The following is a 72,089-nucleotide window of genomic DNA, read 5'->3' on the forward strand; positions in this document are numbered from 1 at the left end:
AATAAATATAAACTGCGTTATTTCTGTATAGCTACAGATATTTATTTATTTTTTTACATTCTTCTCGAATGGGCGAACTAAGGACCAGGTGCGAGTTTTAATTCCTTATTCGTTGTTATCTTATTTTCTTCGACTGCTCTTTCACCTGTTCACTATGTTTTTGTTCCTGTCTTTTGATCACTTGATACCAGCTTTTTTTCACTCTTCTAACTTAATCCTTCCGTATTCAATATTTTTCCTTTAAACACTTCTTCGTCAGCTTTTTATTCAGCTTTTATATTGTTTTTTATCTAAATCCTTTTTTACTTCATGAATCGAATTTGCTGTTGACTTTTTATCCCACGAGTACTTTAAGATATTTCTGGTTAATCTAATCTTGCATCCGATATAAATGTCCAAAAAATATCAACCTTCTTTTTTCATTACTGTTGATAATGTTTTGTATAGTGTGATAAATTTTATCAGCACTACGTAATTTCCAACTTTCCTTAATTTTTGCTCAGAAAGTATAGTAGAGTCATCTGCAAATGTGTGACAATTAATTCCAGTATTTTTGTATTCTCTTGACAGCCTTATTGGGGGAATCTTATATTCATTCTGTGTTTCATTCCAAATTTTTACTATTTTTTCTAGAACACAGTTGAAAAATGGTTCAAATGGCTCTGAGCACTATGGGACTTTGTGAGGTCATCAGTCCCCTAGAACTTAGAACTACTTGAACCTAACTAACCTAAGGACATCACACACATCCATGCCCGAGGCTGGATTCGAACCTGCGACCGTAGTGGTCAGGCGGTTCCAGACTGAAGCGCCTAGAACCGCTCGGCCACCCTGGCCGGCCGAACACAGTTAGTGATAGGTCATCACCTTGCCGTACGCCTGCGGTTATTTCGAATGGCTGAGATATTTCTCCGACAAATTTTACTTTAGATATTGTGTTTCTAAGTGTTCCATGGATCAGATGTCCTAATTTAGACTTTACACCAAATTATTGGATTATTTTCTTTATAGTTTGTCTGTCATAGGAATGAAAGGCAACTGACTTTATTATTTATGTTATAACTGTGAGTGTTAGACTGCATCCTAAACGTAAGACCTCTTTAAATGAAGTGTGCCATGACTGATCTGACATTAAGTGTGAAGAATACCTGATTATACGTAAGAGACGGCCTTATCACTCTTATCTTAACATAACAAATAAATCAAAAATAAAAGAAATAGTGGTATTCAAAAATTTTACACCAACCGCCCTCCCTCCTTTTCTGGACAAATCCTGGCTGCGAAATTTCCTCCGCCATCGATATTCGAGCGGCTACTGTCGTGCCGGCATCCGCCGCCGCTTCACGGATTCGCAGACAGACCGGAAGTGCGGACATCGGCTGCGTCTGCTGGGCGTGCTTCCTGCCGCTACTGACGAGTACTCACCTCACTCACCAGGGAAGTATCCCAGGTCGCGCGGCTAACACCGAACAAGCACGGCCTAAAGATATGGAGATGTGTCTCTTCCTCCACCCGTCAAGGACGTTCGTCTGTAAAATTCTGAATGTGTCTACAGTCACTGTTTGAATGACATCGAAGCTTTTCGCGGCGTCATCCTCGCATAAAATTCCGACCGCGTCAAATCGGAGTTAAGACTCTAGCTTTCGAAGGATTCGCTCCCGCTAAACGATCATCTTCTGACGAAGAAGATGCTGTTCCTCGAGATTTATCTAGAATTTGGTGCCGTCTGAACATCGCGAAGATGTCTGAATATTTTTCCAACGAGGATATTACGTTAAATATGCTGCCGTCAATGATAACCAAATAGCGTCGTAATCTGGGTGTACAGTATCAGAGACAGTACAAACTCCATGCCGGCCGTTTTGTTGATTTTGTGCGTGTGCAGGTTGACAAACAGCAGGTCAAGTTACACGATCGTTATTTTATCACCCGTCTTCACTCAGTTATCTACAACCTAGTTTCTGCACCGAGACACAGAACTATGTTAAGACAGGCGTGACAAAGATTTGGCTACGAATTGATATTTCTGTTGCATCATTTGATAATGTCGTCACTGTGGATTTTGGTACTGGACTTCTTTATTGTGGATCCACAAAAAGCATGTCCTCTAATTACTGTTGTCAAGTGCGGTGTGTTTTAATCCCCCCACTGAAACTCCATATTTAATGATGGTGATGACGAATAAGAGAAGAACCTACGACAAAACAGTAACTTTCAGTTTGAAACATATCTCTGCAAGTGATGCACCTGTTATAATGTTTCCAGGAAATGGAAGAAAAGGTTCTGTGGGACCAAACTGCTGAGGTGATCAGTCCCTACGTTTACACACTACTTAACCTAACTTAAACTAACTTACGCTAAGGAAAATACACACACCCGTGACCGAGGGAGGACTCGAACCTCCGCCGAGAGTAGCCGCGCAAACCGTGCAAGACGCCTAAGACCACGCGGATACCCCACGCGGCTCCAGCAAATGTTCAGCACGGATAAATGACCTTGACGAGAGGTAGAAGAGAAACATTTCTGTATTTTAAGATCATTTGTGGTCGATTTTAGCCATCCAAGCGTGGGCAGTTCCGTGGTCAGTCTCATAACAACGTGTTTAGGTCTGAGTAAGGCGACAGATTTTAGATGTCTTTCCAGTTGCGCATGGGTAGTTGTGAGGTTCTTTCGCACAGCGGTCTTCTACGCTTGATGTTCTTCTACGGTGTGAATGATTTCAGAACTCATTTTCCCATAGATGCTGGCTGTTGCGATTGCAACACCCGGGAGGATAGAAACAACAAAAGACTACATATGGTGTGTGTACAGAGTAGTTGGAAGAATACATAAATTTTTAGGTGAGGAGATTTACAAGGTGCGAAATTCAGCACTCAGAGCTACGACGTGTGGCAGCAGCAGCGGCTCCAGCCGGTCTGGGCACCCAGCAGAACCCGGCCCTGGTAACAGGCACGGGTACGTCATTCTGTGCTATGTCAATCGTATTGGTTGGCGGGGTGTAGCGTTCTACGCTTGGCAACCCATGTTCAAATGTTTTGAGCGGGTCATAACACTGGAACACCGTCTTTATCGAGATGGGTCAGGATAGCAAAGCTACAAGCGATCTTCATTATCTTGCTTAAAGATGGCGTTAGGGATACCTCGAAGACATGACACAGTCACCAGCCCCAACACGCCAGAAAAGTGACTCCTGCTATTAAAGTTGCCGGCAATGCGAACGAGAGGTGATCACGTTTCATCCCTCATTATACACCTTAATATCACACATGACACTTCCCCCGCATGGTAAAAATTGAAATAAAGGAAAATTAAGGTAGAACGTCCCTCTGACATCGACGTCATTAGAGACGGAGCACAAGCTCAGAATATTTCAAGGTTGGAGTAAGAAATTGGCCGTGCCTTTTCAAGGGAGCCACCCCAGCATTTGCCTCGAGTGATTTGGGGAACTAACGGAAAACTTAAACCTGCAGAGCCGGTCGCGGATCTTAGCCGTCGTTTTCGCGAATGCAGGTCCAATGTGCTAACCACTGCGCCATCTCGCTCGGTAATAACTACTGAAATATGGCAAAGCTCGTTCTCATGGAGGCCTGGAGACGAATGCGTCCGTCGTGACGCTGTTTGCAGACCTGGGACTCATCGGAAAAGACGATACGCCGCCACTCCTGTGCCCACTACCGCTCGTAGTCGTAGGGAGGCCGCAACGATGGGCCGTGTACTCACTGTCCGCGGTCATCCAGGCGCTGCCGCACTTTCGGTACTGAACTTGTCTTTTTGCGAACGAGACCACTTCTGATGGTCGACTGAACAGCATGTCTGTCCTCTCAGGCACTGTGGGCCTTTGAGTCCCTGGGTGTCGCAGAATATCGTCCTCCAGAGCCCTTAGATTTCACGGTCGATTAACAGTCGTGGGTTGCCGACCAATGCAAGCACCGACATCGTGGAACAATAAACAGAGGTCATAGTAGATCACGATCTTGCCACTGTCGAATTCCGCCACCTTTCTTACGCCATACATAATGTAACATTTGATGTACAACATCAAATTAGTCTCGACACAAGGACAGACAAAAGTGTCTTCAACATCTCTCGCCTCAGAACAAAAAGTCGCGAACCAAACTATCCATCTTAGAGATTCTCTACGCGGATGATGTATGCATGATGGCTAATTCTTACATAAATCTGCTATATGCCTCCTGCAGAAGATTTGGCTTAGCCATTAGCATCACTAAGACGCAAGTTCTCAAACAGCCACTTAGAGGTCTTAATGCAGATGACTCCCGTATTGAGATAAATAACAAACCCTTGCAAAATGTGTCAAATTTCAAATACCTGGGAAGCCAAATTAGAAGTGACAACAGCCTGACAAAGGAAATCGCAGCGCGTATAGCCAGCGCAGCCTCAGCCTTCGGTAAGCTTAATGACCGAGTATGGAAATCACATGATCTCAAACTACAAACAAAAATTGCAGTCTACAAAGCAGTAGTATTATCCACCTTACTCTATGCCTCGGAAACCTGGTGCTGTTACAAAGCTGACATTAAGAAGCTAGATAAATTTCATCTTCGATGTCTGAGATCAATTCTGCGCATCAAATGGGAAGACCGTGTCCCAAACACGGAGATTTTGCGCCGCGTGAAACTGGCTGGTATTGAAGCTTTAATAATGAAACATCAACTGAGATGGAGTGGTCACATAGTACGCATGGATGACAGTAGGCTACCTAAAGCGGTGTTCTACTCGCAGCTCTCGTGCCGGAAGAGGAGGAAAGGTGGTCAACACCTGCGATATAAAGACACCATTAAACGCCACCTTGCAGCCTGTGGCATTCCAAGCAACCGTTGGGAGGAGCTAGCATTGCGCCGATCGGAGTGGCGATCAACTGTACATAAGAGCATCGAACAATTCGAGCAAAAGCGTCTGATGAACCTGGATGCTAAAAGAGAGCTCCGAAAATCTCAGCTCAAGCCTGTCTACACATATACTTACAACTCTGCTGGTCCAAGTACTTCGCAACACTTCGTTAACTGCGTGCGACGATTTGGCTGTGGATTCCTGGACTTTCTCGGTAAACTATCTTGTTCTCTTTTGGCCCTAGTCGAGTGTGAGTCTGCCAACGGGCTTGCCACCTTGGTAACACGAGTGCCCGTAGCGCTCGGCTTGCAGTTGGATGGGTGTGCCGAGCGCTGTTGGCAAGCGGCATGCACTCAGCCCTTGTCAGGCCACAACCTACGAGCCACTTAGCTGAGCAGTAGCGCCGCCGGTCACGGAAGCTGACAGCGGCCGTCAGAGGCACGTGGCCCTCCGTACCCGCATCCAGCGACGCGTGTCGCCTGAAGATGACACGGCGGTCACTTAAGTTTTACTTTAACTCTGACTCTGCACGGACATATGATCTATTTTACTTAGTGTACCATTTTTTACTTATCACAAAATCAGGATCTTCGTTAAGTCAGTGTTGAAAATTTTAATTACAGTGCGGGTTTCTCACTCATAAATCACATTTAAATGCCGATTGTTTGTGAGTATGTTGATGATGATGATGATGATGTCCTCCTCGGCGTGTCCGGCGACAGCGACTCCGTCAGTCTTCTCTGTCCTTGTTGTGGTAGGCTCGGATGTGGCTCGCGAATCCGAATTTCGCTTTGAATATCCTGTTGCATGAAGCACAGTAGATATCCGCGGTGTAACAAAGCAGCTTAAATGATTTAATATAGGCAAGGCCTCCGGTCCAGATGGTATAAAAGTCAGACCTTTCAGAGTATGCTGTTACAATAGCTCCATATTCAGCAGTTGTACACAACCGCTCGCTCACAGAAAGTTCCGTACCTAAAGACTGGAAAATTGTTCAGGTTACACCAATACCCAAAAAGGGAAATAGGAGTAATCCGCTGAACTACAGGCCTATATCACTAACGTCAATTTGCAGTAAGGTTTTGGAACATACACTGTGTTCGAAAATTAAGAATGACCTCGAAGAAAACTATTTATTGACACATAGCCAGCACGGATTCAGAAAATATCGTTCTTGTGAAACACAACTAGCTCTTTATACTCATAAAGTAATGAGTGCTATCGACAGGGGATGTCAAATTGATTCCATTTTTAAGATTTCCAGAAGCCTTTTGACACCGTTCCTCACAAGCGTCTTCTAAGCAAACTGCGTGTCTATGGAACATCGTCTCAGTGCTGCGACTAGATTCGTGATTTCCTGTCAGAAAGATTACAGTTCGTAGTAATAGACGGAAAGTCATCGAGTAAAGCAGAAGTAATATCCGGCGTTCCCCAAGGAAGTGTTATAGGCCGTCTATTGTTGATGATCTATATTAACGACATAGGAGACAATCTGAGTAGCCGTCTTAGATTGTTTGCAGTTGATGCTGTCATTTACCATCTTGTAAAGTCATCAGATGACCAAAACGAATTGCAAAATGGTTTAGATAAGATACCTGAATGGTGCGAAAAGCGGCAATTGACCCTGAATGAAGAAAAGTGTGAAGTTTTTCACGTGAGTACTGTAAGTAATCAGCTAAATTTTGATTACGCGATAAGTCACACAAATCTGAGGGCTGTAAATTCAACTAAATACTTAGGGATTACAATTACAAATAACCTAAATTGGAACGATCACATAGATGATATTGTGGGTAGAGAAAACCAAAGGCTGCGATTCATTGGCAGAACACTTAGAAGGTGCAACAGGTCTACCAAAGAGACTACTTACACTACACTTGTCCGCCCTATTCTGGAGTACTGCTGTGCGGAGTGGAATCCGCATCAGGTGGGAGTGACGGATGACATCGAAAAAGTACAAAGAAGGGCAGCTCGTTTTGTATTATCGCGAAATAGGGGAGATAGTGTCACAGACATGATACGTGAATTGGAGTGGCAATCATTAAAAAAAAGGCTTTTTCGTTGCGACGGGATCTTCTCATGAAATTTCAATCATCAGTTTTCTGCTCCGACAGCGAAAACATTGTGTTGGCACCCGCCGACATAGGAAGAAATGATCATCACGATAAAATAAGAGAAATCGGCAATCGCACAGAAAAATGTAAGTGCCCGTTTTCCCCCCGCGCCGTTCGAGAGTGGAACGGTAGAGAGACAGCTGGAAGGTGGTTCATTGAACCCTCTTCCAGGCACTTTATTGTGAATAGCAGAGTAATCACGTAGATGTAGACGAACAGTGGTTTCTATTTCCCGACCGATCAGATCTTACTTTCCGAATAGCCCTCGTAATAGTTTCTCCAGATGTCTCACTCAATGAAAGTTTGTGACGACGGTTGGACACTAACGCACCACCATTCGCTGTCCCTGCAGTGGATGAAGTCTGTCATAGTGGCGAAGTACGGGGCTACTATAACCGACTTATGAATGTTCTCATTAAGAGAATATTGGAGGACGACCTGTTTTAATTTCTAAAAACCATTCAAAAGCCCAAGATCACACAAAATATTTTTTATTGAAGATAACTGGTTACAACACTCTTAGCTGTAATATTCTGGTCAGACACTTTTTAGTGAAACATATTCAGCTGAGTATGTCTGCAGCATACGTAAACAGAATTGCTGTTATGTCCAGTACTTGTATCATGTAACAATCATCTGTGGCAATATGTATATCGACATGGCCTTCTGGACAAGGTGCTGTGTGTTTTTAAATATTTTAGCGATGACAAACGTTTATAATGTGCTGTGTTTTATCCACTTGACATCTTATGCATGAAGTTCAGCGTAAAATGAACATGTTTTACTAAAAAAGTGTTTAAGACCTGAAGATGACAATGAGACTGTTAAACCGGTTGTCTTGAATACAAAAAAATATTTTATGCGATCTTGGTTTTTAAGTGGTTTTTAACAAATGCGTTTTCAAAGCCTATATTTCTCGGAATATCATAGATAGAAATATAATTGATGCATGAATAGAACCGTAAACTTACCAAGTTTATGTATTACACTCTACAAAATTTCTGTGAGTGCCCGTTTGATCAAGTTCGTTCCATACTTAAAAATACGCAACATCTTGTCATTAGTCACCACAACAGCATTGGTGCGTTCTTTGAGCTGTTGCCAGTGTTGTTGACAGTGAGCATACGTAAACACGGTCCTTAATGCAGGCTCTAAGGAAAAATATCACCTAGGGGTAGGGAGGGGGGGGGGGGGGGGAATCGAAGCATTCTTACCAGTACGCCGAATCCACCGATGCGAGGACAGCGATGCTCCAGAGGCAGGGTGGCCAGTCTTGTCTTGTTGGAAGGTGGATCAGCATTAGAAACAACCGCAGCCGTGACATATCAAGGTTAAGAGGTACCCGTCACAGTCTTCTCACAGAAGAAAAACGAACTGTACAGCTTCATCTACGCAGCAGAGAAAACATTAACCTTCGGCGAATTTCGTTCATACGTCACAAGTTCATGAGAATGTTCAGTGTCCCACACTCTCAGATTGTGGCGATTAACCTTTCCAGACAAACAGAAGGCCAGTTCGTCGCTGAGTATTACCTTGCAGGCACAATGTTCATCCTCGAGTGTTTCTTGCATCGTGATGCAAAACTGAAGGCATCGGTCATAACCTTGTGGTTTTATTTGTTGCACGAGATGCACATGGAACTGTTCAAAATGTAGACGCCGTCGTAAAATCTTGCACAGAGTTTCCTGCGGTATTCCCAGAGCGTGGTTTGCGCGGACCGCTGATTTGTTTGTACTGCTTACAAAACTTTTTCTCACCTTCTCCACGGCATACTTGGGCGGCCGATACTTTTTCGTTTAAAGAACAGCCAGTGTTCCTTATTAACGATACCAACGCACAATTCTCTGTTTACATGGGGATTCTTTTCCATAATTCCTTCTGAATCCACGTTGCACTGTTGTAACAGATAAAATCTCGTATACTCCAACATACAAAAACTACTTTCTTCCTTTGTGGCCATTTTGACAAGGGACGCACTAACGCTATCCAGAGGTCACAATGCAAACTCAGTGAGTTTACGATTCTATTCATGCATCAATCATATTTGAACATGTAATATTTTGGAAAATATAGAACTTTGAAAACAAATGAATCATTTACAGTAGCCCCTTATACTGGAGTGACGTCATCCGAGCTCAGTTCGAGTCGGTTACCAGCGAGGTTAGAGGCACCGTAGCATCCGGAGTGGCGACTCCATTTAATAAATTTCACTCCTGTGTATCCACAAATCACTTACAATTTTAATTATGCATTCGTCCGACTATACTGGATATGCACATTCAGCAAAATTTCCTTGTTTGGTGTTAGGATAATGGTGGCCACCAGAGTAAACACACTGACGGAGAAAAATCCCAACTCCAAGAAGGAGTAGCGCCACTATTAGGGTGCAAATTAGATTTGCTTTAAATGCATGCTCTAACTGTCGTAAACCTTAGTTAACTTTGCTATTGATGTTAGTCAAGAGTGCATTTACGGCGACAAAGAAGCCACTATGAACACCTCAGAGAGCTGGAACGAGGTCGTGTAATCGGACTACGGGAAGCTGGATGTTCCTTCTGCGATACAGCATGAAGACTCGACAGGAATGTAGCCACTGCATGTGATTGGTGGCGGCGGTGGTCACGAGAAACTACAGTGGACAAGAAGACCGGGCTCCAGGCGGCCACGTGGCACTGACGAGAGGGAGACCATCTTCATCTACATCTACATCTACATCCATACTCCGCAAGCCACCTGACGGTGTGTGGCGAAGGGTACCCTGAGTACCTCTATCGGTTCTCCCTTCTATTCCAGTCTCGTATTGTTCGTGGAAAGAAGGATTGTCGGTATGCTTCTGTGTGGGCTCTAATCTCTCTGATTTTATCCTCATGGTCTCTTCGCGAGATATACGTAGGAGGGAGCAATATACTGCTTGACTCTTCGGAGAAGGTATGTTCTCGAAACTTTAACAAAAGCCCGTACCGAGCTACTGAGCGTCTCTCCTGCAGAGTCTTCCACTGGAGTTTATCTATCATCTCCGTAACGCTTTCGCGATTACTAAATGATCCTGTAACGAAGCGCGCTGCTCTCCGTTGGATCTTCTCTATCTCTTCTATCAACCCTATCTGGTACGGATCCCACACCGCTGAGCTGTATTCAAGCAGTCGGCGAACAAGCGTACTGTAACCTACTTCCTTTGTTTTAGGATTGCATTTCCTTAGGATTCTTCCAATGAATCTCAGTCTGGCATCTGCTTTACCGACGATCAACTTTATATGATCATCCCATTTTAAATCACTCCTAATGCGTACTCCCAGATAATTTATGGAATTAACTGCTTCCAGTTGCTGACCTGCTATTTTGTTGCTAAATGATAAGGGAACTATCTTGTTGGGCGTATGCCTCTGGCGAATCGTACTGCGTCTGCAGCAGCAATTTGAGCATCAATTGGCACCACAGCCACACAACGAAGTGTTGCAAATCAGTTACTTCAAGGACAGCTCTGAGCCAAATGCCCTGTGGCTGCATTCCACTGAACCGAAACCACCGTAATTTGCGACTTCGGTGGTGTCAAGGGAGAACTCATTGGGGAGCAGTGTGTAAGGCCTGCAACCAACTTGCCTGAGCGCTAAACACACCGCACCTACACCTGGGTTATTGTCTGGACAGCGATTTCGTACGACAGCAGAGGCACTCTCATGGTTACCCCGTGCACTCTGACTGAAAACTTGTAAGTCACTCTGGTGATTCGACCTGTTGTACTGTTATTCACGAACAGCATTCCAGGGGGTGTTTTCCAATAGGGTAACGCTCGCCTACATACCGCTGTTGTAAGTTTATTTTATTTATTTAGCGTATGGCATTTAAGTACATTTCAGTATTGGATCACGTTATTCTACATTACATGACATTACAAATATTCACAGACAAACATCTAGTCGTTGTATTTATTCGATGGATTTTTGGGATGCCACGATGAATTCTTCAAAGTCCCCACTGAACGCTCTAGTACTGCATTTTTCTCTGATGTGTAGGATGTTCTGCTTAGGCACGCCGCAGTCACTTGCTGCCGAAGACAGCAGTCCCCATTTGGAGAGTGAGTCAGCACGTCTTCCATGCACAGTTCTTAGTCGGTTCAGAGTTGACCAGATCTTGCGGGGCTGATCAAACCCAGGAACTTCCTCGGTAATACAAGGCATTAGGTGGCAAATTGTTGGGACATTTTGGAGCCATTCTCTTCTCCGAGAGTTGACGTCAGCCCCAGTGAGGCTGTTGAGAGCAAGAGGAGGATGTCTTGAACGAAGCCTCTGATCAGGTATATCGATGTGTACCGGTAGTTCAGGGTTTGCTTCGATCTTGTTGTATTACGTGACCAAGGCTGCTTTTCGTCGTATTTTTGGGGGCGCTATATGACGCAGGACAGGTAGCCATATGTTAAGTACAGAGCTAACGGTTCCTGAAATAATGCGCATGGTGCTGTTAAGTTCGAGATCGATTTTGTTCACATGACTACTGTTTAGCCATTCTGGTGCACAGTACTCCGCCGCAGAGTATACCAGGATCAGCGCAGACGTCCTCAGAGTTATTGCTGTTGATCCCCAGGTGGTTCCGCAGAGTTTATGAATCAGGTTATTTCTTGTTCTCACCTTGGCAGCTCCTTTTGTAAGGTGTGATTTAAATGACAAGGTTCTGTCTAACGTGACTCCTAGGTACCTTGGCTCCTTCTTGTGGTTGAGGCGCGTGTCGTCAATGTATACTTCCAGAGCTCTGTCGGCTTCTCTGTTATTGAAGTGGAAGCAAGTTACCTCTGTCTTCGTGGCGTTAGGGCCAAGCCTCCATTTACGGAAGTATGCTGCCAGGGCAGACAGATCGGATGACAGGGTTTTATTCCATTGCATCAAAATCGATGTGCCTTGTTGCAATAGCCCAGTCATCAGCGTAGCCAAATTTCCTACAAGCTGTTTCTGGCATGTCAGCAATGTACAGGCTGAAAAGCAGTGGGGCTAATACCGAGCCTTGAGGTAAGCCATTTTAAAGCAATTTCTGGCTACTGACTTTGTTTCCCATGACGACCTGGAATCCTCTGGTACTAATCATCTTACAAATAAGCTTTGTCACTTTCTGACAGGGAATTATTTTCATCAGCTAAGCTGATGTGAGTGAACATGTTCTACAGTGTATCAACATGTTACCTCGGACTGCTCGATCACCAGATCAGTCTCCAGCCGAGCACATTTGTGACATCATCAGACGACAAGTCCAGCGTCATCCGCAAACAGCGTTAACCGCCCCAAGTGCAGCAGGCATGCAGCTCCATCCCACAAACCGACAACCGGAACCTGCAAAACACAATGCCGGCAAGGTGGTGTGGTTGCGTCGAACATTCTCGTGGTTACACCGGTTGTTAATTTACCAGCATTTCACATTTGCAATGACTTATCTCGCGCTTACATTAACCTGAGATATTGCAGTGTTAATCACTTAAACATGTTACGTGGACAAATGTTTTCCCAAAATTTCATTATTCCACAATTATTTTTTGGTTTATGATTTTTTTCCGTCAGTGTATATCGCATAAGACTCAGGGCTTTGTGACAGACAAAAAAAAAATGGTTCAAATGGCTCTGAGCAGTATGGGGCTTAACCGCAGCGGTCGCGCGGTTCCAGACTGTAGCGCCTAGAATCGCTCGGCCACTCCGGCTGGCTGTGACAGACTTGAGATAAACCAGTTTTTGCAGTCGAGTTGGAAGTCCATTTTAATCAAGAATACCTCATGGGCGCCCGGTGTGCAGTTTAGGCGGCGTGCATTTCCGCGAGGTCCGGGGCCCTGGCGCGCCCACACCACAATCGCCGCTTTCCCACTATTAGCGCCGGCCCTTTGTTGCGAGTGCATCCTCCCCCGCGCGTGGGAGCGCCGCTGCGGCGTCGCGGGCGGCCTTCCGCTCCGACAGCCGGGCGCGGGCGCAGACACACGGGTCAACTGTCCACTTCCTTCCTGCCCATACTTCCCGAGGACGTCGCCTTCTCCGCGGATTTCGTGTACAGTGCGCGGCACTGACACGTTATGTAAGTTACAGATTGGCGAGGGGAGCTACGTATGGAGCGAGGCCCTTGACACTGTCAGCATTAGAAGGGAGTACTGTCCGCTGGAAAATGACGACGTCTGACTCTCGACAATCTATCTTTACAAGCTAAAGTGAAGCTGCCGTTCTAAAATGGCGCCTTATCTGCGGCCATGTAGGAGCAATACAGGGTGCCGTGTGACTATTGCCTACCTATATTAAGAAGTCCACCCAAGTTTCAGTCTGGTTTTGTAACGTCACTTTTGAAACGTTTCGATTCTCTCCTCTTTCCGTTTTCTCAGATTTCGTGATCCACTTTCATACAGTGCTGTGTTCTAGATATCAGTTTCTGAAATTGATGCACATGCGTGATATTAGCAGACGTTTTCTAGGGAGAAAGCCTGTGATAGTCTGCCTCTTGTATACTCCTCGCTTCGGCTGTCATCCCTTGCATCCAAGGTAGCAGAACTCCTCCATTTCGACTACCACATGCTTCCCTGTGTTTATCAATAATCTCATTTCTGGTACTCCTCATTACTTCCGGCTACCTTTGGTTTGCTCTAAATCCATATCCTGTTCTCATTACACTGTTCATTACATTCAATAGGCTGTGTAAGTGTTCCTCACTTTCAGTTTCACGAAGGATCGAAGAGTCGGCAAAGAAGGGAATATATGAGAAACTGGCTACGAGGAGGGACAGTATGACACGACACGTGTTGAGACGTCAGGGGCCATCTTCCACACGACTAGAGGGATCCGCAGAGGGCAAAAACTGTATGAGAAAGGGACTGGAATATATGACAAAAAATTGAGAACGTTGGGTGCATGTTCTACTCTGAGATGAAGATTCTGGCAGGAGGGAGGCGTTTTTGGTGGCCCTATAAACCAGAGTAAAGAGCGAAAAAAAAAAAAAACTTGACGCATTTCAGACGATTCTGCATTGTCTACGAAACTATACCAACCTAGAAATATATAAAAATAACTTCCACAATAACATGTCCATAGTAAATCGAAATTACTAAATTTGTAGAAATGAGTAGTTGACAAACCCGGCATTATTCATTTTGCCAGTTTTCTATTAGAAACGACAACATAAAATGAACTGCGTTTGCAGTGTAATATCGAAAAAATTCTTTTCAATGTGTTCGTGAAAACACCTTTGAAAGTATGAAACAGTGGCACAAATAAATATTCATAATGTACAAATACGTAAGTACAATATTCAATTTACAAAACATGACGCCCGATAGTTTCAGTACGCTAGGCGCAGCTGCTCCGCGCCTTCGTTAATGTGTCGACGACAACGCCTCTTCATAGCCCCATAGACGGCTGTCGTTTAAAGCTGTCAGGAGCGCTGCCGGGTGTCAGCGATTTTCTTGACTCGACTGTAGGACAGTCTTAGTAGTAAAGAATAAATGAATTCATGCACGATGCGGCATTTTTAAAATACCTCAGTGTTTACCCATTCATATCTCTACAACTATGTGCTGTAAAATGATAATTTTATATTTTTGTAGGTAAATTGAAGAGGAGGACAACAGAGTCATTAGAGATGAAGCTCGGATTGGGGAATGATGAGGAACGAAACCGGCCGTGCCCTTGCAAAGGAACCACCCCGCCAGTTGCCTGAAGGAATTTAGGGAAATCATAGAGAACCTAAATCAGGGTGGCCAGACGCCGGTTTGAACCGCCGTCCTCCCGAATGCGAGTACAGTATGGCAATCATTGCGCGACCTCGCTCGGTAGGTACAGAAGCGGCGTATGTGGATACTGCCTACGGAATATGTTGCGAATAGAGTTAGTAGCACAGACACAATAAGTCATCCATGATGCGCCAGTTTCTCACACATCTCACTGCTTATGTCGCCATATCTCCTGACCTATGATAGGCAGCGATTGTTGCTAGACAGTAACGGACATGTCGACCAAATTTGGTTGAAAACGGTATAGTAGTTTAGGAAGCGATGTGGAAATACACACACACACATATATATATATATATATATATATATATATATATATATATATATATATATAAATCCATCTTTATAATATCTATGGATATAAGTTAAATAATTATTTGGAAACAATAAAAAATATGTCTCAATTATACATGCTTTCCACAGTTTTGCCAATTCATCATTATTGTTATCAGAATCGAATAATGTGTAAAATGCTGCTTCCTCAATTATGGTTGGTAGAGATGCAATCGTCTGCTCACTAACTGTCCTAGAGAATAAGTCACGATTTGGGCTCTCTGTCAAGAAACTTGCTTCGTGTATTATGTGCTGGCATTAAAGGAATATAGATTATGGCAGAGATCACGTTTTCTTTGTGGTATTATCGCCAGTAACGGATGTGGTTGTTGTTGTTGTTTGTTGGTTTCAGGGTGAAGACTCGTTCGACGCAGCTCTCCTACGCAAGCCTCGTCATCTCCACAATATAACTACAGCAATCTACACCCATTTGAATCTGTTTACTGCATTCAACCCATTTTCTTCCCCTACAATTTCTGTTCTCCATACTTACTTCCATTACCAAATTGATTATTCTTTCATGCCTCAGGATGAGTCCTATCAATCGATCCCTTCTTTTAATCAATTTGTGCCATACATTTCGTTTTTCCCCAGTTCGATTCCACTCACTGTGGTGCAGCACACTCTTTATTGCAAAGAAAATATGGATACCATTTAATCACTCTATATTTCACGGTTCTGATCTACGACAAGACGACGTAAATTGTAGAGGACACGAAGATAATATTCCGTGTAGTCTACGGTCAAGCAGATCGCCAGTATTCCGTAGAACAGCAATCCAAAATGTAGTCCAATTCAAATCTAGTAAACAGCCAGGTCACGAAAAAACGGTGCAGGGCAGGCAGAGGCTGCGGCACAGCAGGATTCGAGGTGTCGTGCAGCCGGCCGGCGGCCGGGTTTTACCTCCGGCTCGGCGTCAGCAGGCGGGACCGCGTGGCAGCCGCAGGAGTCGTTGGTATCGCACGTCACGAGGCATCGGTCCCACCGTCAGTTGCCACACATACACTCCAAGACAACAAAAAAAGGAAAAACTACAAAGGAATTATCCGAACTGGACGGAAATCGGTAGGTACGATATACATGTACAGACAAAAAAATGATTACAGTTTCAGAAAAATTAGATTAATTTGTGAAGAGAAAGAGATTCACAAATTGAGCAAGTCAGTAACGCGTTAGTCCATATCGGGCCTTTATGCAAGCTGTTATTCTGCCTGGCATTGATCGGTACAGTTGTCAGATGTCCGCTTGAGGGATATCGCGCAAAATTCTGTCCACTTGGCGCGTTAGATTGTCAACGAACCAGATGGACGATCATGCCCGTAATGCTCCAAACATTCTCAACCGGAGAGAGATCTGGCTGCCTCGCTGGCCGAGGCAGGGTTTGGCAAGCAGTAGAAACTCTCGCCTGTGGGGCCGGGGATTATCTTGCTGGCATGTAAGAGCTGGATGGCGAGTAGATTATCGTCGTCGTACCGCTGTGGCGTAAGTGTGTGCCGCCGATGGCGACCGTAGGGGTCCTGCGGTGTAAAGAAACGACACACACAGTGCCGCCGCGGCCGGTTACCGGGCCGCACAGTGAGTGGCCGGCCGTCACTTCGGTACCCCACCGCTGTCTGTCTGGGTCGTCTTCGTTGGTCAGCGGTGCTCAGTTCGAGGTGGAGCTCATCACTCAACACAGTTCTACTCTAACTGTGCACTCATTGTTATGTTTTTCGACTCTATAACAGCAGTTTGGATTTCATTATTTACAAATAATCTTTCTACCGCTGTATTTGCACTCTGCTGCCTTCAAAATTTCAAGGAGTGTAGTCCAGTCAACAATGTCAAAAACTTTACACCCACAAATGCTATTAATGTAGGTTCCCTTCTTCAACCTGTGTTGTAAATTAAGTCATACGGTTAATGTAACATGCATTTTCTTAAATCTCTGCGGAGCCCTAAATAACCTTCGCTGCGGTCGGCTTCTACTAATTTTTCCATTCTCCTACAAATAATTCGTGCCAATATTTTACAACCGTGATTTACTAAAGTGATAGTACGCTAATAGACTTATCGAAACCTGCCTTCTTTCGAATTTGAGTTATTAGATTCTTCCTGAAGTCTGAGGGCATTTTGATTGTCTCTCATATTTTGCACACAAGAAGGAATACTTTTGTCATGTTTGGCTCTACCAAGAAGCTTAATAATCCTCGGAAAATATCATCTAGTCCAATGCTCTTATTTTCAATAAGGCCTTTCAGTGCTCTGTCAAATTCTTCTCGCTGTATCACGTAACCCATCTCATTTTCATCTGCTTCCTGTTCTCTTTGTGTGATATTCCTGTATATTCCATCCTTCCAAGTTTCTGCGTTCCCTTCTTTGCTTAGTAGTCGCTCTTACTATTCGTACACTTGCTTCCCTTTTCTACAAAGGCCTCTTTAATTTTCTTTTAGGCAGCATCAATGATGCCGCTAGTCACGCATGCTTCTACAGCCTGGCCCATGTCCTTTGTTTATTCCTGGTTAGCCATTTTGCATGTTCTGCCATACTCATTTTTTAGTCTTTTGTATTCCCTTTTTGCCTTCCTCATTTTCACATTTCCTTCTCTCATGTGTTGTTGTTGTGGTCTTCAGTCCTGAGACTGGTTTGATGCAGCTTCCATGCTACTCTATCCTGTGCAAGCTTCTTCATCTCCCAGTACCTACTGCAACCTACATCCTTCTGAATCTGCTTAGTGTATTGATCTCTTGGTCTCCCTCTACGATTTTTACCCTCCACGCTGCCCTCCAATGCTAAATTTGTGATCCCTTGATGCCTCAAAACATGTCTTACCAACCGATCCCTTCTTCTAGTCAAGTTGTGCCACAAACTTCTCTTCTCCCCAATCCTATTCAATACCTCCTCATTAGTAACGTGATCTACCCACCTTATCTTCAGCATTCTTCTGTAGCACCACATTTCGAAAGCTTCCATTCTCTTCTTGTCCAAACTGGTTATCGTCCATGTTTCACTTCCATACATGGCTACACTCCATACAAATACTTTCAGAAACGACTTCCTGACAATTAAATCTATACTCGATGTTAACAAATTTCTCTTCTTCAGAAACGATTTCCTTGCCATTGCTAGTCTACATTTTATATCCTCTCTACATCGACCATCATCAGTTATTTTACTCCCTAAATAGCAAAACTCCTTTACTACTTTAAGTGTCTCATTACCTAATCTAATCCTCTCAGCATCACCCGATTTAATTTGACTACATTCCATTATCCTCGTTTTGCTTTTGTTGATGTTCATCTTATATCCTCCTTTCAAGACACTGTCCATTCCGTTCAACTGCTCTTCCAAGTCCTTTGCTGTCTCTGACAGAATTACAATGCCATCGGCGAACCTCAAAGTTTTTACTTCTTCTCCATGAATTTTAATACCTACGCCGAATTTTTCTTTTGTTTCCTTTACTGCTTGCTCAATATACAGATTGAATAACGTCGGGGAGAGGCTACAACCCTGTCTCACTCCTTTCCCAACCACTGCTTCCCTTTCATGCCCCTCGACTCTTATAACTGCCATCTGGTTTCTGTAAAAATTGTAAATAGCCTTTCGCTCCCTGTATTTTACCCCTGCCACCTTCAGAATTTGAAAGAGAGCATTCCAGTTAACGTTGTCAAAAGCTTTCTCTAAGTCTACAAATGCTAGAAACGTAGGTTTGCCTTTTCTTAATCTTTCTTCTAAGATAAGTCGTAAGGTTAGTATTGCCTCACGTGTTCCAACATTTCTACGGAATCCAAACTGATCTTCCCCGAGGTCCGCTTCTACCAGTTTTTCCATTCGTCTGTAAAGAATTCGCGTTAGTATTTTGCAGCTGTGACTTATTAAACTGATAGTTCGGTAATTTTCACAACTGTCAACACCTGCTTTCTTTGGGATTGGAATTATTATATTCTTCTTGAAGTCTGTGGGTATTTCGCCTGTCTCATACATCTTGCTCACCAGATGGTAGAGTTTTGTCATGACTGGCTCTCCCAAGGCCATCAGTAGTTCTAATGGAATGTTGTCTACTCCCGGGGCCTTGTTTCGACTCAGTCACTGTTGAAGTCAATATCTCCGACGTTGTCCTGAGATTTTTACTTGGTCTTATCTTTACGCCTACCTGATTGCTTCCTTTCCTATTTCATCTATCAAAGCTGCCCATTCGTCTTCTACTGTATTCGTTGCCTAAAACTCGTTCACAAACTCTCAATACCGTCCGCTTCATTCAAATTATTCAGCTCCTATTCTTTATGCGGTAGTTTTGGTTTTTGCGAAGATGTCATAGAAATAACGACAGGTTGCGTCATTCTTTTGGCTATTTTTCCTGAGACTTGTTCTGATTTTGCCTGTTCTCATATGACAGTGACTGAACTGCATGAGAAGGAATGGTTGTTGGCTCAGCTTACATGATGTTCATGAAATGCATCAATATTCTCAAAACATGTATAAAATAAAATATCGGCCACAATACATTAAACCTTATCATTATTAATAGACGTTAGGTACCCGTTAGATAGCTGTGACTGGCACTTAAACTCAACATATTCCACGCACCACCGCATCCAAACCACCCAGAGGGCCAAATGGCATGGCATCGAGCCAAACATCGCCGGATAAGCCGGAGTTTCCTAGGAGCCGGAATTTTGCACCGTATGGTACATAATGCGCCCGGTGCAGTGCGTCATCCGCTCCACAGTAATTGAAGAGTGAACGTGTTTTCCAACAGAATGTAAAGGGTAGCACGCTTTGCGCCCGGTATGAAACGGAAGCACTTCTAGAAGAGTCTGGTGCATGATATGCTGCGTTCTAGCGAACCAGTTGGTGCAGTTAAAGTGCGTGTAAAAAATGGTTAGAAATTGTGCTAAAATGCTACAAGTGAGTTTCAGTGCCGAGGAAGGTAAACTGTTTAATAGACGGAGTGTAAAACACGTATTGCTGTTTCTCGACGTTTCTGGAATAAATAATCCTCTTCTTCGCTGTCCATTATATGTTTAGCTATCAGCAAACCTAGGAGTTACTTTCGTTTCAGCCATGCGATCCATCAATACCCGCGTGCCGACCGCCCGCACACAACTGTGAATCCCGCAGTGTTGGAAAGTGCGGATACTCTCATTCGAGGTGACCGATGGGTCGAAAACCACCTCGCTTTTCAGTAACAACGTCTCTGTTGCTAGTGCTGACATACCTGTCCACCAGCTGTGGGTACTCAAAGGCGTGTGCCCGCTCTGATCCTCACCACCTAACAGAAGTAAGTAAAGAGCAACGAAAGACCGTCTGTGCGGAACTGCTTGTGCGGTACGAGGCTGATCGTGACGATTTTTTGTCGACGATCGTCACAGGCGACTGAATATGGGTTCACCACTTCGAATCGGGAATAAGGCGGCAGGCCGTGGAGTGGCCCCACACCACCCTACGCCGTCCGCAGCTCTTGGTCCAGCGTTGCCACCTCTGGATCACGGGGTCCCGGGTCCGATTCCCGTTCGTGTCGGGGCTTTTCTGCGCCTGGGGACTAGGCGTTTGTGTTGTCTTCGTCATCTCATCATCGTTCGGTAAGTGGCGAGACTGGATCTGGAAAGTAGTGCTGGCGCTGATGACCTCGGGGGATGTTGAGCGCCCTACAAACCAACATCATCATCATCATTACCATCACCACCTTACACGCGAAGAAAAATTCGAAGCCGCACTTTCAGCCGGTAATGTGATTGTGACCGTCTCCTGGGACTCTGGGGGCTCATTCTGTGTGATGGTCTCCCGTATGGTGCAACGATCAACTCTGAAGTGTACTGTGGTGTGGTATCTTCATGAAATCGAGGAAACGACAGCAGCGTGTTCGTCGCCACAAAAATTCAAATGGACTTCTTCTTCTCCGTGACAACGCAAGGCCTCACAGAAATCTGCTCAACAGGGAGGAGTTCACAAACTTCATTGGACTTTTCTTCCTCATCCGCCCTGCAGCCCGAATGTCGCACCTTCCGACGTCCATCTGTCTTGCCCAATGAAACATGCACCCTGCGGGAAGCACTACGTGGATGAGGGGCAGGTCAGAAGTCGGCTCCGACGTTGGCCAGTAGAGTGGCGCCGTGCTGGCCTACTGGCCCCCCCAGTAAGGTAGGGTGAGGCCGTCGCATTGAGCACAGATTATGTCGAAAAACAGGGTTTCGAGGCCAAAACAGAGCGGGGTTGTGTGGTGCGTTGGAATACCGAATAAAATCAGCTTGTTCTCAGAAATAAAAGTGTCGCATTACTTACTGAATGCCTCTCGCATTTATCTCTTTCGAAACTCAGTAGGTAGAAACGGAATCAAGCTATATGGTAGTTGCGCTTATTAAGTAACCATTCTAACAAGCTTAAAAACCGCCATTCTTGCATTTTGGTATTCCATTAAGAAACGCAAAGCATACAATTCTTTAACGGGCATGGTTTCTGTTACGTCCTCCGTCACCCGCCGGACGACAGGCTTTTTATGGCGCAGTGTCACAGGTTGCCTAACCAACGACGGTCGGCGCAACAGCTCAAGAGGCCACCGCAGTCGATGGAACTACAGTGTGTCTATAAAGAAAACGCTGTAGAAGGAGAACCACTGCTCGGAATGACGTCCAACTTGAACAGCATATTATTGATGTAGTGGGAGGGGGGGGGGGGGACCTCATGGAACCAAAAAAAAATGTCTCACGGAAATTTCACGAATAGATGGTGCTGTAAGCCTCAGAACACGGCTGTCCGAGACGCACAACATGAAGAATGGCGCGACGCTGGCAAAGCTCTTTTACAAGAACGGTGGCTGTACGTGAGTAGCCCTGCAGAATTTCCGGGCACTGAGGCATATGATAAAACGCTTTGGTCCGATGTCTGCTAAGGGTATGGAGAATACGATTACAAAATTCGAAAAGACATGTTCTTTTGAAGTGCAATGTGGCAGAGCGAGAAAACCAGTTGACCCGACAACTCTCGAAGATGCGGCCACAGCATTACACGAAATGTCGAGCGGTGGTGTGCAAGTAAACGTTCACTCTATAATTTTTTGTTCGCATGGGATGAAACATCTGTGAACAGACGAAGCCAACTTCCATCTCCACGGACACGCAAATATGCCAAACTGCAGAATACGGGCAACGGAAAAATTCGCACGCAAATCAACCACTACCGCTTCATTCTGAAAAGGTGACTGTGTAACGGTGTCGTTTATCGTTTACGTTTCTCGAGGAGATGAGCCCTACTGTTGACTGTACCGTCACTGGTAAACGCCATGAAAGTCTCTTGCGTATTAACATCGTTCCAACCCTTCAACAGCAGGGACGTGTGCGTAGGATCGTTTTTACGAAAGATGGCGCTCCTGCGCACGCTGTACAGCCAGTGAAGCGGCTGCTTCAGACGCATTTTGGAAATGCTGGAATTATAAACTCTGATCTTCCTACAGCCTGGCCGGCCATATCACCTGACCTTAATCCGTGTGACTTCCGGCTGTAGGCTGTATCTGAAAGATATTGTGCTCATTGCTCCATTTACGACAGTAGCTGAATTGAAGGTACACGTTACGCAAAGCTTTCTGAACGTGACCTCCGAGACTTTCTGATCTGTTGTGGAACATGCTGATTGTCGATTTTAGCTTGTGGCAGAAAATGGTAGACAGCACACTGAACATGTCTTGCGCCAGAAATCGGATTCATTTTGCTATTCATGCGGTGTTTGGCTCCAGAACGGTTACAAATCGAAGTCATTTTGCCTTTTATGTGGTTTTTGGCTTCCGGAGAATGAGAAACGATTTTTCCCGTCCGATGTGGTACGACATTGAAGAGATGGATGGGATTGCTTAACTAACATAGCCGAGCTTTTGACTGCCGAACTTGTGTAGTCATGCTCATTAAACAGCACGGATAGCGTACTGTGCAACTCAAATCACAGCCGTCGTATTCCCATTCATCTGTCATTTATAGCCGACCTCATTTACGTTACGATGCTTACAGCGCCATCTGTTGGTAAAATTTTCGTTAACTGTTTTTGTTCCCTGACGTTTCTCCCTGAGTCAATAATATGACGTTCATATTTGATGTAATTCTTAGCAGTGGTTTTCTTTCTACAGCGTTTAGAAACTCGCAACTTAATTACGGATGCCTTGTACATTGCAACGCCTTTGGCAGGTGCCATTCATTAGCCGGATGACGTCACGTTACATGGGAAGCCAATGACGAAGCAGACCGTCGTCCCGGCTGGCGGCTGCCGATGACGCGGACAGGTTGTACTCATCCACGTGGTAGTGCAACCAACGCCGCCAAGCCTCTGCAGGCAGTCTACGCTCAGTCCACACTGAGTTCACACAAAGTGCGGAGTGTGACCAGTCCACAGTGGGAGTCCACATCAAGAAGCCAGCGAGCTACCGTCTACGGCAGTCATCGGAGAGCGATGCCACCAACAGTACGTTGGACCTCAAGGAATTCATCTCGTAATGTGACTCGATAGATACAGACTTTTAATGGGAACTATCAGACTTGTTATGCATGTCTAGCGCATCAGACAATGTATGACCCGCTATATTCACTGGAAGTTACCTGTTCCATGAAGTTTTATTTGTTTCTAGTTATACCAAAGCTATATGTTCTGTTCGAGTGATCTAATAAACGCAGTAATTGTTCTTGGATTATTAATTTGTGTAGTTGTCCTCGACACTGCACTGGCACAGTTATATTGAGGTGACATGCTATTGTGCAACTCCTCGGTGCTGTGGTCTTTATCTTCCGCTTCTCCTGCAGCGTTCACGTAATGAACTTTTTCTCCATGCAGTGCATTGACATTGTGGTCATCACCGTCACGGTATCTTCTGTTTCTGTTTTCACGGTTCGCTGTGGCGAGACTTTGTGCCGGAACTCCGGATAGAGTTTTGCACCTCGTCGGACGTTGGTTACGCGTTCCAAAGTGCGAATTCTTATCGCGAGTGCTTCCTTACAGATGGCGGAGCCCGCGGAGTTGCCTGCTGCCACGTGTACTCTCCTGAAGCCCCTGCAGACTACGCTTGCTCACGGCCGGTTGCTACGCCACTTGGAAGTCGAGTCACAGCACAAGATAGACGTTTGGCGTCCACACCCTGCGTTCCCCTCATTTGACACAGCGTGGGACTAGAGGATCTGCTATGTGGACCGACGGATCGACACTTTGCTGCTTACGAATCTTACGGCGATTCAACAGAACGAACATTCTTTTTACTGTACACGGCTGGTGCTCCTGTGTTTGTACTTGTCAAGCAACTTTTTCTGGATAAGCAACCAAATAAATTGAGTTATACAGACATAACGTGTAAACTAAGCGCGTATTTTAAGAGAAATCTTCCTGTGGCGGCAGCATGCCATAAATTTTTCCGAGCGTGTAAAACATCTGGACAATCACATAGTGAATGGACTGCTTGCTTGCAGAGCGTAATTTGTGACTGTCAGCTTACATGTGGGTACCTTGTCTGATGCACACATTTTACTTGTTCATGCTCCGAACTCAGGGCTCCAGAATGATCTCCTTTGCCTGGACCAGCCTTCTTTAAATGATTGTTTATCAGTGGGGCTTGCTTTCGAACAAACTGAAAGCTGTGCATTGGCATTTCGATGTGTTTCTCTTGTTCGGGTCGTCTGAGCCAGACCTCCTGACCTCCGACCAGCCCCCCACTCCCCCGTTCCTGTGCTCGTCGCCGCCCCCTGGGTATCGGACTAAGCCTCAGAACGGGAGCTCCGTTTCACCTGCCGGTTACTCACCACTGTGATCCAGAGCTATGCTGCGGGGCAAGGACTCACTGTCTGCCGATAATTGATCACTGTCTGTTAAATCATGTGTCTAGTGCTTCATCCACCATGACAGGCGGTCTTGTGCTTTTCAATACCTGCAATGCATCTTTCGCCGCGAATGGCTCATAAGGCTGAAATATGTTAACAAGTATTGCACCGCACCATTCCTTCTGGTTTTACAGGAACAGCCCCTCAGGCTTGGGAAACTGATTCTTATGGGGATGACTTTGAAAATAAGGTTTCCATGTTCATTTACAACGTTCCCATGGTGATACTGCTCAACGTTTTGTTCTTTTGCACATTCTATTGAACATACTATGGATAACGATAAAACTATTTGTTCTACTGATAACGCTGTTGAAAATGAAGTGCCCTCAGTTCTTGAACATTTTGGTAATGTGATCATTGTGAACTTGGACATTGATGGGCATACTGTTAAATTTCAGTTATTTTCTGGGTCTCCTAAGTGTACTACTATTAATGCGAATACTTATGCTTTAATTCAAGCACATTGGAAAATTATAATAACTATGAACTACTCCTTATGGTAGTTGTCACGTGTATGTGCAACTACCATTCAGCCAATGTGCGAGTGCAGCTTCTTGTCTTGCACTCGCTCACGCCAGCCAACGATTTGGGCCATGATCTCTTCCAGCATCTGAGTTTCTGTGGCCACAATTCATCCACCTCTCGGATGTGGCCGACATTGGTGCTCGGTCATCTTCTTCCCCATCTGGACTTGAGCTGCTGATGCTAGGGTATCCAGTCGTGTGGGCCATTTCAGGATGCAAAGTGGATGGTCATTCTGGATGCTTCCACCGAGTAGCCGTACATCACATGACAGGACAACCCACGGATCGTGTCAGGCTCCGATGCTTACTGCGTGTTGAAGGATCTTTCGTCATCCCAAGCGGCTCACTGTGCATGCCTCTACCACGGTACCTCGGACAGACTCGCCAGCTGCTTTCTCCATCTGCCTCCAGCCCCCACGCACAGTCCTTCTGCCGTTGTCCTTCAGGTGGACACCTCTCTTCATTTCTGCTCTCCTTCCAGATTCTCTTCTTTCAGGGCCACATTTTCACTTGGAGGGCCTCATGAGTTGTGCTTGCCGTCAGCGTCTGGACTCCGCCACTGCTGCGCTCGGACCTAGTGGCTCCCCTCTTGTGCTACGAAAGCACTCCGTCTGTGCCTCAGAGCGAGTGTGTGCACCACCCTTCCGCCGCTGCACCACCCCTAGTCGCCATGCTTCGCTTCCTCTTCCGTGAGGGGGAGAGACGTTAACGGCCTCTGGCGCCTGCGGGGCGATGTCCCTTCCTACGGCGAAGTGTCACCAGTTGCATAATCAGCAGGTGCCGCCGTTTCGAAAAGTTGATAGCTATGGCCACTTGAAGCAGGTACTGCAGCCGGCACAACTACACTGCCACGCCTTCGGTAGACGCCAATCACTCGCCGGATGACTTCATACTACACGGAGAGCCAATGAGCAGGCAGCCTGGCTTCCTGGCTGGCGACAGCCATGACACGGACGGAGTGTACTCATCCAACGCCACCAGGCCTCTACAGGCAGTCTGCGCTCAGTCCACAGGGAGTTCACAGTGATTTCACGAAGCGATCGTTACACAGTTGGTGTCCAGCTAAGAAATGAGCGACCTGTGATAGTTACTGGAAAGCGGTACTACCGCTAGTACAGTGTAGCAGTACCTCATCTCGGAATGTAACTTGGTAGCTACGGTCTTGTAATGGGAACTATCAGGCTCGAACTGCTTGCCAAGACGCAGACTTAGTTATTGGAAGTTATTTTTTCCAGGAAACACTATTTCTGTTCAATTATGACAGAGTTCTACATTTTGTGTAAATTTGTTTAGTCGTCCTCGACACTACACTGGCGCAGTCGTATTGAGGTGACGTGCTGCTGGACAGACAGCCACGTCACAACAGTTCCTTCATACTTGACCGATTTTTTGTAGACGGGGTAGTGAGTTATAGATGCCATAAACACTAATGAAAAGTCCTATTTTATTTTTTAGCAAAATATTGCAATCTGTGTGACACTTCACACGTGCAAAGATTCACATAACATTGAATTTTCTTGCCCTGTAACAGATTATAACAATAAACGGCGTAACAGATATTTTCTCCCTGGTCAATTATGTTTCCACTGATTAGGAAACAGGCACAATTTCTACTAACTATGCACTATATAGCCATGTCTGTTACAAGAAAAGCGACGTAGCTAAGGACGCTTAGGCGCGATACAAACACAATTATCATTCGTTAATTGGCTTTGTTAATACGTACTGTAAGGGCCAAATTAGTCCTATGACATTTTTTTTAAGTTACGATATAACTTCTCTACACAGAATCTGTAGGGGGACCTTAAATTTTACCTGTAAGTGTGTTGGTACCAGTGTACCGTATTTGATCATAATATGTCGGATGGTCCACTATTACAGCTTCAACGGAAACGGCTAAGTAGAGGGCAATGAAATAAACAAATAATCCTAATAAATATAGCCCCGGAAAAGAATGTTTTCACCGATATGTCGCATTAAAAGTACATGAACAGCTTATAACAGTGTTCTCAATGATACAAAATTCATACCTGCAGTTTAGGAAGAACACATTACAAGTGTCGCACGTGGACACCGTTCGTGTGAAGGCTGGCTTCAGCATGTTTCCTCATCGGTGCCAGAACATGTTCACAAGCCCTAGGTCTGACAAAATGCAGTGACAACCATCCACTGTGCGTTCCCGGAGTTCATTGACACTATCAACGGGGCTGCAGTACACCAAAGCTTTCAATCCTCACACAAAAAATCCAGCGGGCTCAAGTCGGGGGACCTGGGTGACCACGACCGATAAACTTGTTGTCGAAGATTCATGCTATGTATTCCCGAATAGCCACATGATAGTGTACTGCTGCACCATCAAGCATATACCGTTTACGCATCCTTTCACCATAAAGAATATCAGCCAAACCGAAGCATAAATGTAGCCTTAGTCATTATCAGTTTTTTGACATTGGCATGATCGTTATACTTCGTATCGAATAAATTATCGATTTCCGTACCTACGTGTATTATTATTATTTGCTTTTTACTGTTGTCTAATCATACCTTCCGTTTTTTGGTTTGTACCTACAATAGTCAAACACCCTATATTATACGGTATTATACGGACATTCTTATCTAATAGCTGAAGTTTTGACTTTTTTTAACTAGTGAGCTACCCCCGTCCATCTGAGATTCTCCACACACGGCGAGTTTTAGCTCGACGCATGGCCATTATGCCCGCTGGATCGTTCGTATACGCTACACCAATCCGCCACTATTCTAGCAGCGCCGTTCTGAACTCGTTCGAAGCCTCACGTTTCACCTAATCGAGTCCCACCGCTGCAGCAATACTCTAGTAATGAGCCAACGAGCGTCCTGCACGCAATTTCTTTTACATAAGCACTCCACTTTGACAGTGCCTTTAAACAAATGTAAGTGTTCCGTCACCTTCCCTAATACTGATTTTTAACTATTCGTCCGGTTTCGTGTTGCCTTTTAGTGTTACTCCCAAAACTTTGAACGTCGCAAAATATACCAGTATGTTCATCCGAGGAGTGTTTCCGTCAGATACTACCCGATACTGTCACTTTTTATGGGATGTACCTTGGATAATTACATTTAAAGAGAGCTACCATGCGTTATAGCAAATGCAAATTTTGTTCAAGTATTTCTGCATTTCCTTACAATCATTCAACTGCGAGATTCTCTCGTAGACAAGAAAGACGTTTTACAGTGCTACTGATCGCATCTGATGGATTGTATATGTATACTAACGACATTAGAGATCCTATTACTTTGGGGCAGGCCGAGGTTACTTTCGTTTACGTGCAACATTCGTCGTCCTTTAAAGCATATTGGGTTATGATAGGCAAATATTACTCGATCCTATCACATATCAATGAAGATACACTGTGTGTTGTAATATAATCAAGCCAATGAGATAGTAGAAAGCCTACGACACCGGCAGGTATCGGTATCTTCGTTTGCATAAAGAAACATTAATTTAATCTATGTTCATAAAAATCAATTATTTGACGCTTAAATATTTTTATTCCACATATTTAAAATAATGTTGAAGCTTTTACGAAAAATTCTATGAATTCTGTAATATTAATTGTGCTAAAAATATACAAGAGATTGTCTCTGACAAAGATGTAAACTCTTTGCTTTGTATACTATCTCTGCTCTTCGTTGTGTGCAGACTTAGCGGGAGGTGATTGTGAATGGCACTTGGGTCATCTGTGAAGCTACAGAAAGCAGAGTATTAATTGTTGTGTTTGTCCAAAATTATGCCGTTATAATACGTCAAATGTTGCAAAATATAAATGTTTAAAAATTCAGGTATTGTATTGTATGGGAGTGGCGACCTAGAAACGACGCAGAGGCTTAGCGTGGTAGAGTAATTATGGTGCACGCGTACGTGGGGACGGTGTTTCCGCAGCAATCGCCGACATAGTGTAACTGAGGCGGAATAAGGGGAAGCAGGCCGCAACGCCGAGGCAGATGGAAAACCGCCTTGAAAACCATCCACAGGCTGGCCGGCACACCGGACCTCGGCACTAATCCACGGGGGGGATTCGTGCCGGAGACCGGCACGCCTTCCCGATCGGGAAGCAGCGCGTTAGACCGCGCGGCTAACCGGACGGGAAAATTCATGTACTTTACTTCGTTTAGTATTTCGAAATTTACCCGATTTCTATAACTCTTTCATCGGTTAATTTTCTCTTTACTAGAAGAGAACCACTGCCGCAAAAGATGACAACGAAGTGTATATCAAGATAATCAGGTATGTAAAACTTCATATTTTTGTAATGCAGATGTGTCCTTCGGTACAACTCACTACAGAATAATGCTTAACGTCCGGTCTGGTAGCACGTAATTGTAATAAACAGCGCTAAGGAAGCGCATTACAGCGTTTGCTCGTTGGTTAGTAGTCCACGGTGTGGTACAATGTCGAACACCTTACGGAAATCCTATTCGCGTGCATCTGCTGTTTAGAAGATGTCGTGTACAAATGAATTAAGCTGTTTTCCACCCAAGTGCTGTTTTCTTTGTTTAAATCCGTGATTATTCTTTGAGAGAAACTTGTACTGCTCTAGGACCGTCATAATGTCTGAGTCTACAGCGAAGTGACCAAAGTCACGTGGGACGCCTCGTAACACTGTGTTGCCCCTCCTTTTGCCCTCGTAGTGCAGCAACTCGACGTGGCACGGGTTTTGTGCACGAACTGACTTCTCGATTGTGTCCCAAAAATGTGCGATGCGGTTCATGTCGGTTTTGCAAACCAATCGCGAACAATTGTGGCCAGTGACATGACGCATTTGTTATCTATAAAATTTCCATCGTTGTTTGAGAACATGAAGTCCACGAATGGTTGCAATTGGTTTCCAGGTAGCCGTACACTACAATTTCCAATCAGACGACCCAGGCCATTGCTTGTAAACACGGCCCACTCCGCCACGAGGCTGCACGCGTGCTTTGTTGACAACTTGGGTCCGCGGGTTGGTGGGGTCTGCGCCAGGCAAGAAATCCTCCATCAGTGCTTACCAACTGGAATCGGAGTTCATGTGCTTTCCAGCCGTCTAGGGTCAAACCGACACGGTCACGAGCCCACGAGGGGCGTTGCAGGCGACGTCGTGCTCTTAGCAAAGGCAGTCGCACCGGTCATCTGCTGCCATAGCCTATTAACGTCCAATTTCGCCGGACTGTCCGAACGGTTTCGTTCGTCGTACGTCCCACATCGATTCCTGCGGTTTAGTCGCGCTGTGTTGCTCGCTTGCTATCACTGACAACTCTGCGCAAACGCCGCTGCTCTCGGTCGATAAGTGAAGGCCGTCGGCCACTGTGTTGTCCGCGGTGAGAGGCAGTGCCTGGAATCTGGTATTCTCGGCGAACTCTTGACACTGTGGATCTCGGAATATTGAATTACCTAATGACTTCGCAAATGGAATGTCCCGTGCGTCTAGCTCCAACCGCCATTCCGCCTTCAAAGTCTGTCGATTCCCATCGTGCGACCGTAATCACGTCGGAAAGCTTTTCAATTGAATCACCTGTGAGTACAGAGGACAGCTCTGCCAGTGCACTATCCGGCTATACTGTGCATAAGCGATACCACCGCCACCTGTGTATGCGCACATCGCTATCCAACGACTTTTGTCACCTCAGCGTAGTACACGCTTTAGGATCCTGCATCCGTTCTTATATCGTTTCCGTCAACATGAGTGATTTGAGGTCTTTTCCAGTAATGCTGGATCATGGACTGCGCAACAAATTCTGAAGAAATATAAACCATTATATGGTCAATGCTGTAACCTATTTAATGTAAAATGTAACTGAATTTCGGTCTCGGGCTAGGGGCTTGTCGCTGTCGGCAGCCTTAATCGTTTTTTTCACATCTGTCATTAGCGCTCTTATGCGACTGACCTATGTCGGTGTGGTAATCTCCTCACGGATGAGTACATTTTTAAATGTCGAGTTTAATGTTTGAATTTCATTTCTGCTGTCTTAAATTTCAATACCAAAAGGGTCCACGGGAGACTGAATGAAAGGTTTAGGTAAGTTCATTAACTTTATATGTAAGTAGAGCTAGTTACGATTTTCTGATGGGTACTTGCGTCTTTCATAACTTACACAGGAACCAGACTGCAGTTACACAAGGATCGAAGGACAACGGTTCAGGCAGGGTTGTATACTACCCGCAGTGTCATTCAATCTATGCATCGAAGAAGCACTAAAAGAAACAAAGGATAAATTTTGAAAAAGAGATAACGTTTAGGAAGAATAAATTAAAACTTTGAGGCTCTTCTATTGCATTGGCCTTGCTAGAGCTACTGAACGGAGTGATTAGTGTCTTGAAAAGAAGTTATAACACGGACATCAACAAAAATAAAACAAGAGTAATTGAATGGAGTTTAGTTAAATCAAAGGATGCCGAGAGAACACGATTAGGAAATAATATGCTGAAACGAGTACATGTGTTTGCTAGTTGGGTAGCAATATAAGAGACGATGGCCGAGGTAGGGAATATAAATTCAAACTGGAAATAGCAAGAAAAACGTTTTTGGAAAAGGAACTTTCTTACCATCGAATACGAATATAAATTTAAATGTTAGGAAGTCTCTACTGAAGGTATTTGTATGGAGTGTAGCCTTGTACCAAAATAAAACGTGGACAATAAACAACGCAGACAAGAAGACAACAGAAGCTTCTGAAGTATGGTCCTACACGACAATGCTGAAATTAGATAGGTTGATCAAATTGCTAATCAGAAGGCACAGCATCGCATTTGGAGAAAAGGAATAAGAATTGTTGCTGGAGAACACAACTAGCCAGCAACATTTTTTAAAAAAAAGTTTTATTTGAAGGCCATCACCGGTTTCGGGTTATCATTTCTAACTTCAGGTGCCTTCATTCGTCTAATTACAGTAAACTATACATCAGCAGCTGCTGAGAAGTGTAGTCATGTGAAGACGCACACGCAGCCCAAAACAGTGGCGGATTAATGAAGTTTTGTGGGTGGGGGGCGGTTGTCCAGAAGAGAAAGAAGACCCAGGGGTCCTCTACTTGAAAGTTACAGGAAAACCCCCCAACAATAGCGTTTTAAGCTGTTTTGATACTTAAAAATATCAAACAATTGCAAAAATGTGTTTCACTTTAGACAATAAAGTTTTAAATTTCTTGATACGTGTAGCATTCACAAACTTTTTCTGTGTAACTTCTTTCATATACACAGCAAAAACCTCATTAAACTTTTGTCAACACGGAGTTGGTAAGTGTATTAAAAGTTAATAAACTGTTGTTCTTAATTTGTTTAAAGTTATATTTTTGCCAGTTTATTTAATATACACACACATTATTTCGAAAATTATAGTTGTCAAGCATGCTGCTGTGGTGGATCCGGGAGCCCTGCTAGTATTTGGCGCCCTCAATTCGAACAGGAGGGCGGAGCGCAACTCACCGGTGCGGGTAACACATTCTCTCGGGCACACAAAGTAAGTTGGCTCGGGGAATTCCGAATTAAATGAGTATACCCACTGACCAAGACACTAAATTTGCGCGCTTTTCTTTGGCGCAGATTAGAGAAGTTACCATTTGATTTAAATTTAGTTTCGCCCCAAAATTGCATTAAAATAAAGATTTTTAAAGTTTTTCATGGCTGGCTGCGTTCTCCACCAATAATTCCATAACTGGAAAGAAAGAGCACGGAATTTGATCATTCGAATGTGTGACGGAAAAGAAATTTGTGGCACAAGTCGACTAGAAGAAGGAATCGGTTAGTGGGGCACATCCTGTAGACAAAAAGAAAAAAAATATGGAGCCGATCTAAGCCCGGATTTGCATGGGAGGCTTCACAAGGAAGTTCTATTGGCACCTCGGAAAAGGTTTAGCATTTCTATCGAAGAGTAACAGCATGCGATCACCCACTAATATGGGTCTAGAAGACAGCAGACAGAAAGAGGTCTAAGAACAGCGGTTTTAGATCAGAGGGAAAAATGTGTCGCTTCTAATCCCGTGAGGAAAAAAAACCTCTGCAACAGCATGGATAGGTAAGCAGGGTTAGTGGCGGATTTATGGTGCCAGGAGCGACGGTTTATGCATGGGTGTGAGGACATGTTAACAGCGGGTAGGTCACCGTAAATACTGGGCACCGACGATGCCTCCTGGGCCAACTTCACTGTCGGCGTATCTGTAACATGCTCATGCCGTTACCAGATAGATGGGGCATCTGTATATGTAAATAACAGTGTCTGTTTGTTTTTCGTAATAAGTGCAAAACTGCAGTTTTATTCGGATCTTGATGAAATTTTGCATATTTTACCTTCAGGACAAGACTATGTACATAAGATTTCGTAATTTCACTTCAGGTGAAAAAAGGAAGAAAATTAATGAAAAAATTAAATGCCTAACAAACGAAATATATCATGGTAAACTGACTGTCCCCCCGTGAACGTCGGGCGGAGTGGCCGAGCGGTTCTAGGCGCTTCGGTCTGGAGTCCGCGACCGCTACATCGCAGGTTCGAATCCTGCCTCGGGCATGGATGTCTGTGGTGTCCTTAGGTTAGCTAGGTTTAAATACTTTTAAGTTCTATGGGACAGATGACCTGAGCAGTTAAGTCCCATAGTGCTCAGAGCCATTTGAAACCCCGTGAACCACGGACCTTGACGCTGGTGGGGAGGCTTGCGTGCCTCAGCGATACAGATGGCTGTACCGTAGGTGCAACCACAACGGAGGGGTATCTGTTGAGAGGCCAGACAAACGTGTGGTTCCTGAAGAGGGGCAGCAGCCTTTTCAGTAGTTGCACGGGCAACAGTCTGGATGATTGACTGATCTGGCCTTGTAACACTAACCAAAACGGCCTTGCTGTGCTGGTACTGCGAACGGCTGAAAGCAAGGGGAAACTACGGCCGTAATTTCTCCCGAGGGCATGCAGCTTTACTGTATGGTTGAATGATGATGGCGTCCTCTTGGGTAAAATATTCCGGAGGTAAAATAGTCCCCATTCGGATCTCCGGGCGGGGACTACTCAAAAGGACGTCGTTATCAGGAGAAAGAAAACTGGCATTCTACGGAACGGAGGGTGGAATGTCAGATCCCTTAATCGGACAGGTAGGTTAGAAAATTTAAAAAGGGAAATGGATATTTTAAAGTTAGATATAGTGGGAATTAGTGAAGTTCGGTGGCAGGAGGAACAATACTTCTCGTCAGGTGAATACAGGGCTATAAATACAAAATCAAATAGGGGTAATGCAGGAGTAGGTTTAATAATGAATAAAAAAATAGGAGTTCGGGTAAGCTACTACAAACAACATAGTGAACGCATTATTGTGGCCAAGGTAGACACGAAGCCTACGCCTACAACAGTAGTACAAGTTTATATGCCAACTAGCTCTGCAGATGATGAAGAAATAGATTAAATATATGACGAGATAAAAGAAATTATTCAGGTAGTGAAGGGAGACGAAAATTTAATAGTCATGGGTGATTGGAATTCGAGAGTAGGAAAAGGGAGAGAAGGAAACATAGTAGGTGAATATGTATTGGGGCTAAGAAATGAAAGAGGAAGCCGCCTGGTAGAATTTTGCGCAGAGCATAACTTAATCATAGCTAACACTTGGTTCAAGATCATGAAAGAAGGTTGTATACATGCAAGAACCCTGGAGATACTAGAAGATATCAGATAGATTATATAATGGTAAGACAGAGATTTAGGAACCAGGTTTTAAATTGTAAGACATTTCCAGGGGCAGATGTGGACTCTGACCACAATCTATTGGTTATGAACTGTAGATTAAAACTGAAGAAACTGCAAAAACGTGGGAATTTGAGGAGATGGGACCTGGATAAACTGAAGGAGCCAGAGGTTGTAGAGAGTTTCAGGAAGAGCATAAGGGAACAATTGACAAGAATGGGGGAAAGAAATACAGTAGAAGAAGAATGGGTAGCTTTGAGAGATGAAATAGTGAAAGCAGCAGAGGATCAAGTAGGTAAAAAGACGAGGGCTAGTAGAAATCCTTGGGTAACAGAAGAAATATTGAATTTAACTGATGAAAGGAGAAAATATGAAAATGCAGTAAATGAAGCAGGCAAAAAGGAATACAAACGTCTCAAAAATGAGACCGACAGGAAGTGCAAAATGCCTAAGCAGGGATAGCTAGAGGACTAGGACTTCCTGCCTATAGGAAATTTAAAGAGACCTTTCGAGAAAAGAGAACCACTTGTATGAATATCAAGTAAAACCCAGTTGTAAGCAAAGAAGGGAAAGCAAAAAGGTGGAAGGAGTATATAGAGGGTCTATACAAGGGCGATGGACTTGAGGACAATAATATGGAAATGGGAGAGGATATAGATTTAGATGAAGATGAAATGCGTGAAAAGTTTGACAGAGCACTGAAAGACCTGAGTCGGAACAAGGGCCCGGGAGTAGACAACATTCTATTAGAACTACTGACAATCTCGGGAGAGCCAGTCATGACAAAACTCTACCATCTGATGAGCAAGATGCGTGAGACAGGTGAAATACCCTCAGACGGCATGGAGAATATAATAATTCCAATCCCAACGAAAGCAGGTGTTGACAGATGTGAAAATTAATGAACTATCAGTTTAATAAGATTTTTTTTAATTATGGGACTTAACTTCTGAGGTCATGAGTCCACTAGAACTTAGAACTACTTAAACCGAAATAACCTAAGGACATGACACACATCCATGCCCGAGGCAGGATTCGAACCTGCGACCGTAGTGGTCGCGCGGTTCCACACTGTAGCGCCCAGAAACGCTCGGTCACTCGGGCCGGCGTTTAATAAGTCATGGCTGCAAAATACAAACGCGAATTCTTTACAGACGAATGGAAAAACTAGTAGAAGGCGACCTCGGGGAATATCAGTTTGGATTCCGTAGAAATATTGGAACACTTGAGGCAATACTGACCCTATGACTTATCTTAGAAGCTAGATTAAGGAAAGGCAAACCTACGTTTCTAGCATTTGTAGACTTAGAGAAAGCTTTTGACAATGTTGACTGTAATACTCTCATATTCTGAAGGTGGCAGGGGTAAAATACAGGGAGCGAAAGGCTATTTACAATTTGTACAGAAACCAGATGGCAGTTATAAGAGTCAAAGGACATGAAAGGGAAGCAGTGGTTGCGAAGGGAGTGAGACAGGGTTGTAGCATATCCCCGATGTTATTCAATCTGTATATTGAGCAAGCAGTGAAGGAAGGAAACAAAAGAAAAATTCGGAGTAGGTATTAAAATCTATGGAGAAGAAATAAAAACTTTGACGCTCGCCGATGACATTGTAATTCTGTCAGAGACAGCAAAGGACTTGGAAGAGCAGTTGAATGGAATGGACAGTATCTTGAAAGGAGGATATAAGATGAACATCAACAAAAGCAAAACGAGGATAATGGAATGTAGTCGGATTATGTCGGGTGATGCTGAGGGGATTAGATTAGGAAACGAGACACTTAAAGTAGTAAAGGAGTTTTGCTATTTGGGGAGAAAAATAACTGATGGCAATGGCAAGGAAAGCGTTTCTGAAGAAGAGAAATTTGTTAACTTCGAGTATAGATTTAAGTGTCGGGAAGTCGTTTCTGAAAGTATTTGTATGGAGTGTAGCCATGTATGGAAGTGAAACATGGACGAGAAATAGTTTGGACAAGAAGAGGATAGAAGCTTTCGAAATGTGGTGCTACAGAAGAATGCTGAAGAGTAGATGGGTAGATCACATAACTAATGAGGAGGTATTGAATAGGATTGGGGAGAAGAGAAGTTTGTGGCACAACTTGACTAGAAGAAGGGATCTGTTGGTAGGACATGTTCTGAGGCATCAAGGGATAACCAATTTAGTATTGGAGGGCAGCGTGGAGGGTAAAAATCGTAGTTGTTGTTGTTGTGGTCTTCAGTCTTGAGACTGGTTTTGATGCAGCTCTCCATGCTACTCTATCCTGTGCAAGCTTCTTCCTCTCCCAGGGAGACCAAGAGATGAATACACCAAGCAGATTCAGAATGATGTAGGTTGCAGTAGGTACTGGGAGATGAAGAAGCTTGCACAGGACAGAGTAGCATGGAGAGCTGCATCAAACTAGTCTCAGGACTGAAGACCACAACAACAACAAACTGACTGTAATTCCTACCGCGAGAATAAATTGCCGTGGCAATACCCGTGTTGGAGACAGTACAATCAGCTGTCACTAGATCTTGAGACGAGCGAAAGCTCAAGATTTTTACAGAAACATGGTTGCAAAGTTATTCGTTGATTATTTGCCGTTGTTACATATGATATATACCCTAGAAAATATTTTAGTCCGTGATTCATAGTTATCGCTGTTGTTAAAATCCACAGTGCCGCACAAACGCTAAGGCACGTCATCAATATACTACCAACAAAAGGTACTAGATCGCGGGCAATCGAAAGATGGAACAGAACCCAGGAATTCCCGAACTTTGACGTAAACTGTATGAAAAATCCGAGACGTGCTCGAACACAACCCCACTTGAATCAGTGGAAACTGAGCTGAAACAATGAAGACGAATACTCCAAAAACACAATAAGATGCTTATCGTGAAATTTAATCTTTTCATGCAGATGAATTTCATTCGTAGCATTCCGTTGATAACTGGTGATTCAAATAATCCCTTCGATTTAAATCGACTGCTGTTGCCATGCAACTTGCATTCGCTATGATTTTCAACAAGGCACAGGGCCAATTACTTTGTGCGACACGTGTTAAACATCCCGTGCAAAGCCTGGCACTGTGGTTACTTTCTTGTAATTCTTAGAACTTTGTTCTGTGTGACCTGCAGACGGCGCAGATATGCTGGAGTTGGGTAACTCCACACTGCAGCTGTATACGCCGTTATTGGTCTAATAAGAATCACGTACAGGGTGTTTTACAATTCATGTTACACACTTGTAACTTAGTAGACCAACTTTTAAACAGAAACCTCTGTCCGGGGACGTCGCCTACGCTACAGAGCGTCAAAGTTATAGGCGCCGGCGCCGGTAAATGTATGTCTATACAGAGTGGTTCCCTGATGTTACAAACTTTCTAGGATGATGGAGAAGGATAAAAGTATCACTCCGAGGTAAAGGTCCCTCTAGTCCCTCTATTGGACACGAAAGATTCGAAAAGTATACGGGAAAACCGTTCTGACACGTCTGACTGCTGGTACTGTTGTTAATATTGTAAGGCAGGCAATTTTCAGAGGCGGTAGTACGCACCAAATCAAGGAAAAGTGTCTAGTAAATACGCATACCTGAGGGGTCATGAGTACTTGTTCATCTCCGCTACTGTGAGTCATCTCCTCTATTGAACAAGAGCTCATAGCTCTTAAGGTATGCATTTTAGAGTCCGTGTTTACTGGACATTTTTTCTTGCTTCGGTCCATACAGCCACCTCTGAAAGCTGCCTGTTCCACAACCTTAGCAACAACAGTAACAGCGCATATATTGCACTGTCAGAGGTATCAGAATGGTTTTCGCTTCTAACTTTCGACTCGTTCGTTTCCGTTAAAGGGACCCTTACCTCGAATTGATTCACTTATTTTTTTTCGTCATCCTAGAAAGTGTGCAACATCATCACGGGATGCCTTGTATATACATATACTTACAGGCGCTGGTACCTATAATAGCGTCGTTGGATGACATTTCCGGACATGGATTCCTATGTAAAACTTGATCTACTAATTCCTCTCTACGGCCTCAAGACGTGTGTAACATGACATGTAAAACACGCTGTACATCGACCTCGACGCCCTATTATTTAGTGCATTTTGCGTGTTAAGAATTAGACAGGGTTGTCTGAGCCTCGCGTGTGCTCTTGGCTCTGAGCACTATGGGACTTAACATCTGAGGTCATCAGTCCCCTAGAACTTAGAACTACTTAAACCTAACTAACCGAAGAACATCACACACATCCATGCCCGAGGCAGGATTCGAACCTGCGACCGTAGCAGTCCCGCGGTTCCTGATCGCGTGTGCTCTGTTGGTCAGGTATTGTACGAGTGTGTGGTCCCTCCAAGTCAATTATCAGTCCAGCAAGGCACCTTGACTTTGTCATGGAACTACATTGGGCGTGTATATGGTGTAATTTGTCTCCAGCGTCGACGTTTGTGCTAGTGTTATGCACGGATGAAGAGCTCGCATAGGACAGACTATCATGTAAAGCTACTTCGAAATAGGGTTTGGACTGAAGATCACAACAACGATATGAAGCAGTCTTAGAGCGCGAGGGCTTTTAGCAAAGTAAGGTACAATAGGTCCGGAAATGGAAACCACAGTGAAAATGGGAAATTTTGTATTTGCAACAGTTTGTTACACGTTCCAGTTACTTCTCTACGTAGTCGCCCCTTTCCAATACAATCGTCATAGAAGGCAGCCGCCTGTGCTTTCCACCACTTCTGTAAGCTGGTCTGTAGTTCACTGCCTGTGCCAAAATGTTGTCTTCATAACCATCAGTTCATGTGAGCAAAGATTAACATCAGAGGGAGCTAATTCCGGTCTGTACGGTGGTTGACCAAATCACTGGGCTCCGAAAACGCTGCGGTGTACGGCCTAGATGTTTCACGAAGAAGGATATGCATGACGGTTACGTTGTGTGGGGTTGCATGAAATCAGAGGAAATCTCTCAGCGGGTAACCGTACTTGGCGGCGGACACTACTGCTCTAGGCATCCTTACGTGCTCACTGTGGGCTCAGAACTGAAAAGCGCGACGTGACGCGATCGACAGCCGTACTACAGACACTGCACACCACATTTGGGCAAAGCTTCATCGGATTTTCACAGTTTATTGTCCATTACGTGACCGAACGGACCGCACTTACCGAGCAGCCCTCGTACGATTTGCAACGGCTGCATCTGTGTCTGTAGCGACTGGGAAGGGATCGTTTCCCACAGCCGCGGCCACGGACACAGCGGGTCGGCCCGCCCCACACCCCCTGCGGGAGGCAGGTGGGCAGCTGCCAGGCTGTGGGCTCCAGCAGGTGGCGGCTGCAGCCTCCGCTGCTTTGTCCTCGCTCAGCCACAACACGGCCCGCATACAGCCAGGCCACACAAACATCCGGACCGCCTTCCTAGCCGCTATACACAATGTATCATAATTAATAGCGAAAACCCATACGAGTGAAAGTACAGCATAACGCAAGGTGACAATTAATTAACGATCATATTTACAATGGCACCACAAAATATTGGTACACTTACCACTACATATACATTGCAAACAAATAACGGTGATGCCAAGACACTTATATTCATTTAAATGTACAGTAGTAAACATAGGGTTCTTCTAGTATAATTGCTTTCTCACAGCAAAGATATTCGTTCCTCTACACATGAAAAAAGTATTGGCACACATACATAAAAATGAAGTGCAGGTCTCCCTAACACACGTAACACAATTCTAGTAGCCTGTGTGGATACCGCTGGCATTGACTTGGCATGGAGTGAACCAAGCTACGAGTAATATCTGGTGAGTTCTTCGACCATTCCTTTAACAACACCTTCTGTAACTCCCGCTTCCCTGCAGAACGACGTTTCCGAACTTCTGTATCCAAATGCGTCCAAAGATGCTCGATCAGGTTAAGATAAGGCCTCTGTGTGGAGTGAAAACCCTTCTTGGAGCATTATATAATAACCACTCCCTAGTCCTCAGAGCCGTATGGTTGGTTGGTTGGTTGGTTGGATTTGGGGGAGGGGACCAAACAGCGAGGTCATCATCGATCCCATCGGATTAGGGAAGAAAGTCGACCACGCCCTTTCAAAGGAACCATCCTGGTATTTGCCTATAGCGATTTAGGGAACAACGGAAAACGTAAATCAGGTTGGCCGTACGTGGGTTTGAAGCGTCTTCCTTCCAAATCCGAGTCCAGCGTGCTAACCACAGCGTCAGCTCGCTCAGTGGAGCCGTATGTTTAGGGTCGTTGTCTTGTTGACAGTAGAAAACGTCATCAAGACCCAGTTTTTGTGCACTGCTTCGCAACACGTCAGTATAGTTACGATGATCCACGACACCGTCAATAACTGCCAAGTCACCGACATCAGAAGCTGCCACGCATTCCCAGACCATTATGCTTCCTGCCTCCATTTTTTACTGTAGGTATGACGTGTTGTGATTGTACCTCTGTATTTGGTTTGCGCTACACTTTTCAAAATTCAAACGATTTATCGACATAGTCTTTGGCGAACTGCAAGCTTTTTCTTCGGTTAACTTCCAAAATAAATGGCTCCTTTCTGGGAGATCTGACACGAATACCAGCTGCGTTCGAAACATTCCAACCAGTTTGAGCAGTGACCCGCTTGTTGGGCGTTGACCGGATGTCCGATACAAACGAGTCTGCACTTTTAAAAAACTCTTTTTATGCAAGACGAAATAACCTTCGATACACCCTACGTGTAAGAACTTTTGGACGTCCGGATCTGTGTCTATTGTCTGTTGTTGCAGTTTCTTGAAACTTGCCCGTACTGATGTATAATTTACAGAAAGCTCTTTACGAATCTCACGGTAACTTCCATCCTGCGAATGCAGTAAAACCGCCTTGTTTCGGGAACGACAAGGAATTCTGCTTCCGTGCCAGGTGAATGCCTTTTACACTGCCCGTCAGACAAGCGACTGAACTCTTTTGTCAAACCTCGTACAGTGTGCCAATGCAGAGAAAATTCTCATTTAAATGGTTTCATGCGTTTCTGTCGTATTGAGAATATATTTTAATCTACTAATTATTTCGTTTAATCAGTCAGAGTTGATGGTATACATATAATGTTCCTACTATATATAATGTAAATAACAGGTATAAAACTGAAGCAGTAAGAACTATGTACTAAGTACAGGAGAACCACAAACAATGTGTATTTCTTGAAAATTAGAGACTTTAGTTACCATCTATAGTATCACATTTCTTGGCTGCAAACTAACACTTCAACCATAATTTTTGTAACTTCTGATATCAACTGCATTTCATTTCTTATAGCTGCCTCCAGAACCTCTAAATTGTTTGGTTTATTGACATAGACTTTAGACTATAAGTAACAAAAATGGCTCTGAGCACTATGGGACTTAACTTCTGAGGTCATCAGTCCCCTAGAACTACTTAAACACAACTAACCTAAGGACATCACACACATCCATGCCCGAGGCAGGATTCGAACCTGCGACCGTAGCGGTCGCGCAGTTCCAGACTGTAGCGCCTAGAACCGCTCGGCCACTCCGGCCGGCTCTTTAAGTAACCCCATAAAAAAATTGGTGCACTTATGTCTATGGCACAGGGAGGCCACTCAGTGTCATAAAACCTCGAAGTCACACGACTGGGAAATGTCCATGCAATAGTTTCCCTGTTTTACGATTTGTGTAGCTTTTTGAACCGTCTTGCTGAAAGACTATGTCCCAAAAATTGGTATTCCGACTTTGTGACACAGGAAAACTAACTATAAGCATGTGTCTGTTCGAGCGGCACTAGCAGCAACAGCAGGATCTTATTCGGTTTCCAAATATATGAGCCAATATTGATATTACGCACCATACAGTAACGCTTGCACTATGTAAAGGTCGTTCATTAATTCTCATAGAGTTTGACTAGCCCATAATCTCACACTTTGTTTACGTGATCGGATAAACTGAAGAGTATTTCATGTCATTATGAGCCTCTCTCCAAAATTCTGATTGACAAAGTTAAAACCAGTCGTGGTGCTGCACAGCGCCCAAAGATTTTGAAAATCAGATGGGTCCAGCTTGTGGGACACCTGACGCTTATAAGGAAACAATATCACGTATTTCCTCAGGATACTGCGCACTGCTTCCCACTTGAAACCATTTTCTTGTGGCGGCCTACTTGCAGTTTTCTTTGGGCTGTTTCTGAACGCAGGTCCCAAACTTTCAACGGTTTCTTCATTGCGCACAGATCTCTGTCTACCCGTACGTTTAGCACAAACTGCATTTCCACTAGTTCTATGGCTTTCAATATATAGCAGAACTGACTTTCGAGAAGGACATGTACGCCACTGAAAATTGCGCGAAGCCTTCTTTGAGCAGCGATAACTGAGTAATTGCTAGCAAAATAAAATTCCATTATTACTGCTCGCTGTTGTGTATCCAACCTTTGAGTGTTGTTGTTGTTGTTGTTGTTGTTGTTGTGGTCTTCAGTCCTGAGACTGGTTTGATGCAGCTCTCCATGCTACTCTATCCTGTGCAAGCTTCATCATCTCCCAGTACCTACTGCAACCTACATACTTCTGAATCTGCTTAGTGTATTCATCTCTTGGTCTCCCTCTACGATTTTTACCCTCCACGCTGCCCTCCAATACTAAATTGGTGATCCCTTGATGTCTCAGAACATGTCCTACCAACCGATCCCTTCTTCTGGTCAAGTTGTGCCACAAACTTCTCTTCTCCCCAATCCTATTCAATACCTCCTCATTACTTATATGATCTACCCACCTAATCTTCAGCATTCTTCTGTAGCACCACATTTCGAAAGCTTCTATTCTCTTTTTGTCCAAACTATTTATCGTCCGTGTTTCACTTCCATACATGGCTACACTCCATACAAATACTGTCAGAAATGACTTCCTGACACCTAAACCTATACTCGATGTTAACAAATTTCTCTTCTTCAGAAACGCTTTCCTTGCCATTGCCAGTCTACATATTATATCCTCTCTACTTAGACCTTCATCAGTTATTTTGCTCCCCAAATAGCAAAACCCCTTTACTACTTTAAGTGTCTCATTTCCTAATCTAATTCCCTCAGCATCACCCGACATAATCCGACTACATTCCATTATCCTCGTTTTGCTTTTGTTGATGTTCATCTTATATCCTCCTTTCAAGATACTGTCCATTCCATTCAACTGCTCTTCCAAGTCCTTTGCTGTCTCTGACAGAATTACAATGTCATCGGCGAACGTCAAAGTTTTTATTTCTTCTCCATAGATTTTAATACCTACTCCGAATTTTTCTTTTGTTTCCTTTACTGCTTGCTCAATATACAGATTGAATAACATCGGGGAGAGGCTACAACCCTGTCTTACTCCCTTCGCAACCACTGCTTCCCTTTCATGTCGCCTCGACTCTTGTAACTGCCATCTGGTTTCTGTACAAATTGTAAATAGCCTTTCGCTCCCTGTATTTTACCCCTGCCACCTTTAGAATTTGAAAGAGAGTATTCCAGTCAACATTGTCAAAAGCTTTCTCTAAGTCTACAAATGCTAGAAACGTAGGTTTGCCTTTCCTTAACCTTTCTTCTAAGATCAGTCGTAAGGTCAGTATTGCCTCACGTGTTCCAGTATTTCCTCGGAATCCAAACTGATCTTCCCCAAAGTCGGCTTCTACTAGTTTTTCCATTCGTCTGTAAAGAATTCGTGGTAGTATTTTGCAGCTGTGGCTTATTAAACTGATTATTCGGTAATTTTCACATCTGTCAACACCTGCTTTCTTTGGGATTGGAATTATTATATTCTTCTTGAAGTCTGTGGGTATTTCGCCTGTTTCATACATCTTGCTCACCAGATTGTAGAGTTTTGTCAGGACTGGCTCTCCCAAGGCCGCCAGTAGTTCCAATGGAATGTTGGCCGGGGGCCTTGTTTCGACTCAGGTCTTTCAATGCTCTGTCAAACTCTTCACGCAGTATCGTATCTCCCATTCCATCTTCATCTACATCCTCTTCCATTTCCATAATATTGTCCTCAAGTACATCGCCCTTGTATAGACCCTCTATATACTCCTTCCACCTTTCTGCTTTCCCTTCTTTGCTTAGAACTGGGTTTTCATCTGAGCTCTTGATGTTCATACAAGTGGTTCTCTTATCTCCAAAGGTCTCTTTAATTTTCCTGTAGGCAGTATCTATCTTAACCCTCGTGAGATAAGCCTCTACATCCTTACATTTGTCCTCTAGCCATCCCTGCTTAGCCATTTTGCAGTTCCTCTCGATCTCATTTTTGAGACGTTTGTATTCCTTTTTGTCTGCTTCATTTACTGCATGTTTATATTTTCTCCTTTCATCAATTAAATTCAATATTTCTTCTGTTACCCAAGGATTTCTAGTAGCCCTCGTCTTTTTACCTACTTGATCCTCTGCTGCCTTCACTACTTCACCCCTCAAAGCTACCCATTCTTCTTCTACTGTATTTCTTTCCCCCATTCCCGTCAATTGTTCCCTTATGCTCTCCCTGAAACTCTGTACAACCTCTGGTTCTTTCAGTTTATCCAGGTCCCATCTCCATAAATTCCCACCTTTTTGCAGTTTCTTCAGTTTTAATCTACAGGTCATAACCAATAGATTGTGGTCAGAGTCCACGTCTGCCCCTGGAAATGTCTTACAATTTAAAACCTGGTTCCTAAATCTCTGTCTTACCATTATATAATCTATCTGATATCTTCTAGTATCTCCAGGGTTCTTCCATGTATACAACCTTCTTTCATGATTCTCAAACCAAGTGTGAGCTATGATTAAGTTGTGCTCTGTGCAAAATTCTACCAGGCGGCTTCCTCTTTCATTTCTTAGCCCCAATACATATTCACCTACTATGTTTCCTTCTCTCCCTTTTCCTACTCTCGAATTCCAATCACCCATGACTATTAAATTTTCGTCTCCCTTCACTACCTGAATAATTTCTTTTATCTCGTCATATATTTAATCTATTTCTTCATCATCTGCAGAGCTAGTTGGCATATAAACTTGTACTACTGTTGTAGGCGTAGGCTTCGTGTCTACCTTGGCCACAATAATGCGTTCACTATGTTGTTTGTAGTAGCTTACCTGAACTCCTATTTTTTTATTCATTATTAAACCTACTCCTGATTACCCCTATTTGATTTTGTATTTATAGCCCTGTATTCACCTGACGAGAAGTATTGTTCCTCCTGCCACCGAACTTCACTAATTCCCACTATATCTAACTTTAAAATATCCTTTTCCCTTTTTAAATTTTCTAACCTACCTGCCCGATTAAGTGATCTGACATTCCACGCCCCGATCCGTAGAACGCCAGTTTTCTTTCTCCTGATAACGACATCCTCTTGAGTAGTCCCCGCCCGGAGATCCGAATGGGGGACTGTTTTACCTCCGGAATATTTTACCCAAGAGGACGCCATCATCATTTAATCATACAGTAAAGCTGCATGCCCTCGGGAAAAATTACGGCCGTAGTTTCCCCTTACTTTCAGCAGTTCGCAGTACCAACACAGCAAGGCCGTTTTGGTTAGTGTTACAAGGCCAGATCAGTCAATCATCCAGACTGTTGCCCTTGCAACTACTGAGAAGGCTGCTGCCCCTCTTCAGGAACCACACGTTTGTCTGGCCTCTCAACAGATACCCCTCCGTTGTGGTTGCACCTACGATACTGCTATCCGCATCGCTGTGGCACGCAAGCCTCCCCACCAACGGCAAGGTCCATGGTACATGGAGAGAGACTTTGAGTGTTACACCAACGAATTTCTCAGATGTTGTTCCTTACCTTCCCCTGAAAAGCAAGGAAGAGAAAAAGAAACAAGTAAGTACCACAGAAATTTCAATGTAAAGGTGGCCATTAAATAATTAATTGTCACCCTGCACAAGCAAAAATGTTTCGGTAAATGCGGGTCTGCAAACGAATCGTTAGCGAAATAATACTGAAAGCGTGGTTACAAGCCAATGCTGACTGCAGTATGAAATACTGTACTAGCTGGTAGAAATGTATTTGAAAAGAAAACACCAACATTACATACCAACTAATTCGGTTCAAATTTCGCCCTTGACCTACATAAAGAAGAAATACTGCTTCAGCACGTCACGTGACACAGTTTACTATACAGTCGTACTTGTCAAAGCAGGTGTACTTTTTATGTGTCTTGATCGTTGCGCACGCAGGACACTCTGATCACCATTTAGTCTCAGATCACAATTTAGTAATGATGAAGAGTCGGTTGAAGTTTAAGAGACTACTCAGAAAGAATCAATGCGCAAAGAAGTGGGATACGGAAGTACTAATCAAGGAAGAGATACGCCTGAAGTTCTCTGGGGCTATAGGTACTGCGACAGTGAACAGCTCAGCAGCCAGGTCAGTTGAGGAGAAATGGTTCTCTCTAAAAGTGACAGTCACAGAAGTTGGAAAAAAAACGTAGGCACCTCGAAGAAAACTTGGGCAACAGAAGAAATACTTCTGTTGGTCGACGAAAGAACGAAGCACAAAAACGTTCAGGGAAATCCAGGAATACAGAAGTACGAATCACTTAGGAATGAAAGAAATAGAATGCCCCGGGAAGCTAACGAGAAATGGCTGTGTCAAAAATGTGATAAAATTGAAACAGAAATGATCGTCGGAACGACAGATTCAGCAAACAGAAAAGTCAAAACAGCCTTTGGTGAAATTGAAAGCAACATTAATAATGCAATGGGAATTCTACTGTTAAACGCAGAGGAGAGAGCGGATCGGTGGAAACAGTACAATGAAGCCCTCGATGAGGGAGACGACTTGCCTGATGATGTGACAGAAGAAGAAATAAGAGTCGACAGGGAAGAGATGTGGGTCCAGTATTAGAAGCTGAATTTAAAGGAGCTTTGGAGGACTTACGGTGCAATAAGGCAGAAGGAATAGATGACATTCCATCAGAATTTCTAACATCATTGGGGAAAGTGGCAACAAACCGACTGTTCAAGTTGGTGTGTAGAATATATGAGTCTGGCCACATATCGTTTACTTTCGAAAACTACCATCTACACAATTCGAAAGACTACAAGAGCTGACAAATGGGAGAATTATCGTATAATCAGCTTCATAGCTCGTGCATCCAAGACGCTGACAAGAATAATACACAGAAGAATGAAAAATAAAATTAAAGCTCTGTTAGATGACGATCAGTTTGGCTTTAGCAAAGGTAAAGGCACCAGACAGGCAGTTCTGACGTTGTGACTAATAATGGAGGAGGAGGATGTTAGTGTTTAACGTCCCGTCGACAACGAGGTCATTAGAGATGGAGCGCAAGCTCGGGTGAAGGAAGGATGGGGAAGGAAATCGGCCGTGCCCTTTCAAAGGAACCATCCCGGCATTTGCCTGAAACGATTTAGGGAAATCACGGAAAACCTAAATCAGGATGGCTGGAGACGGGATTGAACCGTCGTCCTCCCGAATGCGAGTCCAGTGTGCTAACCACTGCGCCACCTCGCTCGGTGACTAATAATGGAAGCAAGACTGAAGAAAAACCAATAAACGTTCGTAGGATTTGTATATCCGGAAAAAGTGTTCGACAGTGTAAAGTGGTGCAAGCTATCCGAAAGTCTGAGAAAAATAGAAGTAAGTTATAGGGAAAGACGGGTAGTACACAATACATACAAGAACCAAGAGGGAACAGTAAAAGTGGAAGCGCTCGGATTAAAAAAGGTGTAAGACATGGACGTAGTCTTTCGCCTCTACTGTTCAATCTATACACCTAAGAAGCAATAACTGAAATAAAATAAAGGTTCAAGAGTGGGATTAAAATTCAAGATGAAAGGATATCAATGATAAGATTCGTTGATGACATTGCTATCCTCGGAGGAAGTGAAGAAGAATTACAGATGTGTTGAATGGAATAAACTCTAATAAGTACAGAATATGGACTGAGAGTAAATGGAAGAGAGGCGAAACTAATGAGAAGTATCAGACATGTGAACAGCGAGAGACTAGACATCAGGGTTGGTACAAAGGAAATGCCGTGTGGCTAGGGCCCCCCGTCGGGAAGACCTTTCGCCTGGTGCAAGTCTTTCGAGTTGACGCCACTTGGGTGACTTGCGTGTCGATGGAGATGAAATGACGATGATAAGGACAACACAACAGCCAGTCCCTGAGCGGAGAAAATCCCCGACCTAGCCGGGAATCGATCCCGGGCTATTAGGTATGACATTCAGTCGCGCTGATCACTCAGCTACCAGGGGCGGACATCTGGGTTGGTGATCACGAAGTAGATGAAGTTAAGGAATTCTGTTCCGCAGTCGGCAAGATAACCCAAGACGGGCGGAGCAAGGATGACGAAAAGGCAGGGAAGATGCGCAAAAAGGTATTCCTGGCCAAGAGCGGTCGACTAGTATCAAACATACGCCTTAATCTGAGGAAGAAGTTTCTGAGAATTTATGTTCACAGCATTATGTGGTAGTGGAATTCGGGGTGTGGGAAAACCGGTTGGGTTCTGAGCGCTATGAGACCTAACATCTGTGGTCATCAGTCCCCTGGAACTTAGAACTACTTAAACCTAACTAACTTAAGGACACCACACACATCCATGCCCGAGGCAGGATTCGAACCTGCGACCGTAGCAGTCGGTCGGTTCCGGACTGAAGCGACTAGAACCGCTCGACCACCGCGGCCGGCTATAGAGTAAGAACTTTATTTCAGAAATACACATGGATATTGAAATGTTAACCCTCATAGTACCTATGGACATTCGCAGACGTTCGAATTGGGCTCAAACTGCGACAGGCAGATGTCGGTCCACAGTTGTGGCTTGGAAGCGTCACACTGCAATCCCCGCCCACGCCCGCACGACCGCTACGGTCGCAGGTTCGAATCCTGCCTCGGGCATGGATGTGTGTGATGTCCTTAGGTTAGTTAGGTTTAAGTAGTTCTAAGTTCTAGGGGACTGATGACCACAGCAGTTAAGTCCCATAGTGCTCAGAGCCATTTTTGAACCCGCCCACGCCTCGACCTGCGCAGACCACCGTCATTCATGATTCGGGCTACAGTACTGAAGAATAAAGTATTTTAAAATTGCAGCACGGTGGAATAATGTCTTTTCTTATCTACCAGGTGCAGAAGTATGAAACCGGAATTTCCCTGTAGACGGTGCCAGCCGTCAGTGCAGGGTCCGTGAGACCGCGTCTGCGTATGCAGCGCCATCGCCTCCTGTAACGGCTGACGACGAATGTCAACACACCCGTAAACACGTCAAGTTTTGTACGTACCAACTACGTTTTGTGGACAGCATTGGTTTTCTGTTATCGTTTGAAGAAAAGTGCTGCAGAATCGCATCGAATGCTTGTCCACATCTTCGACGAACATGCTCTTGGGAAAAGACAGTGTTCGAGTGGTTCAAAAACTTCAAAAGTGGTGATTTTGACGTGAGGAACGACGAGCGCGGGAAACCACCGAAAAAGTTCGAAGAAAACGAATTGCAGGCCTTGTTGGTTGAAGATGATACTCAAACTCAACAGAAACTCGCGGAACAATTGAATGTGACGCAAAAAGCCGTTTCACTTCGGTTGAAAGCTATGGGAAAGATGCAGAAGGTGGGAGAATGGGTTCCGCATGAACCGAATGAAAGACAGCCAGCAAATCGAAAGACCACTTGTGAAGCGCTGCTCGCCAGATAAAAAACAAAGTCATTTTTAGGTCGGATAGTGACAGGTGATGAAAAATGGATATATTTTGAGAATCCTAAGCGTCGTAAATCATGGCTGAATCCAGGCAAACCATCGACATCCACTCCAAGACCAAATCGTTTTGGAAAGAAGACAATGCTCTGTGTTCGGTGGGATTAGAAGGATGTCATCTATAATGAGCTGTTAAAATCTGGTGAAACTGTTAACACTTATCGCTGCCAACAGTAAATGATCGATTGAAACCTAGCATTAAGTGAAAAACGACCGGAATATGGAAAACGGCAACACAAAGTCATATGATAACGCCCTATCACACACAGCAAAATGGGTAAGGGAAACGATAGAGCCGTTCAGTTGGGAAATACCAGGTCATGCGGCTTATTGTCCAGACTTGGCTCCGTGGCCGAGCGCTTCTAGGCGCTTCAGTCCGGAACCGCGCGACCGCTACGGTCGCAGGTTCGAATCCTGCCTCGGGCATGGACGTGTGTGATGTCCTTAGGTTAGTTAGGTTTAAGTAGTTCTAAGTTCTAGGGGACTAATGACCTCAGAAGTTAAGTCCCATAGTGCTCAGAGCCATTTGAACCAGACTTAGCTCCGTCCGATTGTCATCTATTTGCACCACTGGGACACGGTCTCGCTGAACGGCGCTTCAATTCGTAAGAAAATGTACGAAAATGGCTCGCTGACTGGTTTGCTTCAAAAGAAGAACTGCTTTTTTGGCGTGGCATTCATAGCCTGCCGGAGAGGTGGGAGAAATGTATAAATAGCTATGGAGATTATTTTGAATAAAACGTTGTTTATCTGTTTCATACTACAGACGTGTGATTAGTCGAATCAAATTCCGGTTTCGTAGTTCTACACCTGGTAAATATTACTGGCTGTCCTGTAGGGGCTGTTTTATAAAGGGAAAAATAATAACGGGACTAGAAGGCAGCGACAGGGCGTTAGAATGGTAATCTGGTCAGCCAAATGCTGGTCACTGACCTTCGTGCTGAGTGAACCTCTACCTCTTCCACGTCACAGGTTTCTGTGTGACGAAACCAGGCCAAACACTAGGAACCAATATGGCCCGATCCGCCACTGGTTACGATAGCCGGTCATTGCCTTCATTCCCACAAAGTCAGCGGGGAGCTGCAGTATTTATGTCCGCCTGAACCAGCCCATCAGCTTTCGGCCGAGCGGGCAGTGTGTGACGCCGAGAACACCGAGCGCGAAAAACGGACACTTAAGTCTTTCTGTGCGAGCTCTGATTTCCTGTATTCTATTATGATGATCCTTTGTCCCTATGTAGGTGGGTGCCAAGAAAATATTTCCACACTCTGAGGAGGAAGTCGCTGATTTAAATTTCATGGGTGTCAGAAGGACTGCTGAAGACGAAGATGAAGATGGACAATCAGAAGAGAACAGCCAGTTGCATGATTTCCTAGAAACAGCTTTTCTAACGGGAATAGGGGCAGAGTGCTGAAGAATCGTATTGCACAGCAGCCGCGCGGGAATATCTGAGCGGTCTAAGGCGCTACAGTCATGGACTGTGCGGCTGGTCCCGGTGGAGGTTCGAGTCCTTCCTCGGGCATGGGTGTGTGTGTGTTTGTCCTTAGGATAATTTAGGTTAAGTAGCGTGTAAGCTTGGGGACTGATGACCTTAGCAGTTAAGTCCCATAAGATTTTACACACACTTGAACATTTTCGTATGGCACAGCAAGATTTGTAAGTAGCCGTGTGAACTTTAATTTTCACTCGTGGGATTCCCTACATCCTTAGATTTGAAAATAATTTCGGAGTTAGCTCCGCTGTAGTGTTCAGTAAGGGACTGTAGGCCGAACCGTTAACTCCACTAATATGCACGCAGTACGGTCTAGTTGGGCATTCAGACAGGTGAACTGCGTCACATCCAGTAAATTATTGGGTTTACCATAACAAAGGATATTACGCCAACCAGTGCAGTGAGATTGCCTTGCTTAGGAGTAGTAAAATGACGTTAACGTCTTGAGAATAAGCCAGAATAGGCAAAAGGTTTTTCTTGTAAATAAGATACGTATAGAGTAAAAGTATTGTTATGATTAAGGAGAACAGAAGTAATATGTCTATCGTTAATTACAGATACGCATCATGCATGATTTAAGGTCATAGCTGAGTGAGGAGTATTAGGTGATGTAATCTGGGAGAGTATGTATCCCAGAAAAAGTAGTTAACAAGTACTACTTGGTTCCTTAAGGTAGGTTTATTCAGTGGTACAGTGCCGATGAATTAGAACTGAAGAGTCACGTCTGTACTCTTTGGTCAAGTTTTACTATTTTCACTTCATTCGGCGTTGTGAAAAGGTGCCATCCCTTTCATAGCAGTTAATATGTCTATAATTATTAAACCCTTCGTTACTTAGTGATGTCTGTAGCAGACCTCGAGGAAAGAAAAATGTGCTAACACGATTCAGAATTACCCCTATTCCTCCCGATCCTGCGAGTAGTTCAGTTTGGATGAATGATAGAGTGAATAAATGTTCGTTCCTACTTTCAACGTCCTGGGTAAAATAAGTAATCTAAAATAAGTCTGTTCTTTGGGTGAATGGTTCCAACTCTCTGTCAACGCAGCTTTGTCAATTCTAAAATATTAGTGCTGTAGTGGGACGCGAAATTGAAGTGTCACCCATCCACTAGTGCCAGCCCAGTTTGCAGGTGAATATAAGTTTAATTTAGTGGTTTGTTTATGTATTTTTGTAATCTTTGTAATTGTTGTGCATTATCTGAAGTTTTGTATTTATTTTTTATGTTTCATGCACGGAGAGAGCGGCGCAACGAACGGAGACAGCATCTTCACTGCCGGGGCCAGAGAGAAAATTGCTGGCCACTACACGTCGCGGGTCGACAGCCAGAGAGCAACAGAAGATCCTGAAACCGAGTTGTCGCGTCGTGCTTCTAAAAACTGAAAAAATAAGAATTTGTAATGTTTCTACAACAATGACGTCATAGAAAGTTTAATCATGTTGTAAATGTTCAGTCCTATCTTGTCAAGGCTCAGGTTCACGTCTATATGTAGTATATAGGAAGATAATAAACTAGTGTATACTATAAAAGTTTAAATACGCGTTCCGAGAATTTATTTATGAAGAATTATATTAAGGAAGAAGTATCACTGATTTATTTGACAAGATTATTAATTTTTGACAACGTTCATCGCGAGTTTGAGTCTTGAAAGTTTATTCGATGTGGTTCTAATATTTATTAAAGCAGATAACTTGCATTAATATGATTTCTGAGAAGAAACAAACGACATCTAAATTGAAAAAAGTTTGCGCAAACCAACAGGACTGAGTGACGTAATTCTGCGCATACTACTCAAATGATGATGTTTTAATTACAGTTTCGTTCAAGAACCATTCAGAGACAATTTTAAAAAGAATTTAAGTAATTTTGAAGTGTTTTGTAACTGACATAGGTGACGAAGTCTGCACATGGTCATATGTCAAAAGAAAATCATTTATACAAAACTTATGTCGTTACACTACAGTGCCTAGCCAGAGAGGTCACCTGTACAACTCGTTCGTGATATAAGAACAAAGGGTGTTTTGACGAAGTTGGTAACGGCGCGGAAAGTTTTTTTGGCGAGTTTTCCCTCTTCACAGCTACGAACGGGAGGAGAGCGGAAATCGGCAGGGCAGGCACTTGCAGGCCAGGTATCAGGTGAGACAGGTGTGGACACGATCCACTTTAGATTTTGTGTTATGCACATGTTCAGATTCTTAACGTAGCGCGTTTTTAGATTGGTTAATGGCTTTTCTTTTACTGAATATACTCCTACTGATGTTTCAAAGCTCACATATACTGATGAGCCAAAACATTACGACCACCTGTTTAATATATCGTTTGTGACTCTTTGGAACGAAATAGATCACTGATTGTGCGTATCAGGGTTCCGATGGTTTGTTGGTAGGTTTGTGGCGCTAGAGGTTTACGCACAGGTCACGTAATTCGCGTAAATAACAGGCCGCTGATAGAGACCAAGATGGCTTCCATGGGATTTATATCAGGCGAATTTGGTCGTCGAAACATCAAGGTGGGTTCAGTATTATGCTTCTCAAACCACCGTAGTACGGTTCTGGCTTCGAGACACGGACTGCTAAAATATGAGATCGCCGTCGGGGAAGACATCAAGCATGAAGGGGTACAGGTGGTTCGCAGATGTCAGTGTGTCTTCGATAACTGTCAAGGTCCCACGCAAGCGCAGGAAAATGTCTCTCATAGCATATCACTGCTTCCGCCAGCCTGCGTCCGTGGCGCACTGCACGTGTCGAGTCGCCGTTAATCTCGATAACGGTCGACCATTGAGTCAATGTGGCGATAATGTGAGTCACCCGAAGCGCCGACACGTTTACTTTTATCGACGGTCGAATCCCGATGGTCCCATGCCCACTGGGATCATAATTGACGGTGTAGTTGGGTCAGCATGTGAGCACGTAGGGGTGGTCTGCTGCGGAGCTCCAGGTTCAACAATGTACGATGAACGGTGTGCTCCGAAACACTTGTGCGTGTACCAGCACTGTGCTCTTTCAGCAAAGATGATACAGATTGCCATCTATCCTACTTTACAGAGCAGACAAGCTTCCGAACCTTATTTTCCGTGAAGAGTCGTTGAAGACCAACCATTTAGCGCCTAGTGTACTTTGACTGCCCGTCTACCTCTTTGCGTAGTTGCTCACGACAGTAGCACGTCAACATTCGACTAGCTTCGCCGTTTCCTAGATCCTCGTTTACAGTCTCTGTGTAATAATAATCTGCCGTTTGTCAAAGTCGCTCGCCTCAACGCACTTCCGCATTGCAGCCAATACCTTCGCTAGTGCGGGCCTGCTTCGCTTACATAGTTTCGCCACCGCGTCACGCCCGCAACGCCACCGGCCGACATCCAGCGTCACGGTGGGCAGTGGTCGTGATATTTCGGCTGTTCACTGTATATACATGTCAGACATTTAGAAGTACTTTTCTTTCATTCTCATGAAAGCTTTTTGTGTAGGACCGTTGGGGCCACGTGTACTGAATATACATCGAAAGTGGACATTTAGACAACGATTATTGATACAAACCATTTCTCAGTGACGAGGAATACTTTTCGTAAATCAATGCGCTTCACAGGAGTTCGCTGCTTATAGCCATTTTTGTGTTAATGTACTTAATATTTCAGAATGCACATGCCTTTTTGCGGTTGGCAGTTAACGTGTATCACGGTCTGAAGTACTTTGTATAAGATATAGAGCATTAGGAAAGGCTTTGCTTAATCAAATCAGGCGCTCCACACGAGTTACTGTACGTTCTCTATCAGGATTTCAATCGGTCTTCATGGTGTTGGTGCACTGGTGCTCAGCCACGCGTCCCTCCGGCAGTGGATTATCTGATAGTATCCAATAGTGACACGTGATCAGAGCCCCGATTTTCTGTCAGTTAATAATTCTTCTAAACTTAGAACGTTTTCGTTGGTGATGAGTTACTGCCGCTCTGCCGACGTGTTTTAGAACTGCATGCCGTACCGTTATAATAGGGTGTTTGTACTGAATGATTTTACAAAAGGATGTACGGATGGACGATGTTTCTCGTCCCAGAACCTAGCTATGCTTGTAGTATTCTCTGTATTTGTACACAGAAATCATCATTTGAATTATAGTATGTTCCTCTCATATACAAATTGTTCTAAGATAAATTACTAGCAGGAACCACTCCTGTTTTAAATCGCAAGTTGTATTTAAGGATCTTTTATATCGTGAATAAATCACATGTGTGGATTTATGATTATCGTTGAGATTCAATTCACGAGTCCCCGATTCCACCACAATCCCATTATGGTAATTCGTATATTGCATCACTTGTTGAATATATTTGCTTTTAGAAAAGTAAATTGTTGTATGCATACTGATTTTCGGTCAGATATATAAATTTATAGTCATTCTCGCTAGCTGTGTGGGTCTAGAAGTCATGCATTTTCTGTTGCAGGTCAGTGAACAGACGAACATCCACAATAATTTCTGCAAATAGTCGACCCTTCCATATTTTGTTGATGCAATTGATATTCAAATGCAGTTAGAGTGTTTCCTCCACCTATTATTCATGACAGTGTGTTGTGCCTGACGACTCGCTTCTTTGTACTTATAGTTTCCTCTATGGGCTAGCTTAAAAATAATATTCCCTCAGACTCCTTTAAAGAGAGTTTATACATGCCTTTCATCTATCACTCTAATACACAGATAGGTTACAATTGTCCCGAAACATCAAAAGTGCTGAGATACTCCATGGATGTGAGATGATTATTAGCCATCATGACATCAGTAGAGGAATGATGGGGGTACTGGGCCAGAGTGCGTTGTTGCCAGATGTATCCAAGATGGAGGTGATGACATCACCCAAGATGGCGACCTGTAGACTTGACAACAGCACATGACGTCATCCAAGCTGGTGGCCATGACGTCAGCAGATGGACGAGAGTACTGTCTTAGATGGTGACATTTGGCAGGAAAGTGACACGTCCACTGCCACATCCCCCTGACAGGAAGTTTGAATTTTGGCGGGAAATTGAATTATATGCTTCTACAGATCACCTGGGAGTCCCCTGCCCCTCCCTTTCCAAATCTTGTGCTTCTATAGGTCACTTGGCAGTCCCCCACCCCCACCCCTTTCTGGCTTTTTGCACGAAGGCGCGTTATCCTCTTGGAAAATGGGAGAGAATTACTAATTTTGGAGGGAATTTTGCTCTAAGAGCTTATTCCTGCAGATGAGAGGAGTTAGTATGGTGTTACCCCACTAGAGACTGCTCATGATGTCATTACATTCGAATATAATTTGTTTCAATTTGTATAAAATTGTTTAAAAGTAGTTGAAATTTGTTAAAACATGTTGAAATTGGTTGAAATTTGTTTAAATTTATTATCTACCTACAGCATTAGTGGCCTAATGTGGTGGTACCACCACAAGTGGCTGAGATATCAGTGCTTATTGAGCTGTCGGTGTGGAAAGAGCATGTGTTCAACTAGCGAGATGTTGGTGCCAGACGGGCGGAGTTTTAGTAGCTGTGTTACATGCACTCATTCAGCTCCACAGCTCACTGCATGAAGAATGGAAGTGAGCATGAATGCTTGAACATATGAAGAGGAACAATACGGTCCTGCAAATAAATGCTTTGCATCGAGATGCATTCAAGATACATTACACAATGCAAGGAAACATTTGTCACTGCTGGAACTGTCTGTAATGTCTAAAATCTACGTATAAGCTCAATCCCACAAGAGACAACTGTTTCTGATTCAGCAGACGAAAGAACTGAGCTTGTTCACGAGTTCACTGCTAGAGGGAGCCATGATAGGCCACGTGATCATGCAGTTCAGTCTATAGGAGCACAGCATCATGATGACGTCACGTGTTTTTCTGAGCTGCACGTGTGCCCCAGTCTCCTCGTCCCCCCAGAAGTCTGGAGGGGAAAAATGGTGGGAAAAGGACAGCCTGTTCTGTGCTGCTGGAGAGAGGAAGGAGTGTACTTTATTTGTTTTTGGAACAATTTATTTAAGGACGGATTTCACATACTTTATTTATTATCCTGATACAAAACACTCACCCTGACGTGCTTGGGGTCACAGTATACAGTTTACATACCTGGAAACTACTCGTAAATATTGCAGTACACTGATGTGCAGAGACGCAAACAACTTATCAATTACTGAAATAATGCAGTATACAGCATGCAGATGTGCAAACTACTCGTAGATCACTGAAATAATGCATGTGTACCCCAATGCAAACGCGCTCACAACACTTAAACACCCAGTCACTCAGCGCACGTAAAGAACGCAATTTATCAGCAAATCGAACCCTAGTCCTACTTGGTGGAAAGCCCAGGTGCACCCTCCCAACACAATTAAACCACCAGCGGTGCATGAAATTGATGGGAAATTAAAAATAGAGTTGCCCTTTCCTGGACTCGAACCCTGGTGCTCCTGCATGGAAAGACCAAGTGGACCCCCTAACACATGGAAACTGTCAGGATGCAGAAGGGGAAGGTCAGGTTAGTGTACTTTATTTATTTTGGCCGGGAAACTGACGCAAATATCGATCCTAATTGTGGAATTAATCACAAAGATCGGTCCTAATTACACAACTATATGCATAGCGTTGCACAAGGATGGCATAAAATCGCAATACAGCGCAAAAACTGATGATACCATACAACTGGTGTTATCCTGCTGGGAAAAAATTCCGCAGTATCACTCGAAGCCAGCGACAGAAATACTCAAACTCTACCCTGCACCTTCAAGCTGGTGGGAGAAAGGCTGAGGTGTAAGGTACTATCTTTATTTTTTTTTGGTGGGAAATCGTTCAACTGATGAGACTCTGATGTTGGACTTAGAGGCGATTAAAAAGTATATTGCCTGTAAGCATACAGCATCAATCGCTGTTCGACATCAGAGTTCACTACAGACGCCTACTAAAAATGACCCTAATACTCAGCTAACCGAAGCCAATACACGCAATCACAGCTGCCGGAAAAAATGCGTCACAGTTCTAATTATACTTTGAAATTCTCATGAAAAAAAAACCAGCACATGTACAGGGAAAATCATCATCCTAAAAGTCTGCAGAGGAGGCGGTAGTTGAACAGGCATTCTGCTCTATGGACAATCACAAACTGCCGAAAATCAGTGCCCTCCCTCCCTCCAACCACCTACGGGATGGATGGATGGAGGGGGGGGGGTGGAGGGAGGGAGCTACTTCTTCACCAGCCTCACGACACGTGCTGGACGCTGTCCGCCTTCAGACGATGGTCCTTCGCCAATACAAAAGCGGGTATAGTTAACTAAACAATAGGAGATAAAAGAACGTCCGTCCCGAACGCATCTCGGTCATCTTAAGTGTAGTGACACAACCGCCCCTAATGCATAGGTGGCGCAGCTGCAGCGACGATCTGTCACAGACTACACTGGTCCCCAACACCTCCAATAGGCCTCTTGTTCTGGGATGGAAAACACTTTCGTTTAACGTCACGTAGGACGCTCCAGCTGGGACTAGGGCAGACCCGCGGTCTCGTAGAAAAGTCGCCCGCCGTTCTGCACTGTTTCGACACATTTCTCTAAATGAATGAAGATTAATGCGATGTACTCCATTCCCTTGTCACATCCATCATGCATGAAAACAGCCCATTTCTTGTTCTTCTTGTCTGCTATTACATGTACTGCTGTACACCAATAAGGGGTGCTAACCTCCTCGACATGGGAGCATCTAGAGAAATCTTGAGCACTTGGACAGGCAAGGAGTCGGCAAGCTCCAATCATTCAAGAGACACGAATGTAGCAGTCTAATTCTGGTCAGCTGCAGACTAAATCAGTAACGGTGCTGCAGATTGGATTGGTCAAAGACAGTGCTAGGGTGTCTTTCAGTCTCTAATTTTATCCTAAGACTGCAAGGATGCTCTGTGTCTCCCATCCGCATAGAGATAGATCTTAAATTATGGTAGAAATATTTAGAGTGCTGTCTGGTATACTTTGATGGTGTATAAATGACACTTGCGAAGTAGAGGAGAGACGGTTTAGCAATTACATGGAAATTGGGAAACATGCTGTTGCATCATTGGTTGGTGTTGAAATTACTGTAAAATTGCTAAAATTGTTCGCACTATCAACTGTGAAGCTTATTATTAGAGTACATCGACGGCGTCTTCTCCACCCCATCCGACCACTGGTACGCTGATGGTTATCACATGACTGACTGGCATCGCTTGCATGCGTTGGAGAAAGAGTTTTGGTATAGGGGTAAAACCTTCTGGGGATGGCTAGCATCGAAGAAGTGATTGCATACATGATTGCAATATGAGGAATCAGTCGAAACGGAATGCTAACCACCAGCTATTCCGTCACTGTGGCAGATGAGTTTAAATGTAGAGGTTGTCAATCACTTTTGGACAGCAATTCGGAGACTTTCCACAATGCCACCGAACTCTTCTACTTCCGTTATGTCGTACCTGTCTTTTATTTAAAATCATACAGTGTGTGTGGTGTGTTACGGTAGCAGTAGTAGCAACATGATTTATACTTTGCGACGTCTAGTTTTCTGTGGGAAGCAATGGATCAGAACGTGTTAATGTCAGTTTAGAAGCTGACACAGACCTTTAAGTCGTGGTGAAAAAAAAAAAATGTATGGCAGTGTAGAAAGCTCGTTACAGCAGAAAACCCAATGTTTCAAACAACGACACAGGGTCACAGGGAGCGTCTCTTGCGACTTATTGTATAGTTTGTGGAGTACGGTCATCCTCCTACAGTACAGGCAATGCAACTTTACACTGGTCTGTGCAATACATCAATACCTGTATATTTAATAGAATCGTTACATGTGCTCGATTCCGGCATGCAGATAATTCATAATTTTTCTCTGCTGGATGGTACAAAATAACAATGACAGAATGTTTGGGTGATAGATGTGAATGGATTCTGAGGGATGCGGCGATGCTGAGTCTTCCTATTTTTCCCGGCAAGAAACACCACCGTAACAGCTCCTACTGTCGTCGTGTTGCTGAAGCAGGCTTCATTTGACGCTGACGTTACACGTCGTACACGGGTGGTGGAGCTTGTTCCCACTTCCACCGAGTGGTCAAAACATTCCTATAGCATTAACTCAGCCCACTCTGTTTCTAAACAGATTACAGAATGTGTTGGATATTGCTGTGTCCGACTTCTGGGTAAAATTGCTAAAACTGATCTCGCTGTCAACTGCACTGTGTTTTACAGTACATCGGTCCATATCAATGGGATCTTTCCAATCTCGACTGTCCACTGTGTATGGTGTTGAATGAGCGACACCACTGCGTTGAGATGGAGGGAGCCTTGGCAGAACACTGGATATCTGCTACTTGTCACTGTGGAACATGGCGTTAAATGTAGAGGTCATCACCTTAATACAGTTGTTTGGAAGCGTTCCTCATTCATACAGACTCCTCCTATTTATATATGCTGCGATACCGTACACATGTTTTTATTTTTATATTTTTTCACCAATAAGATAAAAGTACCTCTTTTTATTTGTGTTACCTCACGCGTGATGTGATTAGCACCTTCCGGCGATGGTTAACACTGGAACAGTAATCATGTACATGACTGCAAAATGAAGGAACAATGCTTTTCGAAATGGAGCACCGAGACATCCGCTACCCTTTCGACGGGAAGACGAGATTAACTGTAGTGGTAATCACTTTCGAATAGTTGTCGGAAGCGCTCTACAATACGCAGACTCTTCCAGTTTCCATATGTTGGGGTGTCTTCCACATTTTTGTCAATGAGAAACATCGTGTCTGTGTTTTCTCTCTACCAGACTGTGGTGTGGTAGCTGTACAGTTCATGCCACGCGATGTTCAGTTTTCTGTGAGAACCGGAGGATCGAAGCAGCGGCAGCTGACACGGGTCTCTAAGTCATGGTAGAAAAAAACAAAGCATATGGCGGTGTGCGCTGTTTAGATGCGTTTCAACCGAAAAAAAAAAACAATGTATTAAACTGCTTATAAAGGAGCAATACAGGAACCCTCTCGTGTGATTGATAATCTGTTGGGTATGTTCATCCTACAGTATAGGTGATGAAACTTTACACCGGTCTGTGGAAGCGACTTCGATCACGAACCACGTGCTCCAATGTGTACCTGTATATTTAATAGGATCGCTACATATGTTTGAGCGGTAGACAAGAATGCACCCTGAGAGACAAAAGGGACTCATTTCCAGAAATGAGAGTGCCACGAATATGATTCATCAGTGGCTGTAATCATTAAAAGATGTCTCTAGAGGATCCAACGCAAGTAAGTGGTTGAATGCACAGACTTGATTCCAAATCGCTGACAGCATTTCTACCAAAAAGCGTAACACTGTCAGTTGCTCGTGTGTGTACCTGCAGACTCAAGACTGCATTTTATGAATTGTGACGGGAACGTAGTCGTGAGGATCGTGTTTTTAATAGCACGGACCTTACGCGAATTGTATGTTGTGGGCTGTAGAAGCCCTCTGTGGTCGGCTTCAGATGTCATTTCTCAATACGTTCCTCGAAAAGAACATCGTGTTCCCTCCACGGATTCCAATTTGCCCTACCTGTTGAGTGTAATGCGACTACAGACAAGACAATAACAAAAATCACTCGCCATGCAAAGTCACTCTCATGATCAATTTAATTTCTAAATAATTAGGACATTCTGCGGTGATCGGTAGTTTTCGCATCAAAATAGTCGAAGTTTCTTTTTCATGATTATTTTCAGGGTGGATATGTGTCTGCTGATCAGTTGTGATTAGTGTCGGTACACTTCGCTAGATATCACTAAATAGTCAGATGCGAGTGCAGTCGAATGTAAAAAACTATATCGATTTTGCTCGTAAAACTACATGAAAATGGACTTTGTCTATTTTCGTGGAAAGAGGACATTTGCTATCGTCCCCAATGTTTTTTTTTTCCTTTTTTTAATAGCTGCTTTATTATAGGAGTCATGTTGATGTTAAATAGTCCAGCGCAGAACAGCGGGCGACTTTTCTACGAGACCGGTAGTCTGCTCTAGTCCCGGCTGGAGCGTCCTACGTGACGTTTAACGAAAGTGTTTTCCATCCCAGAACAAGAGGCCTATTGGAGGCGTTGGGGACCAGTGTAGTCTGTGACAGATCGTCGCTGCAGCTGCGCCCCCTATGCATTAGGGGTGGTTGTGTCACTACACTTTAGATGACCGAGATACATTCGGGACGGACATTCTTTTATCTCCTATTGTTTAGTTAACTATACCCGCTTTTGTATAGGCGAAGGACCATCGTCTAAAGGCGGACAGCGTCCAGCACGTGTCATGAGGCTGCTGAAGAAGTAGCTCCCCCCCCTCCACCCCCCCCCCCTCCATCCATCCATCCCGTAGGTGGTTGGAGGGAGGGAGGGCACTGATTTTCAGCGGTTTGTGATTGTACATAGAGCAGAATGCCTGTTCAACTACCGCCTCCTCTGCAGTCTTTTAGGATGATGATTTTCCCCTGTAAATGTGCTGGTTTTTTCATGACAATTTCGAAGTGTAATTAGAACTGTGACGCATTTTTTCCAGCAGCTGTGCCTGCATGTATTGGCTTCGGTTAGCTGAGTATTAGGGTCATTTTTAGTAGGCGTCTGTAGCGAAATCTGATGTCAAACAGCGGTGGATGCTGTATGCTTACAGGTAATACACTTTCTAAACTCCTCTACGTCCAACACCAGCACCTCGTCAGTTGAACATATTTCCCACAAAAAAAAAATAAAGATAGTACCTTACACCTCAGCCTTTTTCCCACCAGCTTGACAGTGTAGGGCACAGTTTGAGTATTTCTGTCGCTGGCTTCGAGTGATGCTGCGGATTTTTTTCCCAGCAGGATAACACCAGTTGTATGGTCTCGTCAGTTTTTGCGCTGTATTGTGATTTTATGCCATCCTTGTGCAACGCTACGCATATAGTTGTGTAATTCGGACCGATCTTTGTGATTAATTCTACAATTAGGATCGATATTTGCGTCAGTTTCCCGACCAAAATAAATAAAGTACACTAACCTGACCTTCCCCTCCCGCATCTGGACATTTTCCGTGTGTTAGGGGGTGCACTTGGACTTTCCATGCAGGAGCACCAGGGTGCGAGTCCCAGAAAGGGCACCGCCATTTTCAATTTCCCGTCAATTCCAAGTGCCTCTGGTGGTTTAATTGTGTTAGGGGTTGCACTTGGGCATTCCGACAAGGAGGACCAGGGTTTGATTTGCTGATAAATTGCGTTCTTTACATGCACGTAGTGACTGGGTGTTTAAATGTTGTGAGCGTGTTTGCATTGGGATACACATGCATTATTTCAGTGATCTACGAGTGGTTTGCACGTCAGTATGCTGTATACTGGATTATTTCGGTAATTTACTAGTTGTTTGCTTCTCTGTACATCAGTGTACTGCATTATTTACGAGTAGTTTCCAGGTATGTAAACTGTATATTGTGACCACAAGCTCGTCAGGATGAGTGTTTTGTATCAACATAATAAATAAACTATGTGAAATCCGTCCCTAAGTAACTTTTTCCAAAAATAAAGTACACTGAAATCTGGATTCGCAGGACAGAGCGTATCAGGTAGTGGAAAGGGACCAAGGTCAATTACTGTTAGTTATACAAGAACACATACAACTTTATTCCTCAAACCAATGCACACTTTTCTCTTTAAAGCAACAAGATCAATTCACTGCTGAGGGCACAAGTAATTTCTCCAGAATAAGTTTAAATGATTGCTTTTAAAACACCAGAATTTAGAGTAACAGCTGAAGGCCTAACTTAAGTAAAATTACAATGTCTTCTCGTCTAAATGCCAAAATAATACTTCAGATCAGCTAAGGAAATTCTTTAAATGCCATGTATTTACAAATTCTGGCTAAAGGCCATATTAAGGAAAATTCAAGTTATTTCTTCCGCTGAAAGCCCAATTAAAAAAATTTCTTTACATAATAAAAGAGAGACTTAAAAAAATGGTTCAAATGGCTCTGAGCACTATGGGACTTAACGTCTGTGGTCATCAGTCCCCTAGAACATAGAACTACTTAAACCTAAATAAGCTGAGGACATCACACACATACATGCCCGAGGGAGGATTCGAACCTGCGACCGTAGCGATTGCGCGGTTCCAGACTGTAACGCCTAGAACCGCTCGGCCTCCCCGGCCTTTACACAGTACAACAGAGAAACATCTTAAGAAAACTTGAAGTATCTTGTCGGCTGATGGCCCAAACAACTACTCAAGAATAATTAAAGACATCCTTAAGATAAACATTTACATAACACGGCTGAAGACCGTTTCAAGAATTCAAAATAATTAAAGAGAAACCATACAGACGAGGACTTACATATTAAAGCCACAGATTCTGAAACAAACGCAGCTGAAGGCCTAAATACAGAGCAATAAGAATTTTCAATGAAACACGGCTGAAGGCCTAATCCTAAAGTTGTTATGAAGTTCGACTGAAGGCCATATACTAAACATAAAACAGACAATATTAATACACGGCTGAATGCCTGGCACAGTACCCACGACCAAATAGAATGACAATCACAAACAACTAACAGTGGTGCTCAGAAGCGTTCCTAGGGTCGTCCTGGGGAGGAAACTCCAACCACAGTTTAGGTGAGACAGACAGCCAAGCGTAACAGCGAACAATCAGGTGGCGACACGACCTAGGGACGGCCGAGGAACCGACCAACAGCCTAATCAATTCCCTTCCACCTAAGCCGGCCGGGGTGGCCGAGCTGTTCCAGGCGCTGCAGTCTGGAACCGCGCGACCACTACGGTCGCAGGTTCGAATTCTGCCTCGGGCATGGATGTGCGCGATGTCCTTAGGTTAGTTAGGTTCAAGTAGTTCTAAGTTTTAGGGGACTGATTACCTTAGAAGTTAAGTCCCATAGCGCTCAGAGCCATTTAAACCTTCCACCAGACACACTCGCTGCTCCATTTCGACTGGCCGACTAACTACTCCAGTATACAAACAGCATTCATCTGCTCAGTGGGAATCACAGAAGCTACACACGGTTCCACGTAAACACACTTGCACAAGAACTCGAACAATCATGAAAGCAATCACTGTCGAACACCAAGGACGAATCAATTCGACACACAGAGAGTTTCCACAAGCGGTCTGCTACCAAATACACGTCGTCCGATGAGACGACCGACCGAACGACCAACCCAGGTCGTTCCCAGTGAAGTTACGTGTGTCGGCAACGGTCGGGCGAGTTTGGCTGTCCGAAGCTGACTGCAGCTCCAACCCGACTCAACTCCACGTCCGTTCGGAATTCGGAGACACGGCGACCCGGGCACACTGGCTCAGACCCAACCAAGCAGAGGTAACTCTTGCCCACTGGCCATGACGTCTCTGCACAAGGAAGGAACCGACCCACATCCGGCAAGATGAACAACTGACGAGGCCCAGAAACGGTCAAAGGACCAAGTACACGTTGCCCGATGAGACGATCAACCGAACAACCAACCAACGTGTGTCCCATTCCAATCTCCTTCCGTCGGACAGTTCACGTGTGTCGCCAGTGGTCAGCGAGCACTGGCTGTCCGTACCTCACTGGCACTCCGTCCCCAACTTCACTGCTGCTGCGTCCCGACTGATCACCCAACTGAACTCCCGACAAAAGACGACCCAGAAATACAACTGGTCGCTCCAGAGGTGGTCTGACAGTGCACTTATCGATAAGTGCTGCTGCTGCCACTCATGGGCAGTAAGGCAGCCAGTAATTGGAATAAGAAAACGAGGCGGCAATATCGTAAGAGAAGACGACAACAATAAACGGCTCATACACTCCTTCCTCTTTCCAGCAACACAGAACAGATTAAGTCCTTTTTCAACCATTCTTCCTCTCCAAACCGCCATTGGGATGAGGAGGCTGGGGCACACGTGCAGCTGAGAAAAACACATGATGTCATCATGATGCTGTGTTCCTATTAACTAAACTGCACGATCACGTGACCCATCGCAGTGCCCTCTAGCAGTGAACACGCGAACTAGCTCAGTTCTTTGGTCTGCAGGATCGGAGGCAGTTGTCTCTTGTCAGGTGGGATCTTATACGTAGGTTTTAGAAATGACAGACAGTTCCAGCAGAGACAGATGTTTCCATGCATTGTGTAATGCATCTCAATGCAAAGCATTTATTTGCAGAACCGTATTCTTCCTCTTCATATGTTGAAGCATTCATGCTCACTTCCATTCTTCATGCAGTGAGCTGTGGGTGCACCCCTCAGATGAATGAGCACATGTAACACAGCTATTAAAACTCCCCCTGTCTGGCACCACCATCTTGCTAGTTGAAAACATGCTCCTTCCACACTGACAGCTCAACAAGCACTGATATCTCAGCCTCTTGTGGTGGTAACACCACACTAAGCCACTAATGCTGCACGTAGATAATAAATTTAAACAAATTTCAACCAATTTCAACATGTTTTAACAAATTTCAACAAATTTCAAAAATTTTAAACAAATTTATACGAATTTAAACAAATTGTATTAGAACTGAATGACATCATGAGCAGTCTCTATGGGGGCAACACCATACTAACTCCCCTCAGCTGCAGGAATAAGCTCTTAGAGCAAAATTGCCTCCAAAATTCGAAATTCCCGCTCATTTTCCAAGAGGATATCGTGCCATCATGCAAAAAGTCGGAAAGGGGGGCAGGGGACTGTCAGGTGACATGAAGAAGCACATAATTCAAGTTCCCACCGAAACCGAAACTTCATGCCAGGGGAGCTTGGCAGGGGGTGTGGCACTTTCCCACCAAAAGCCGCCATCTTGGATAATGGGACTTGTGTCACAAGTTTACGTCACAGCCGCCATCTTGGATGATGTCATGTGCTGTTGTCAAGTCTAAGGGCCGCTATCTTGTCACTACTGCCAACTTAGTTACATCTGTTAACAATGCACTCTGGCCCAGCACCCCCATCATTCCTCTACTGACATCAAATAAACCACTCAACGTCCCTCAAGAAACAATGTTCACAATCTTGATAGGTCTATCAGCAACAGCTGACCAAGTGAAAAAGCGGGTAAGTCTTTCAGATGTTGGAAGATATGTGGAAGTAAAGAAATTGAAGGGATTCAATTTTGTCACATGATACATATGGGGCTGATACAGTGCCTGCAGTCAGGGAACAATTAAGGAAAAGATAGGATTACTATACAGCTTATATAGGGCTGGTACAGTACCTGTAGTTGTGGTACTGGAGAGCTCTCAGGGCGAGAGGATTAAATAACGAATCAATAAACAGTAATAGGTTATAGAAGTTTGGATGGGTTCCACAGTCGCAACAGTTTGAGACAATGACGAAAGCAAGGTTACCATAGATCTCCTATGTGGTAAATAACCTTTTGCGAATTTGTAAGACACAAGAAGGAGGAGCAAAACGACAGTGCACAGACCATAAAGTTCATGGAGGCAAGTATTACCAAATAATAAGGCAGTGCACGAACCCCTATTTTCGCATAGATCAGTTTTGTCCTCCATAGATTAAGTAAGGGTATATACTGCAATATTTCTAGTTTCCATGTTAGTCGTTAATAATAGGTTGTAATTTGTTAGTGTCAACTTGTAGAAGATGCTAAGGGAGGGGGAGGGGGGAATAAATAACAGGAAATCAGATAGTAGTGCTAGGAGGCCTCCTGTTATCTGCTTCCCCCCATGAAATGGAGCCACAAGCTGGTCACTAATGAGAAACACTTTGACATAGATTAAAGTTAACCATGATCAACGAGCTGTGTGTAGAGCTACATGTTACTGAAGTGGGATAAGAAAACGGTGCAAAGGACAAAGAGACACTGTAAGTGTAGGTGGAGAGGTGAAGTGTAGATAATTGTAAGTAAATCAGTGTCTGTGTTTCAGCAAAATACAAGGGCAAATTTTTTCCCCAGGGTGGGGGGCAACTGCAAAGGGAAAAAGGTATTATGCGGCTTGGGACTGGAGCAGTGGAGTACCAAGACGGTAATCAGGTCAAAGTGCTTAGTGACTCTTCCGCGTCACAGCCTTCTGCCTGGTGAAACTACGCCAGCCACGAAGAAGTAATATTGCCAGGTCCGCAGTAGGGGGACAGAGTATATTCTACATCAAGTACCGTTATCCAAGATTGCGGCGATAACGTCATCCAAGATGGAGGCTGTGAAGTCACCTGATAACGCCATCCGAGATGGCAGATTTGGGCAGGAAGATAGGTCTATTGGGCTACCTCCTCTAACCAAACCCTCCTCCCCTCCCCTCTACCAGAAAATGTCAGGAAGTTCAAATTCCATCAGGACAATGCAACACACCACAGCTACCTCTAGTAACCTAAGAAAATGGCAGGAAAATAGGTCACTTGCGCTACCTCCACTAACCTGCGTCATCCGACCGCCACCTCTTCCTAGAAAATGGCGAGAAGAAGACTTGGCCTGTATTGCACATAGGTCTTTATTTTTCATGCACTGTTTATTTAAACATTTAGAGGCAGTACCACCATCCAGTGTGTTTGCCATGAGGTACGGAGTCCAACTGGCTAAGTACACAGTACTGCCACCAGAGGGTGCTGTCATCCAATCTGTGATGTAATCCAAGATGGCGGTCTGGGGTGGGGGAAAATGGTGGGAAACAGTGTGTTCACCACAAGGTCTGTTCTGTGATGTAATCCACATGTTCAAATGTGTGTGAATTCGTAAGGGACCAAATTGCTTAGGTCATCAGTTCCTAGACTTATGCACTGCTTAAAACAACTTATGTTAAGAACAACACACACACCCATGCCCAAGGGAGGAATCAACCTCCGGCGGGAGGGGCCGGACATAATCCAAGATGGTGGTCTGGGGTGGGGGGAAAATGGCAGGAAACAGATCTGCCACCAGAGGGCACAGTCATCTCTTCGGTGATGTAACCTAAGATGGCTGTCCAGGATGTGGGCAGGAAAATGTTGGGAACCAATAGGAGCCCTTAATCCAGTCATGTGTTAGACTTCAGCCAGTAGGATGGCAGTATCTGGTAACGTCATTGGAGGGGGTAAAGGGCCAGCTCAGCAGTTCTGGGACAGTCTTGCTCAGTCAGTTAGCAGCACCAGAAAAAGAAGAAGAACCATGAAGCAGCAACAGCAGTTGCAATCCAACATCACCCTGCAGAAGGAGGAAACGTAAGTATCACATATCACATCTTTCTCTGTAGTTAGCATTTTATTATTATTATTATCATTATTATTATTATTATTCACTGTTTCCGCGTATTGGTTCATGTGTAATGCTTCCTCATCTTTGTTCAGCAGTAGCTCTCGATGCATCCAAGCCAGCAGGGCCGGCCGCGGTGGTCTCGCGGTTCTAGGCGCGCAGTCAGGAACCGTGCGACTGCTACGGTCGCAGGTTCGAATCCTGCCTCGGGCATGGATGTGTGTGATGTCCTTAGGTTAGTTAGGTTTAAGTAGTTCTAAGTTCTAGGGGACTGATGACCACAGCAGTTGAGTCCCATAGTGCTCATAGCCATTTAAAAAAAAAAAGCCAAGCCAGCAGGGTCGAACGCCAACATGTCAATCTCTGCCATGTCCGGACCTGTAGCAACCTCAACTGACACCGTGTCGAGACCTGCAGCGACCTCTAGACCTATGACAGCAACAACCTCAAGCTCGTCTGAAACTGTAGTGACCATGTGGGACTGGGACCCTGTAGTACACATAGCCCACTTGCTGGAGAAGGACAAGGAGCTGCTGTTGTCCGTCCCGCTCATCGATTTGTGTAATGAGGACACACGATTTAGCCCAATACATCGAATACTGCTGGTGGTCCTAAACAACAATAAGATGGAGGACAGACTGGTCACCAACATATGACACATCCTAGCAGAACATCCCTGTGATAGTGCAACCACAGAGTGCAGATGTTATGGATAAGAAGGCATCGAGTGTACCCATGCCTTTCAGTTCCACATACAATTTAACTCCCAGTGGAACGAAGGGTGTAAACGTTGGTATAGAACCACGTCATGTCTGAGGCTTGCAGGCGAGAATGGAAATTGAAAATGTATCGAAGGGTGTTAAAGTACGAATTTCCGAGTTCGACTGGAACGAAATATGTAGTGCAGAGCGCTACATCAATCAGCAGATGACTACAGAATATTATCCAACTCGCTCACCCCCAGACATTCGCCTTACTGGTGTTACACTTTCTATTACAACAGCATATGATGACTGTGTACTATGTGTGGAATCGGGTGACACCTGTGTTTATCTAAGGCACGTCTCAGTTATGAAGTTATACGATCTGGATACTGCACTATGTCTTGCATTGGAGAGACTGAACCGTTGGTTGCCAAGCACAGACTCTGCATACAATGATGTTGTAAACGCCCTACGTGTGCATAGTGTACATGTTGATAATTTGAAGCAGCACCTTTGTTTGCAAATGAACGCTGAACCGAAAGAGAAACAGATTAAAAGTGCATGTGAAAAACCTGAGTACTGTGAGGCATCTATTGGCCTGAGTGAGATACGCGCGGAATTTATTGCAAATCAAAAAGCTTTGTTTGGAAAATACTGTACAGGTGCGAAGAAGATGATACATAATGAGTGTAATGATTTCCCTGAATACTGCATGCTATGTTTGATATTTAAATAAATAAATAATTTATGTATTCTCAATCTGTGTTTGTGTTTTATTTCATACCTCTCTCATCATAGTCAAAGTATTACGCTTATTAACATTTTTTTCAATACTATACCAGTTATTGATATGATGAATAATCGAGTTACTCTTCATGGGTAATATATATATATATATATATATATATATATATATATATATATATATATATGTGTGTGTGTGTGTGTGTGTGTGTGTGTGTGTGTGTGTGTTTTCTCTTTGTAG

The sequence above is a fragment of the Schistocerca piceifrons genome, chromosome 7, assembly GCF_021461385.2.
Source record: "Schistocerca piceifrons isolate TAMUIC-IGC-003096 chromosome 7, iqSchPice1.1, whole genome shotgun sequence".
NCBI classification, from domain to species: domain Eukaryota; kingdom Metazoa; phylum Arthropoda; class Insecta; order Orthoptera; family Acrididae; genus Schistocerca; species Schistocerca piceifrons.